Source organism: Coenobita brevimanus, chromosome 1 (assembly GCF_032717465.1).
Source record: "Coenobita brevimanus isolate Jiangsu-jjx chromosome 1, ASM3271746v2, whole genome shotgun sequence".
NCBI classification, from domain to species: domain Eukaryota; kingdom Metazoa; phylum Arthropoda; class Malacostraca; order Decapoda; family Coenobitidae; genus Coenobita; species Coenobita brevimanus.
This window is the reverse complement of record NC_136954.1, coordinates 5,771,970-5,825,454: the sequence shown is the minus strand read 5'-3', so window position 1 is coordinate 5,825,454 and position 53,485 is coordinate 5,771,970. Positions and strand designations below refer to the sequence as shown.

Below are 53,485 nucleotides of genomic sequence, written 5' to 3'. Positions count from 1 at the left end.
ACTACAGGACATCGCCCCAAACATGAGTAAACTTGCCTGGTTGCGGCAATATTAACTACAAAATACGCCATGGGATTGAAAGGGGTTAAGTTCTGTTATCACTTTGCCTGCAGTTAGGAAGTGGGATTCAGTAATGGCCGCCCTTTGTGCTGAGGCTCGTATGTTGCAATCAAGGACGGGAAGGTGGTGACAAGTTTTCAGAGTTTTTAGGTGAGCATTTGTGGATGGTTCATGATTATTGTATTTTATTACCCAGCATCCCACATAACAGAGTGCAGTCAGTAGTGATAAAGAGGCCAGGCTTGTTCAGTCTTCGTGTCTTGGTCTAAAAATTGTCGACATATACAAGGGGCTTGAGATCCCCTTGGCGATCGCAGGCTTAATGATACCTCCTCGCAGACTGATAATGATGCAGAGAGAGAAGATAATAGAGAGTTGTTTGTACAGAGGCACTAACACTCGGGCACCTATGACTCACTCTCAGTTGAGTAAAATCGTCTGGTGTTTGCTTGAATAGGCTACTCGTTATCTTAACCATGAGCTAATTGTGACAGTATTAACACCCTCAGTCTGGTATAGGCAAAGAGCTAAATAAAGTTTCTGGCGTTAGTTGGTATATTATACAGGAGACATGACTATAAAAGTTAATTACAAGCAAAGTTACTACTGACGCCAGAACGTAGCACTTACGCAAATATTCACACATACCGGTATATCAAAAAATAATATACAAAACATGCATGACAATAAAAACAGAGTACAGGCCTTCACTAAAATATGCAAATGATTGTACAAAAGTATGCATACAAACATGCATGCTGATAATAATACGTAATATATATACAGTATTGCATAGAAAATAACATTAACAAGTAAACTGTGCTTAAGGGCATGGTGTATATAAATAGAAACAGATCATACATGTGCATATATACATGCAAGTAAATAAAAACGGGAGTATATATAAAATTTGCACACGAATGTAAACTGAAGTATACATAGGGACATGCAAGTGTGTAGTAGCAGAAACTTACATGCAAATATTCAGACACTCATAGAGCTCGAAACAGCCGCCACGAAGCATTCCAAGTCAATGAAGCATGGGAAAAAGCACCTGACAACCGGAATATGGAGGTCCCGCCCCACGCCTCCTTAGTGGGAATGGTAACGGTACGGGCTTTTGACAGGGTGGGTTTGTGGCAGTGGTGGGCGTGGAGTTATAGTTACGGTGGTGGTAGTGGCTGCGGTAAGGTATAACTATAGTGGTGGTATTAGTGATGGTGGTAATGGTACTGATGTACTGTTTTTACTCTATCATGGTGCAGCTTTTCGTCCTTTTGTGACATTCTTGTAGCCCAGTAGCAAAAAAAAGACAATGTTGCAGCTCATCTTATTCATAGTACCTCTTTGTGACTATTGTAATATCCCTAGCGTTAATCTGTGCTCAGCATTCAAGATGATGAGATGCCAATTTTAGGTGCGAGTTGTTGTTGTTGATCAACCCCGGTCTGCCTGGCCCAGTAAACCCATCAACCGCAGGCAAGCAACTGTCTCTGCAGGGACCGTCTCGTGCAGTGAACCAATGTTCCCTTGTGGCTGGAAGCGCCCAGTTGTTGCGAGGCGGGAGGGAAAAGTGCTGAGATTTGGTTCCTTTTGGTTCCTGGATGGACGCTGCATTAGCGTCTCTCCACCCAGTTAACATGGGCACCATAGTAGGCTCTTTACAATCCTTTTATTTGGTTAACCTAAATGTTTACCACTCAGCTTGGCACAGTGTAGAGCCACCCGAAGTGGAAAGGAGAGTAATAAGAAGTGATAAAGAAAACCCGAAGTAGGAAGAGAGGGCGGCAGACACAGGGATACAATGATAAAGGTGAAGGAAGAAGTAAGCAGCATTACATCAAGTGAGTGGATGACAGTCGCCACCGCCGTAAAAACAGTATAGTAATAGTGATTGAGGTAATTTGTGGTGTTAGTTGTGGTCGTGTTGTGTTGGTGGTAGTGGCTGTGGTGGATTTGTGGTGAATGTAGTGGTGGTTCTGGTTATGGCGGTGATGGTGATGGTTGTACGGTAGTTATGATACAGGTAGTGATGATAATAATTGTGGTAGTAGTGGAGGTCGTGGTTTTGGGGCTAGTGGTCGCGTTGTTGGTTACTGTGGTTATCGTGATGATAGCGTTTGTGGTGGTGTCTTTTTCGGGGGCGGGGGGAAGCGGATTTATGTGATGGATTTATGGTACTGTTTTTGGTTGATGAGTGGTGATAAAATTGTGGTAGTGGAGGGCGTGCTGATGGTAGCTGTGATGGTAGATGATAGTAGTGAAACCTGTCGATCAACACTATCTACTTCTCATTCCTTCAACCCTTACACCTCGAATTTCTGTTTCAGTTAATTATAATAATTACTTTTCTTTATTCCAGCTCTTTCCCTAAAAATTATACACCACACCTGCATGCTTCACCTGACAACAGTACCTGAACTTTGTCTTCAATTTATCCACCACTTATTCCTTCATCATCTTATCATTAAATTCAACTCATCCACCCCTCTAAGAGCTCTTTCCTTCAGCAGTCAATGAGTATCCATGAACTCATCCGCCTTACATGACAAGCAGCTTCATTTTTCGTCAGCTTAGCCACTTTACACTCCTGCCTCACATCCGTCGTCAGCCAGTCCTTACCTGAGTTCAACTTACCACATCTGTCACACCCACGTCCACCTTACACACCTGCCTCACCCACGTTCATCATACACACCTGCTCGTACCTCACCCACGTCCACCTCACACCGGTCTCACTCATCTGCCTCACATATCTGCCCCATCCCCTCACACACCTGCCTCTCCCACTTTACACAGCTGCCTCGCCTATCACACGCACCTGCGTCACCCACCGCACACACCTGCCTCTTCCACTACACACGCCAGTCTCACCCACATCACTTCAACGCTCCCTCCTCACACACCTCTCACTTTCCTCACACATCTGCCTTATCTAACTGCCTCACCTCTCCGTCAACCCATCCATCTCATCCACCCACACCTGCCTGCACCTTCTGTCAGCCACAGCTCAGAGTTTAATAGGACCATCAGGCCACATCTTATCAGCCAGTGATGAATTAGTGTCCCCCTGGTGGTGTCGGCGGCCCAAGTGATGAAGTACTCTCCCATTAACTCCACAAAAACCATTGATGAAATACGCTGCCCACTCAGCTTTAAGTGTATCTCATCAAAGCATCAATCCTTTCGTTAAGTTATTGTACTTTAGGTTATTCATGCTTTCTCCAGACGATTTTACGACCGGTCTCCTTAGATATGATCGTTTTTACTGGCGGGGAGTGTGAAGGATATTGGCAGCTCCCCGTACTGAGCTGAATTAAATCACCAGGATTGAAGTATATCGTATATCATTAGAGGAAAATGGTTAATCCAGTGGTGAAGATTCTCTCCCCTCGATTAATTCACACACACACACACACACACACACACACACACACACACACACACACACACACACACACACACACACACACACACACACACACACACACACACACACACACACACACACACACACAGTCACCCTTCCGCTACCCAAGTAGCCTAATTTAATAAGAAAAAAATGTGGAAGTTGCGTCAATAGCGTAAACTTTTCAGTATAAGGAAGTCTGGTATGCTATTTATTGTAACTAAAGCCAGACGATTTCATTCAGCTGAGAGTGGGTCATAGGAGCCTTCGCTTTGATACTGTTGCCATTACGTTTTCATGGTCAGGATAGCTCTAGTACTCTGGCCCAGCTAATGACAGATGCCATTTTTCTTTTTTTCTTCTTGCTTTCTTTTTCTTTTATCTTTTTCTGAAAGTCTTAGGAGCTTGAATGTTATTACTGATAGTCTTAACAGGATGATGGTTAGTTGAAGGAAGAGGGCGAGGGTGAGAGTAATGATGATGACTGTTGATGATTGATGACGACGACGACGACAACGATGATTGATGATGATGTTGATTTTACGAATGACGATAGCAACGATGCTGATGATTTTACGAATGTCGATGATGATGATGATGATGATGAAAGATAACAGACACACTCTAATATCAAACAGGGAGGCAAATAATTGATCTTTATTGTACTAGAAGTGAAACTGAACGAGGCTAATTCACAGCCTGTGTACACTGTGTTCTAGATGGCTAGCGAGACTCAGGCACTTCACCCATGTTAGTTTATTTCTGTACTGGAGAGAGAGAGAGAGAGAGAGAGAGAGAGAGAGAGAGAGAGAGAGTTGTAATTGTTTGGTCTCAAATACATGCAGCAACAGGAAACACAACAAAACACTATTCTTTCCTTGGCCATCCTACAAAAGAAATATACAGAATGTCCTAGTATGACGATATAAAAGTGCCGTGAATTGTTCAGGTGGAAGAAATATGCTGACCTTTGGATAAACACTAGCGGGCTGTGACTCGCGGACTGTCCGCACCGGGCTGAGTCTGTCGGGCACGACTTTGATGTCCAGACTGACAAGATGGTCGGTGAGTAGGTAGTCGGCAGCGCTTGAATGCAGTATGACAATGGCAAGCACAGTTCATACAAGAAAAATAGCACACAACAATTGCTGGACTAGTGAAAAAGAAATCAGAGTTAAAAAACCAGGCAGTATCTGGTGATTTCACACAACAACGGGCACGGACTGCCCGCTGGTTTGCCCGTCAAACTTGCCACAAATTGTTCGGATGGAAGAATTATCCTGACTTGAATAAACTATAGTCTATATCTCGCTATCTATCGACAAATCTTTAGTCTGTCTGGCGAGTTACCTGTCAACCAATCATTTGTTACCCGTCTAAGGAGAGTGAGGGGCCCGGGGCTAGGCTGCTCTGGTCTTTTCACCTCAACTTGACCCAGATTTTCGTCCTTTTACAACCTATGTCATGTAGCTCAGTGGCAGTTAAGACAGTACTACGGCGTTACATTCTTTTAGTAGGCTACTTCGTGACTAGCACCATGTTCTACTATTAATATAGTGTTTTGTTTCAGTGTTCATGATGGAGAGATGTCAATTTTAGGCCAGTGTAAAAATGCGTATGGTACCGGTACTGGCTTTATAGGTGAGAGTGAGTAGTCTTTTACTTTTCAGTGGTCTTATATAAGCACCAAACCACAACCACTCCTCGGATTTAAGTCCTAATGCGTTTCCATACGACTGGAGCAACTTAACCTACTGTACCACCAGGCGCCTATTTGGTCGTATGATTATCACCCAACGTATGAAGGGGTATCCTGAGCCACAAGAAACCATGTCGCTTGTCACTGAGCATAAAGTCACGTGGTGTTAACGCTATCAAGTGAGTGGATGGTGGACTCTCAATCTACCACGTGGGAATTATAGAAAGGACTGTAGGAGTAATGAAGAAAACAAAAGTACACGATGAAATAGTTAAATGAAATGTTGACACGTTTTTAGCGGCATCATCCATTAGTCATGAAACTCATTTCCGTGTTGCTCCAGCTTTTGTGTCACAGCTGCCATAAATAAAGAGTATTTTTGTTCATGAAAGACTGTTCATTACTAGGGCACACACACACACACACACACACACACACACACACACACACACACACACACACACACACACACAGTCACCCTTCTGCTACCCAAGTAATTTAAGAAGACATAAGGGAAAAAATATGGAAGTTGTGGCAGTAGCGTAACCCTTTCATTATAAGTCATTCTGGTATGCTGTTCTAAAGCCAGACAATTTTATTCAGCAGAGAGTGGGTCATAGGAGCTCTAACTTTCATACAGTTACCATTTACCTTTTCATGGTCAGGATAACTCTCGTACTCCGTTCCGTATAATGACTGACGATATATATATATTTTTATTTATTTTCTAAGTATGAGTCTTTGGAGCTTGAATATTGATACTGGCCTCAGTACTAACAAGGCATATGGGCCTGATGGGGTCCCTCCTGTTGTTCTCAAGAACTGTGCTTCTGTGCTTACACCCTGCCTAGGCAAACTCTTTCGCCTTTGTCTGTCAACTTGTACCTTTCCTTCTTGCTGGAAGTTTGCTCTCATTCAGCCAGTCCCAAAGAAGGGTGTGTCACGGGGTTTTTATAATATCACGGTAATTTTGATATAAATGGTTAAATATTATTTAAATTAATAATAATATTCAATAATATTGAAGAGCAGAGACAATGATTGTCTTGCTACATCAAGCAACGATTACTTTACGCTGGCTTAGCACGATTCTCTGAGAACGAGAATTTATAAACTTCCTCAACAGTATACAGCAGAGACTAATTACTCACAATTGCTGAATTACTGTACTGTTAGCCTCTGGAGAAAGTTACATCACCCCTGACAATAAATAACTAATACTAATAATAATAACATCAGGTTCTTGCTGATGCATTAACTCCTGGCACAACGGATTTTAAGTTAATACAACAAGACTGGTCTAAGTACCAGTTATGAATAGTAAATGTTTATGCAAGCTAGGAGCTATATGGAAAATAAGCTTAATTTGGATTAAATGAAACAAGAGTTTACTTACATTAAGCTTAAGAAAGGAACTGTTAAATTTATTAATCACAAAAAATAAATTTAACGTTACAATTCAAATCAATTAAATGAGACGCACTCGCTCACTCACACAGAAGCTAAATACTTACGCCTATGAAAAACACCTTAACTAAACTCTTAAAACTAGGAAATACACAAAAGAAATACCAGTCGATGAATGCTTTGTATCACCCAGGGGGTGGGAGTTTGAAGAAACTGATACTCTGTGGAGCTTGGGATGCTAGCTGACCTCTCTTCACTTCTGAGCACAGGACCTATCTCCGTCAAAGCCACCACTAGACTGAATTCAAATAATGTACAGGCAGGACGCACAAGCTACCAGAAGGCGTGGCTAACGGTTTAGGCAAGCAGAGGTGAACGATAAAGAAACAATAGTATCGCTCAGTAGCGCACTTAGTGACGTGCATCAAATCGGTCACCCCTGAAAACGGTGACGAATGATTTGAAAAGTATACCCCGAAATGGAGAGAGAAACAGTTAACTGAGCGATACACAGTGAGCTTTCCACTAATAGTTCGTGGCTTCTCACAAAAAGGAAATGTCGCGAATTGATTCGTGACATTACGCCCCATGAAAATTAAATCTTTCTTCCTTCAGAAGAACGATTTCAATATACATACATATAAATCCTAACTCAGTCACACAAGATTCACACTGTGGTGTGTGTGCTATCCTGCTACAGGAGAAAATCGCAGTCGCCAGTGAGTGAAAAAACCTCGTATTTACGTTAATAGAAGCAAGCTTGAGGGAAAAACTCCGTGACGACGGTGAAAATCCTGTACTCAGGTCAAACTGAGCGAAAATTCGCTACATTTACACTGACAACTAATTGTTGTGTAGCGTGGTGTATGTAATACACGGTGTAGGTGTGACAGTTGTAGTGTAACTGTACCTACGTGTAAAATGACAGTAAATAATATGGCGACGACGAAGGCAGAGGAGAAGAGGCAGCAGCGTGCGGCAGATGATCAGCTGGTCCGCACAGCAAAACTGCTACACCCATTGCTGAACCTGCAAAACCAATTAAGGTGGAGCATCAAAAGTGTCAATGAGACAAAATTCTTATTATGTTACAATTACTCTCTCTGGCTAGCAGTCAGTACATGCTATGAAAAGTACACTTGAGGTCGCCATTAATTTTAGCACACAATTATGGTCGGCAAGTTGAGAATCCCTGTGCAAACTCGGGTCTTCCATAGCCTCGAACTGCACACGGGTCCTCAACCTGTGCCTCAACCTACAGTACTTATATTAATATCGGAGAGCTGAGAAACCTTGTGCAAACTTGGGTCTTCCATAGCCTCAAGTCGCCTCTGCAGAGTTCTCACTTCCCCCTTAACCTACAGTACTTATATTAGTATCGGGGAGCTGAGAATCCTTGTGCAAACTTGGGTCTTCCATAGCCTCAAGTCGCCTCTGCGGAGTTCTCTCTCGAACTTCCCCCTTAACCTACAATACAATACTTATATTAGTACCGGGAAGCTGAGAATCCTTGTGCAAACTTGGGTCTTCCATAGCCTCAAGTCGCCTCTGCGGAGTTCTCTCTCGAACTTCCCCCTTAACCTACAATACAGTACTTATATTAGTACCGGGAAGCTGAGAATCCTTGTGCAAACTTGGGTCTTCCATAGCCTCAAGTCGCCTCTGCGGAGTTCTCTCTCGAACTTCCCCCTTAACCTACAATACTTATATTAGTATTGGGAAGCTGAGAATCCTTGTGCAAACTTGGGTCTTCCATAGCCTCAAGTCGCCTCTGCGGAGTTCTCTCTCGAACTTCCCCCTTAACCTACAATACAATACTTATATTAGTACCGGGAAGCTGAGAATCCTTGTGCAAACTTGGGTCTTCCATAGCCTCAAGTCGCCTCTGTGGAGTTCTCTCTCGAACTTCCCCCTTAACCTACAATACAGTACTTATATTAGTATTGGGAAGCTGAGAATCCTTGTGCAAACTTGGGTCTTCCATAGCCTCAAGTCGCCTCTGCGGAGTTCTCTCTCGAACTTCCCCCTTAACCTACAATACTTATATTAGTATCGGGAAGCTGAGAATCCTTGTGCAAACTTGGGTCTTCCATAGCCTCAAGTCGCCTCTGCGGAGTTCTCTCTCGAACTTCCCCCTTAACCTACAATACTTATATTAGTATCGGGTTAACCTACAATACTTATATTAGTATCGGGGAGCTGAGAATCCTTGTGCAAACTTGGGTCTTCCATAGCCTCAAGTCGCCTCTCAACTTCCCCCTTAACCTACAGTACATAATATGTATGTACAGGCCCTGGACATAATGTGTCCTGTGGGGCCAATGGGCGAGACGTCAGGTCTGCACCCACTTCACCACTACCCTGTCTCTCAACTGACTCAGAGATTACAGGTGTAGTTACAAATGGCACAGGAAGGGCATGTCCCTGATTAGTGGTGATACTTTGGCACACACTGCAAGAACGGACAAAACTATCTATGTCCCGTCCCATCCCTGGCCAGAAAAAGTCAGCTCGGATACGGCCCTGGGTCTTCCTTTTGCCCATGTGACCCCCTGAGACTGAACAATGACCCCATTGTAACACTGCTAGGCGGTACTTGGCGGGAACGACAAACTGCAGTCGAACCTCGCCCTCGGGTGTTCGTGACTCACGGTAGAGCCGTCCTTGTTTACGAAGGAACTTGGCTCGACCTCCCCGTGAATACTTTATCACTCGACCCTTTTGTTTGTTCCGCACGGTAGCAAGTGTCGGGTCAGAATGTTGTTCTTGTACAACAAGTTGACTACACATCAGATCTTGCGGCGATTCAATGATCACTGGGGTGACACAGTCTGGAGCCTCAGTCATGGCTTGTGTTACCGCAGCAGCCGAAGTCTGAGTGGCGCCATCATCGGAGCAACTATCCTTGGCTCCTTGAATATTGCCTACTATCAAGTCAAATAGAGGCTCTGGCATGACAACTGCAAGTGTCGTACCAGTATAAAATGGAGATGCCACCTGGATACATGCCTCAGGGAACAATCTCACTGATCCATCAATAAGCTTTGCATGGATCTGTCGACCTGTATACTGCTCAGGCCGAACTAAACTCTGTTTAACAGAGCAACCTGAGGAACCATTGTCTCTCAGGACCTTCACAGGAATGCCTCCCACAAACCCTGGCTGAACAAGGAAGGTACTGTCACCTGTGGGAGGGCCTGTGGAGGAAGCAGCTAGCCACTCATGAGGCTGCTGAATTGATGTGGCAAACATTGTGCCTTGAGAGTTATATACTTGAGGGTTTGCACTCACTGCATGGGAAGATGGAACATTGGCCATCTGTGGAGGGGGGTTCACTGTCACTGTGGGACTAGTGAACTGTGGGGAAGTACCCACACTGGTAGGGATGTGACCACCAGGCTGCTGCTGAGGAATGAAGGCTGCATTCGCTTCCTGCCTCTTTTGAGTTGGTGGTGAAAAACTTTGTCCTGTCGGTCGGTTGCGTGGCTGATACTGCTGCTGGTTAGGGTACTTGTTGTACCTCTTCCACTCAGGTTTCTGAGTGTTTTGCCCCTGGTTCTTCCACTGCGGTTTTGGACCTTGACCATTACTCTGAGAACGGCCTTGGTGCTGGGATTCAGTCTGAGACGGCTTCCCAGACTTGGCAGTATCTTTTCTGCTCCAGGTGTTTTGCTTACGAGCTTGATACCCGTATGCAGTAAAGAATGCGTCAGCCTTCTCTGCCATTTGGCTGGCATCTTTCACCTGGCAGATCTTAAGCTGTGCTATGAGCTCAGCAGGCCACGACCTCTCTAGCTGTGTAGGCAGCATAAGGTCAATTATCCCCTCACGCGTTGAAGGAGTTTCATCTTTCTCCATCCATTCATTTAAGTAAGCCGTGAGACGATCAAGGAACTGAACAGCTGTCTCCTTGTCTTGGAGACGAGCTCGCATGAACTGAACTTTGGCGTCGTCTACTGTGAGACCATACGCCTTAATGAGTGCAGCTTTCATCATCTCATATGTGAGATTGTCTCCACGAATTCTGTGGAGAATATCGAGGGCAGGGCCCTCAAATAAACTAAGAAATTGGATCCGCTTAGCTGCCTCATCCAGTTGATACATGTCTGCCATGTCCTCAAAACGAGCTATGTACGGCTCGATTCGCTCGCTTTCCTTGTATGAAGGAAGCTTGATGCGTGGGGTCGCCAGGACATGTGCAGGAAGAACGCTCGTGGAGCTTGGACCAACTGCACCAGATGTATCTGAAGCCAAGGAATCTCGCTTGAGCTTCATCATTTCATATTCGTGTTTTTCACGTGCCTCACGTTCGGCACGTTCGTGCTCTCGTTCTCGCTCGCGTTGTTCACGCTCGTATTCGCGCTGTTCTCGCTCGTGTTCGCGCTGTTCTCGCTCGTATTTGCGCTGTTGTCGCTCTTTTTCTAACTCGAGCTCGCGTTGTTTCTGCTCGTGTTCGCGCTGTTCTCGCTCGTATTCGCGCTCTTTCTCACGCTGCTCTTGTTCATATGCACGCTCTCTTTCACGTTGTTCGCGCTGTTCTCGCTCGTATTCACGCTGAATCTTACGCTCTTCACGGGCATCATTCTCGCGCTGCTGCTCCTGATTATGCCGTGAGAGTATATACTCTTTAATTTCGGTTGGGTCCGAAAGACCCATTTCTTTGGCTTCCTGTAAAAATACAGTAGTAGCCATTTCGCTAATTTATTAAGCAAACCGAAATTGAGTACTGACTGCTTAGCGACGAATACTAATAAACAAAAGTAAAGAGTACAGACACAAGCTAGTGGTGACCAGTCTTATCTAGTTAACTGGCAAAGAATAAATCAAAAATGTAAATGACTGGGAAGACTCAATAATAAACACAATGGTAGGGCGACTTCCCAGAAGCGAATAAAATTGTCTGGCGTTACCAAAAATAAACTAGAGTTAAGTATTCTATTGATTAATAAAGCAAAATTCACTTGCTAAATTAAGGGTAAACACCAGTAAGCTTGTGCCTATAAACTTTAATGATAAATACCTAAATATGAATGAGTGAGCACTATCTCGTGAATAGCTTTAGAGCTAGGAGTTAATATCCTGGCGAGGTCGCCAATTGTCACGGGGTTTTTATAATATCACGGTAATTTTGATATAAATGGTTAAATATTATTTAAATTAATAATAATATTCAATAATATTGAAGAGCAGAGACAATGATTGTCTTGCTACATCAAGCAACGATTACTTTACGCTGGCTTAGCACGATTCTCTGAGAACGAGAATTTATAAACTTCCTCAACAGTACACAGCAGAGACTAATTACTCGCAATTGCTGAATTACTGTACTGTTAGCCTCTGGAGAAAGTTACATCACCCCTGACAATAAATAACTAATACTAATAATAATAACATCAGGTTCTTGCTGATGCATTAACTCCTGGCACAACGGATTTTAAGTTAATACAACAAGACTGGTCTAAGTACCAGTTATGAATAGTAAATGTTTATGCAAGCTAGGAGCTATATGGAAAATAAGCTTAATTTGGATTAAATGAAACAAGAGTTTACTTACATTAAGCTCAAGAAAGGAACTGTTAAATTTATTAATCACAAAAAATAAATTTAACGTTACAATTCAAATCAATTAAATGAGACGCACTCGCTCACTCACACAGAAGCTAAATACTTACGCCTATGAAAAACACCTTAACTAAACTCTTAAAACTAGGAAATACACAAAAGAAATACCAGTCGATGAATGCTTTGTATCACCCAGGGGGTGGGAGTTTGAAGAAACTGATACTCTGTGGAGCTTGGGATGCTAGCTGACCTCTCTTCACTTCTGAGCACAGGACCTATCTCCGTCAAAGCCACCACTAGACTGAATTCAAATAATGTACAGGCAGGACGCACAAGCTACCAGAAGGCGTGGCTAACGGTTTAGGCAAGCAGAGGTGAACGATAAAGAAACAATAGTATCGCTCAGTAGCGCACTTAGTGACGTGCATCAAATCGGTCACCCCTGAAAACGGTGACGAATGATTTGAAAAGTATACCCCGAAATGGAGAGAGAAACGGTTAACTGAGCGATACACAGTGAGCTTTCCACTAATAGTTCGTGGCTTCTCACAAAAAGGAAATGTCGCGAATTGATTCGTGACAGGGTGACCACTCCCAACCCTCCAACTATCGTCCAATTGCTTTAACGTCCTGTATTTCAAAAGTTTTCGAGTCAATTCTCAATAGAAAAATTTTAAGGCATCTTTCCTATCACAACCTCCTCTCTGATCGTCAGTAGGGTTCCGTCAGGGACGCTCCACTGGCGATCTTCTCACCTACCTTTCAGACTCCTGGTCATCTTCCTTTCGGGACTTTGGCGAAAGCTTTGCCATTGCACTTGACATCTCAAAGGCTTTCGATCGAGTCTGGCATAAATCTTTAATTTCCAAACTGCCCTCCTACGGTTTCTATCCTTCTATCTGTTCCTTCATCACTAGCTTCCTTTCTGGTCGTTCTATAGCCGCTGTTGTAGACGGCCATCGTTCTTCTCCTAGATCTATCAACAGTGGTGTTCCTCAGGGCTCTGTCCTATCACCAACTCTCTTCCTTTTATTCATCAATGATCTTCTAAGCTGTACATCTAACCCTATCCACTCATACGCTGATGACTCCACCCTTCACCTTTCCATTCGGTTCCCGCAACGCCCATCTCAACAGTTAGTTCAACAAACAAGGGATGAGGCTGTGGCACACCTAACGTCTGACTTGGCTCGTATCTCTGACTGGGGTAAAAATAATATGGTTGTTTTTAATGCATCTAAGACTCAGTTCTTACACCTATCAACACGACAAAATCTTCCACAGGTATACCCTCTAATGTTTAATAATATTCAGCTTAATCCTGCATCATCCTTGAACATGCTTGGAGTTTCATTTACTCGGGACTTACCTAGGAAAGATCATATTACATCTCTTGTAAAATCTGCTTCCAAGAGATTGGGTGTGCTAAACCGACTCCGCTCTTTCTTTACCCCTGCACAATTGTTGACTCTATACAGGGGTTTTATCCGCCCCTGTGTGGAGTACAACTCTCATGTGTGGGGATGTTCCCCACATACAGCTCTTCTCAGTAGGGTGGAGTCAAAGGCTTTTCGTCTCATTAACTTTCCTCCTGTTACTGACTCCCTTCAACCCCTGTCTCTTCGCCGCACTGTTGCATCTTTATCTCTTTTCTATCGCTACTTTAATGGTAACTGCTCCTCTGAACTGTCTGCGTGCATTCCTCCACCTCTACGACCGGCGCGTAGCACCCGTCTGGCAGCAAACTCTCATCCCTTTTCTGTCCAACTCTCTAATGCAAGAGTTAACCGTTACTCCCAGTCTTTCATTTATGCAACAGGTCAACTCTGGAACTGTCTCCCTCTGTCTGTATTTCCTGCTACCTATGATCTCCAGTCTTTCAAACGCTGTGTGTCCAGGCATCTCAAAATGATCGGATCTTGAATTTGGCTCTCTATTGTATTTTGTTTTTCTCTTGGAGGGAACTGTCACTGCGGGCTCCATGGCCTTTGGTTCCTTCTTCCTCGCATAAAAAAAAAAAACAGGATGATGATTAGTAGAAGGAAGAGGGCGAGGATGAGAGTAATGATGATGATGATGACTGATGACGACGACAACGATGATTGATGATGATGATGAATTTACGATTGATGATGATGATGATGATTTTACAATTGATGATGATGATGATGAAAGAAAACAGACACTTTAATAATAAGGCAAGCCATTGATCTTTATTGTAATAGTAGTGGTATTGAACGATGCTTATTTACCGCCTCTATACACTGGGAAAATAAAGCCGTGTTTTGGATGACCGGCGAGACTCGGGCACTTCACCCTTATTAGTTTATTTTATTATCTGATGCAATATTATGGAGAGAGAGAGAGAGAGAGAGAGAGAGAGAGAAGTAAGCTGTAATATGCGAAATAAATAGCTGAGGAATAGATGGAAGAAAACCCTTCAAGATTCCTAACTTCAGGCAAATAACCTCTCATTTTTTGCCCAAATTTTCTCCATCAAACATTTCTGTTTCGCCATAATGTTTGACTTTATAGAAATTCATCCATCCATCCACCATCCAATCCTACGTTGTCCCATGAGGAGCATAGGAGCCCGGGGCTAGGCAAGTTGGCCCTGACATTTAAGATGAGAGTGCCCAGCCTTACTCATCCCTGAGTGGCATTACGTGAGCAGTAAACCCCAACCATCCCTTGGATATAAACCTTCACTGGCTCAATCCGGTTGGAGCGCCGCAATTACCCATTAAACCACCAGGCGCCAAAATTTGGTTATACGGTTACCTTCCATTATAGAAAATGTTTTTCTGGTGTGCAGGAAACTATTTGGTCTGTCACTCAGTGTAGAGTCACCCACAGGCAGATGGAAGAGGAAAGAATGAAGGAAAGAAAGGCAGAATAGGGAGCACAAGTGCTTGTGGGCCCTTCGGGCCCTCTCGCACTTGCTCCTGGGGAGGGCTCTCGCGCTGTGTGCTCGCTTTCTCATGGCTCCAGTAGACTTTATTTCTAAAAGTCCTGGTACCGAATGAAATGTTTTCCGAACCAAACTTTGAACGCTCTTAACTCTAAAAAAGAAATCATCAATCGAGATGGGACCAAGTTTTTCGACATCAGCGAATTTTCTGCGATTTTCATGCCAATTTTGGTGCACCAGGACGCCTCCGTACTGAAGAAAGGCGCCCTCACCTCGCTTCGGGAATGGAACCCAAGTTGTCCGCACGCAAGTCCGAGATATTAACCACTCGGCCACGGCAACCAACTGGGCACCGGGAGCGGCGTTTCTTGGTCAAAATTTGATCGCTTATTAAATCTAGTAAAAGTTTTTCAGTCGTGATGAGACCAAGTTTTTTCACATTAGCGAAATTTTTCGATTTTTGTGCCAATTTTGGTGCGACTTGAATGTGTAGTTTCGGCTGCCCAAAATACACACACACACAGACACACGGCTAGTGCTATAGTATATTAGATAAAGTCACCCGGAGGCAGAAGGACGAGGAAAGAATGAAGGAAAGAAAAACAGGATAGAGGAGAGGAAAGGTCAGACACCTGAGAGCAGCACTACATCAAGTGAGTGGATGCTGAGCTCCCCCACCTACCACAAACTTTATAGATACATCTGTGTTTTTACCTTTATTTTATTAAATTTTTAGGCAATATTCTCCTAACTCGCATCATATGACCTACTGTATTTTCCCTACAGCAGTTATGAAAAAATGTGAAGGGAATCAGGCCCAGTTTTTAAAACAGAAGGCGCAGCTCCATGTATATCAAGTATTTTCCAGATTTACCAGTCATTTCCGTGTATTTCAAAACTATAATATTTTTCTGTTTACTGTTTCACTCAGTATCAGAAGCGTCCACATTATTAGCGACAGTTTCCATCAAGCCTGCATCGAATATACCGCCACAGTTTTTATATATAGCCTACACCAAAAACCTGCATCAGATAATTCTGCCACAGTTTTCATTTATACGCCAAAACCTGCTTCGTGTTGTGGGGTAAATCAGGCCGACACTGGTCCCTGCTGACACCCCACCCGCCTCTCAGCAGTCACATTGGCGGTGGCTGTGACGGTGGTGGTGGAGGTAATGCGACAGGGGATGTGGCGTACTCGTAGATGAAGTAAAGGCTGACATACAACACTGGACTTGACTATCCTGTGAACACTTAGCATCTACACACACCACACTTAATTTCTACACACTCCACACTTGACTTCTACACACCTCACACTTGACTTCTACACACCTCAATCGTATCTTCTGCACACTGCACACTTGACATCTATACACTGCACAACTTCTACACACCTCACACTTAACTTCTGCTTCTACACACCTCACACTTAACGTCTACACATCTCACACTTAACGTCTACACACCTCACACTTAGCTTCTACACACCTCACTCGTATCTTCTACACACTGCACACTTGACATCTACACACTCCACACTTAACTTCTGCACACCTCACACTTAACGTCTGCACACCTCACACTTAACTTCTACACACCCCGCACTTAACTACACATCCCACACGTTACTTCAGCACACCCCATACTTAACTTCTACACACCCGACATTTAACTTCTACACACCCCACGCTTAACAAGCATACACACCTCACACTTAACTCTACACACCCCACACTTAACTACACACCCCACACTTGTCAACACACCCCACACTTAACGTCTATACACATCACACTTTAACTTCTACACGCCTCGTAATTTTCGTCTACACACCTCACCTTAACTTCTACACACCCACACTTAATTAACCTACACCAGTGGTTTCCAACCTTTTCTGGTTCTCGCCCCCTCACTGAATGACACGTTCCCTGCGCCCCCCTTCCTCAAATACTGTATTTTACTGGCATAGTTGGCACATGTCAATAAATATCATAGATTCTTAATCTTTGAAACTATTTATATATTCAGATAACTAGATTTCTAATTCATAACTGAAATATTTTCTCCATATTTAGAAATTACTGAATTCCAACTTAATTCATAGTTTTCAAATATAATCACCCTCTTTATCAAGCCTTCGCGCTCCCCCAGGCAGCCCTTCTTGCCCCCCTAGGGGGGCGCGCCCCACAGGTTTTTTTTGGAAACCACTGGCCTACACACCCCACACTTGACATCTGCACACCTCATACTTAACTGCTACACACCTCACACTTAGCTTCCACACCTCACACTTAACTCCTACACACCTCACACTTAGCTTGCACACGTCACACTTAGCTCTACACACCCCACTTTTATATACAGTAATCCCTTCAACCGGGGGACGGTATTTTTCTGTGTTCCAGCCAGCTTCGGACTGTTCACTTTATGAGAGGCCTTTAGAAGATAATTTAATGAAGGCTACATATAATCCCTGTACATTGTGGAGTTTTCTTTCTAGATAAGTTCACATTTAGCTAAAAGTGAGACATAGCAAAGCCAGTATTCTCGTTGGTTAAGAAAGGTCCCTAACACCTTTTCTTAAGCGATTATTTTTGCTTATTGCACCATACTCTTCTTTTCTATGCTACATAAATCCTTCCAATATCGCCATACTGTACATCAGAAACGTAAAAAAGGAGATTAAACCGCCCATATCAAAAAGTAAATCGCTAAGGAAAAGATGTTAGGGATCTGCCGTAACCAACGAAAGACAAGTCTAAGTGGTAAGCTAAACAGGGTTATTTGAACATACAGATGATTTTTACACATTGTTATTTTTTTTTTTACTTCTTCTGGTAAGGGAGTAAATGTCTGTTATTTCTGTTACTAGAGTTATTATAATTAGCATCTGTGTTACTAGATTTGTTATAATTAGCATATATAGTTACTAGATTTATTATAATTAGCATATATGTTTACTAGATTACTATAGTTAATATTTATATTTACTGGACTTATAATTAGCAAGTTACTAGATTTATTGTAATTAGCATATATAATTACAGAACTTTTTATAATTAGCATAGGTTACTAGATTTATTATCTACCGGTATCTATCTATTGCCAGACGCCTTAATCCCGTAAGAGGTGGCCACAAACAAATCGCCTCCATGTCGCCCTATCCCCCGCCATTTCGCAGCCCTGCTCCCAGCTCACACCACCCTCTCTCACTCCATCCTTCCATCTCATCCTTGGCCTCCCCCTCCCTCTCACCCCCTCCACCTCACTTACATACGTTCTCCTCGTCAGTCTCTCACTCTCCATCCTCTCCACATGGCCAAACCACCTCATAATTATATATTTACCGGACTTATTATAAGTAGCATATATGTTACTAGACTTATTATAATTAGCATATATGTTACTAGACTTATTATAATTAGCATATATGGTATTAGACTTATTATTATTCGCATATTTACTAGGTATTATAATTAACACTAGACATTTATTATTTATCTATTTATTTATTTATTTTTTGCAGGTAGGTCATGTTCTCTTCTGGCCATACTGAAAGAGTTGTAAGTATGAAGGCACATTTAATATAACACTAAATAATTTATCTTAACAGTAATGGTTTAGACATCCTGTACTCTTTTCACTTTACCTGTACCTCAAATTGCCATCCCTCCGTCTTGAATGCTGAGTTTTAACAGGCGAGTAATAACAGAATATGATGCTAGTAACGAAGAAGTGCTACAGAAAATATGTAGAATCACGGCACTTTTTTTTTTTTTTCCTGCCTCTGAGCTTCGTGAAATAAGCGCCAAAAGGATGAAAATTTGGGCCAAGTTAAAGTGAATGAAGTATAGACAGTGGTACAGCCGGTGTCCAAAGTTCTATCGCCTTTTTTTTTTTTTTTTTCCGTTTGGAGTTTGATAATCAGGGTGGTGAACTCTTAACAACCGACACTGATGAATTTACTTGGCCACAGATCAGTATCATCAGCTTCGTTGATGCGGATTCACCACCACTGATTTTCAAAGTCCCTGGAGAGAATAGCAGGGGAGGCGACAGGAGTTTTGACGGCGACTGTACATGTAACGTTAATCGATGTAAGTGCAGATCGTTTTGCTTACACCCGATGGAACTGGCAGATTTTCTCTCAACTTATAATATGACTTGGTTACTCAACATTCTATGAGCCAGAGTTAAGAGGCAGGAATGAGTCTCCTTGGTAACCAGACAAATCAATCCCCCCAAACTCTCATCCCTTTTCTGTCCAACTCTCTAATGCAAGAGTTAACCGTTACTCCCAGTCCTTCATTTGTGCGACAGGTCAGCTCTGGAACTGTCTCCCTCTGACTGTATTTCCTACTTCCTATGATCTCCAGTCTTTCAAACGCAGTGTGTCCAGGCATCTCGAAATGAACGGATCTTGAATTTGGCTTTCTTTTTGTATTGTTTTTGTTGTGTTTTGCGGGCTCCTACTGTTTGGTTCCTTCATCCTCGCATTAAAAAAAAATCTGGTTTCACCTGGCCTAAGCGGAAAGCGGTTAGGGATCTTCAGCAGGTTAGAATATAGGGTGTAGGTAATGTAGTAAATATCAGGAGAATGAAAAGATACCGATAAGAGATAACAGGTCAGATTTGGAGCCGTCTTCCTCAGTTTGTATTTCTCTCTGCCTATGATCTCCAGTCTTTTAAACGAAATGTGTCCAGGCATCTCAAAATGAACGGGTCTTGAATCCTCTCTCTCTCTCTCTCTCTCTCTCTCTCTCTCATCGAAGTGAACGGTCCTGAAGTTCTGTCTGTCTGTCTGTCTGTCTGTCTCTCTCTCTCTCTCTCTCTCTCTCTCTCTCTCTCTCTCTCTCTCTCTCTCTCTCTCTCTCTTTTGTAGGGAATCCGAATATATTTTCTTTTATCTGCCTGTTGGTACCGTATATACTCGCAGAGACACATAAATGTTTTCGTATCACCGGGCGTAAACTCACATGTGGGAATTGCGTATGGTATTGCTGGCTGTTTTGTGTGATATTGGCAGGGTTTTGTACGTGTGTGTGTGTGTGTGTGTGTGTGTGTGTATAGTTTGAGTGAGTTTAGAATGTTAGTTTCATGTTCTAACTTTCCTCTCCTTTTTCTTGTTAGTTAACACATTCAGCTTCTTAGGAGTCAGCTCGCTTTAGTCCAGGAATAGAATACTGACCGACCATATATAAAGAGAGAGAGAGAGAGAGAGAGAGAGAGAGAGAGAGAGAGAGAGAGAGAGAGAGAGAACTAGAAAGGGTTAGAAAGGCAAAAATAACCCTCCTTTAAATATACTTATAGTCAGTTTAACCCTTGAGACCGATGACCTATTTTTTTTTTTCGCTTATGTTAACTCTTACATCAGAGGGACTTTTAGTACTGAAGATGCTCATATACCTTTAATTAATCCTGTGTTACCTGGTCATTCTCGCCAGGTGAATAAAAATCGTCTTGTAGCTAAATTAAAACGAAAAATAAATTCCTCGGACTGAACAGGTGAACAGACAAAAGGAATCTCGCGTTATAAGGTCCAATTGTATATCGAATCACGCCACTTATTTCTTCTTAACCCCTTCAGTACGATGTTGTAATTTACGATGTATTCTTGACGCCTTCAGATGGTTTAGTCAAGGGATGGGTATGCTCTAACACCTTTTCTTTAGCGACTTATGCACATTACACCATAGTATCCCTTGTATGTATCTGAGCTGAAACGATATAAAGAACATACAAGAAAATGCTGAGGTGTAGTATGGAAAATAAGTCGCTATGGAAAAGGTGCTACAAAGCCTTCTTTGCCACTTAGGAACGAGCCTCAGATTTCACTTCCCTCCCTTGCAGTGCGGTGTTGTCCTTTGCATTCCCTTGCTACCTCCAGACGATTTTATTCAGCTTATGAGAGAGTACTGTATGGGGCTTAAGATAGTCTTCATTATCCCTTTCATCACAAAAGCGTCTTATGTCATTCACTCCATTTACCAGCAAACGGTTTCAAGCTTTGACTTCTTATGCTTTGTTCACTTTAACTTGGCCTAAAGGTGCCATCTCCCCACCTTGAAAACTGAGCTGTAACAGTGATTTACGCTGGAATATGATCCTAGTCACGGAGAAGTGCTTTGGAAAGGATGTAGAGTCGTAGTGTTATTTTCTGCCACTGAGCTAGGTGAAGCAAACAGCGAAAGGACGAAATTCTGAGTCAAGTTAAGGTGAATGGACTATAGATGTTTCAAGTTAAGAAATTTCGTCTGTTGGTAGGAATCATATAGGAAATGAGCGTTATCCTATACCCTTTTTACTCTAACTTGGCCTAAAATTATCATCTCTCCGTGTTGAATGCTGAGTTGTAACAATAGAGTAACACATGAATGTGATGCTGGTTATGAAGAAGTGCTATGGAAAGAACGTAGAGTTGTAGTAACACAAGAATATGACGCTGGTTATGAAGAAGTGAAGATGACGTAGAGTCTTTTTCTGCCACAGAGCTACGAGGAATAAGCTACAAAAGAACGAAAATCTGGGCCAAGTTAGAGGTGGTCCGTAAATAGCTCTCCGATAGAAACTCGCCTGATATATGTTCGTGAGACGGTACAGTGCTGATATGGGCGTGGATGTGGCAGTGGGAGTAAGAAACGAATGAGTGTTTCAAGTTGAACATAGATAACGCTGACAGAGCCATCCCCACAACACACCTTTTTTTTTTTTTTTTTTTTTTTTTTTCTCTAAACTGCTTTATTATACGTGGGGAAAACGTATCGAGATGAAGGATTTAGATATACGTCTATTAATGTGCTAGAGTTATCCCAGCCATGAGAGTGTTAACAGGTAAGAGGAATTTTACATTATCAGGTCGGTGGATTGGTGTGATAAAACGGGATGCGATAGTTTGGTTGGTGTGGACTGGCCTGTATTGGGGATTAGGGCGGTCATCTGTGTGTCAGGCTTAATAGAACTGCCAGAGAGAGAGAGAGAGAGGGAGAGAAGGAGTACACTACACAAACACTATTGTTCCAGCCATCTCCTCGAATATTACAGAAATGAATTTAGGGATATTACACTCTCTCTCTCCCGATAGGTACCTAGCCAGTATGGGCGAAGAGGGGATAGTTCTGGCCCTCACTCTTCAGTATTTGCGGCTACTTCTGAGTATTACATCTCTGGGTCCAACGGTATTATACCTCCCGTTGCATATTCGGCCTGCATGCGGAATGGAGTTGGTTTGGGGTTTGGGTTAAACACACACACACACACACACACACACACACACACGGTAACTATTGCATCCTCGTCTTTATCACCGTGAATGTATTGTTTGGTAGTGGCGGTGGCTGCGGTGGTGACGATGGTAAGTTTTTATTTGTAGTAATATTTGTAGTAGTAGTAGAAGCAGCAGCTGTAGTAGTGGTAGTAGTAGTCAGTAGTAGTAGAAGCAGCAGCTGTAGTAGTAGTAGTAGTACTGGTGGCGGTAGTAATGTTAGGAAGGAGATGAGGATGGTAGTGGATGGTAGTCGTGGCTGTGGGTAATTGTGGCAGTGATTATTGGTGCTGGTTGACCGATGATGGTATGGATGGTTGTAGCAGTGACTGTCGGTGTTAGATGATTGATGTTGGTGGTAGTGATGGTGGTTGGGTTTGTGAATCACAGAAAATTGCATATGGACAGACTACGAGATTCTACTTTTTTTTTATTTTTTTATTTCACACTCACATAATTTGCTATTATATTTGACTTTCGGTTGCTGTGAACAAGATTCAGTATATAGTTTTTGTTTACCTTGACTGTGGACAGCTGTGGTATTTGGTCTTTTGATGCTACAACACTTATGCTTTAATAACACCAATATCTGAAATAAACTGGTGTCAGCTGAAGTGAAATATAGTTTACCTTGCCTTGAGAAAGCGAATGACAACAGTATTAACAATTAGAAGCTTATGATTCACTTTTAGCTGCATAAAATTGTGTTCCGAAGAGTTGTTCCACAAGAAGGTTAGTGGTGACATTATCAACACTCCGGCTTCCTTGGCTCACTCTCAGCTAAAAGGAATCATCAGGTGTTAGCTGAAATAGAATGCTAGAGTTGTGCCGACCAGTAGATGGTTAATAATGGAACACAAACAGGGATCTTGTTCGAAAAGAAGACATGCGATTAGATATTCTATCTTAGCATGAACATGTAAATCGTAAAAGCCATTCCTAATTTACCGTCGTCCATAGAACCTCGAGTTGTACGCTACCGTAGAGCGTTAAGAGTAGGCTACCGTGGTCGATAAACCTCCAGTCACTTTGTGGTGATCGAACCTGTGTATGGTCGTCACTACGACTCCACCACAAGTAACTTTTCAAATTGCAGATCATGATTAACTTCCCAGCACGTAGTGAAAGAATTAACACCATCACGATGACGTCTTTGCTACTCATGCAGTCTACAGAACATTTTACTCAGCTCAGAAAAGAGATTTCGAACTGGCGAGGGTAGATATAACGTTCACCGGCTCCGAAAAAAAAAAAACAAAGGGTTATTTTCTATGATCGTAATCGTTCGTCGGTAGCAGGAATCAACTAACACAGACTTCATCGTAATAATGACGTTAGTGTCCTACCATAGTATACTCTAAGTTGTCCAAAATTACCATTTTTTCATCTTGAATACTGCGTTTGAACAACAGGTTAACACTACAATAAGGTGCTAGTCACAAAGAAGTGCTATGAAAAGGATACAGAACCATAGCAGTGTCTGTTTCTGCCACTGAGCTACGTGAAATAAGCTGCGAAAGAATGAAAATCTGGGCCAAGTCTGATTAGAAACGGTGTATATAGTTTCATAAGTTGAGTAAAATCGTCTGTCTATAGCAAGAGGAGGGTAAAGCAGGCATCATGGCTGAATAAGCATAACGCCTTAGATTCTTCCCTGAACATTATAATGAAATCGTCGGCCGGTCGCAAGAATAAAATAAAACAGACTTGACTCGTAATTTACCTAAGCTGAATACAACCGTCCATAAACAAAACAGATGTAATGGAAGTAAAGACATGGTGTCCTGCATCCTTCCTTCAACATTTCCTAGGTTTAATAAAATCGTCTGTCTGTAGCATGAGTGGAATATAACACGTCATGGCTGTAAAGGCAGAGTTTCCTGCATCCCTGCCACCCACCCCCTTTCAGCATTCCTTACAACGAATTGACGCTGCCAAGTTGGGTCCCGGAATGGCCGTCCACCAGTACGCAATTTCGGCAGCTTCAACTGTTCTACCTCCGCCTCTGTTGTGCTGTTTGATGTGAGTGCTGAGGAACGCTGTGTGTGGACTACGGCGCTGGCTTAGAACCCTTTGTCTCCGTGCTGGGTAGTCCTATTGTCTTGGTGGCTATGCTCTGTTCCCCTTAACTTGGCCCAGATTTTCGTACTATTACATCATTTCGCGTAGTTCAGTGGTACTAGAGGAGCCTGCTGCTGCTCTACATCTTTCCGTAACATTTCTTCGTGACCAGCGCTATATTCTACTATTATTATATTGTTACATTTGACCATTCACGATGGAGAAGTGGCAGTTTTAGGTTACGCTAAGTGAAAGAGTAGGTAAGGCATGTGGTTAGGTTGTGCAGACTGCCCTTGAATAAATCAGGTTACTGTAGGTTATGTTGTGTTGATTGAACTATGTTACTTTCGTTTGGGTTAGACTGAGTTAGGTTAGGTTGGACTGGCTTAGGTAGGGTGCGGTTAAGATTAGTTTATATTTAGTAGGTTATGTTGTATAATGTGAGTGATGAGGGGCTGTGTATTTCATTGGGCTGCAATGACGGTATGGTACGCAGGTAGGTTGCATAGTCAGTGTATTGGTCAATGGTGAATAGTGTGTGGATAGGTTGTTTTATCTGCCAGTGGGGAGAGACCATGCGTTATGACCATGTGTAGGCTGGTAAGGCAGTACATGGAAAAGTTCTGTTGTTGTATTGTCTATAGCTTGTTGGTTAGGTAGGTTTTGTCACTTAGGTCAGCTTAGGTTAGGTTAAGTTGTGATGGGTTTCTGCATAATATGCAGAACAGAATATCAAGGCGTAATATGCAGAACAGAATATCAAGGCATAATATGCTGAACAGAATATCAAGGCGTAATATGCAGAACAGAATATCAAGGCGTAATATGCAGAACAGAATATCAAGGCGTAATATGCAGAACAGAATATCAAGGCGTTATGCAGAACAGAATATCGGGATGTAATATGCAGAACAGAATATCAAGGCGTAATATGCAGAACAGAATATCAAGACGTTATGCAGAACAGAATATCAGGATGTATTATGCAGAACTCGTACCAAGACGTAATATGAACAGAATATCAAGACGTAATATGCAGAACAGAATATCAAGGCGTTAAATGCAGAACAGAAAATCAAGGCGTTATATGCAGAACAGAAAATCAAGGCGTTATATGCAGAACAGAATATCACTACACTAACGGGAATATGGCTCTTACGGGGCTAACCACTTCACCCCCATGACGCGTGTGTGTGTGGCTGTATTCTCTCTGCCCCTTTACGATTTCCTCAAGTTTTGGGTAGATCACTTGTAGTCACGGGGTTAGGAACAGTGTGCAGGAACGCGTTCACAACACACACACACACACACACACACACACACACACACACACACACACACACACACACACACACACACACACACACACACACACACACACACACACACTCTCTCTCTCTCTCTCTCTCTCTCTCTCTCTCTCTCTCTCAGCGGATTAAAATCATCTCATCACAGCAAGAATACACAAAAAAACACGTCATTAGATTGGGGGTGTTTAAGGTGTACTGCACAGTAATGATAAACTAGGAGGAGGTATCAGGGAGCCTCCCAAGCCCACGAGAACTGGTGTAATAGTTTTTAAAAATAGAGATGCCAGGGAGCCTCCTAAACCCACTAGGACAGCTGTACCGTATAACCTAACTGCTAAGCCCCCAAAACAGGTGTGACACAGTAAAAAACAAAAGAAGAGGTGTTGGGGAGCCTCCTAAAAGCACTATGCAATAAACAATGATATAATGAGTCTGTGTCAGGCAGCCTTTTAAGCCCACGAAAGTACCGGTAAGTGTAATATGGTAAAAAAAGATAAGAAAAAGGAAGTGGTACCAGGGAGCATCCTAAGTCCAGCAGAACTGGTGTACTATGCAGTAAAGAATAATCTAAGGAAGCTGTGTCAGGGAGCCTCCAAAACACAGGAAAACATGTGCTGCCGTATTTAATAAATAATCCAAGGAAAAGGCGTCAGGGAGCCTCCATAACTCACGAGAACATGTGTACTATACAAAAATAATGGACAAAAAGAGGTCAGGGAGCCTCCTACGCCCACGAGAATAATGTGCAGTATATAAAAAGAATAAAGGAAGAGGTGTCAGGGAGCCTCCTAAACCCACCAGAACAGGTACTGTATACAATAAAGAATAAGGAAGCGGTGTCAGGGAGCCTCCTAAGTCTGTCAAAACTCAGCCCTTGGTAACTTCATCTGCGGGTAACTTTGCCTGAATTTCAACGAGAGAAAAGATCCACAAAAATTGCACTCTTATTTACACTGACATCAGCGGCTGGCGTTGGAAAAGTGTAAATTGGACCAAACACTACCATAAAGTCAGATTTATTTCTCCATGTAACCCGGTGGAAAAAAATATCAATTGAGGGCGATTTAATTAATGTTTGAAATTCAGAAAACATGTCGCATAAATAAACCTGGATGTTGAAATTGTGTGGCTTTTGTGACGACGTGAAGTGCAAAATACGATCTCTGTCAGTCAGTCAGTCAGTCAGTCTGTCAGTCTGTCTCTGTCTGTCTGTCTGTCTGTCTCTCTCTCTCTCTCTCTCTCTCTCTCTCTCTCTCTCTCTCTCTCTCTCTCTCTCTCTCTCTCTCTCAGATTCTCCTCCTCTTCATTATTATTATGATCGTCGTCCTTCTTCTCTTCCTCTTGCCTTCTTCCCCATCCACTCCTCTCCTTTTCCCTTTTCTCTCTCTTCTCTTACCCCTCTCCATCATCATCATCATCATCATCATCATCATCATCATCATCATCATCTCTCCACTTTCTCCATCACGTGTTTTTCTTCTCTTCCTCCTCCTTTACTTATTTCCCCGTTTCTTTTCTTCGCCAGTTTCTTTCTTCTTCTTCTCCTCTTCCTCAGTCACTCCTCTCTCCTCTTGTTTTTCCTCTCTCCTCTTGTTTTTCATCTCTCCTCTTCTTTTTCCCCTCTCATGTTCATTCACTCTTCTCTCTGGTTTCTCCCACACTTCATTCCTCTTAATCTTTTCTCTCTTGCTTTCTTCTCGTTCTTTCTCCACTCTTTTCCTCACTTTTACCCTCCTCTTTTTTCTCTCCCTTTCCATTCCCTGCCTCTCTCTCTTCCTCTTCTTTCCTACACATCCACCTCTCTCCTTTCCTGTCGACCTACCCCTCTTCCCTCGTGTGTCCTCTTCCTCTCTATTTATCCCTCTCTACTCCTCCTCTTTCTTCCTTTCCCTTACCATCTCCTTTACTGTCATGTCTCTGCCTCCTACTTATTCCCCTTATCACCTTCCTCCCCTCTCATCATCATGCCTGTTACCCTTCTCCTCCTCACCCACTTAACTCCTCCTCCTCCTCCTCCTCCTCCTCCTCATTTAATCCTCTCCTGCCCCTTTGTGACTGTGTCTGAGCGCTTGAAGCCGGTAACAAGTAGAGCACACACACACACACACACACACACACACACACACACACACACACACACACACACACACACACACACACACACACACACACACACACACACACACACACACACACACACTGCTTAAAACAACGCCTGGGTTTGCTCCGCGAGCGCGGGTGTAACAAAGGTCAAGGTCTCAGGAAAAGTCAGAGGTAAAGATAATATGGCAATGACAGTTTGAACAGTTTTGTTCCCCCCTGGACCAATGTTGGTGGAATGGTTGGAGGTAATGCAAGGACGAAGGGATTAAAACAAAAAAAACTCGGTCAAGGATCACAGTCACAGGGCAAGATAGAAGCTGTGTTTGTAAGTGAACTGAAAAACTAAAAGTTTTTACTTCATTTCAACTAAATTCGGTGAAAGGGTTAAGGGTCAGCCAAGATGTTGATCTGTATTTTGGACATTAATAGGTCAAAAGCCAGGGTCATGTGGCAAGATCAATTTCATCAATGTTGAGTTGATTTAATTCATGCCAGATTTGTGGGAGGATTCAGGATAGTGTAGGGATGAAGAGATTCGATTTACAGAAAAATCCATCTAAAGTCCAGGTCATTGGTTAAGGTCAGATATTTAAAACTGTAACTTAAACTTTATTTTCTTTTTGACTAAACTGGATAGACTGTACAATATGTCAGCTGAAGATAAAGATTCAGTTTTGAGAACAGTTTCAAAGATCATTGTCGCTTCAGACAGTTATAATCTGATTTGGATCAAACTTAGTGGAAATATTGAGGGTCAGGCAAGAACGAAGTAATTCATTTTTTGAGAAGTCAGAAGTGAGGGTAAAGTCGAACGTCAAGCCAAAAGCGCCAATTCAATTATTCGGCCTTTAGATTATTTGTAGGGTGCTGGTGTTTTACATTGTGAGTGCTCCATCCGGTCGGGGAAGAAATGGGGGGAGAGCGAGAAAAGGGGAGAAAAGAGAGTTTGGAAGAAGAGGAATTGAGAGGGAAGCGGGAAGATGGAGAGGAGGAAAAAAAAAAGAGGTGAAGAGAGAGGGAAAGAAAGGGAATGATAAAGAGGAGGATTGGAGAGGAGAGAGGGAGGAAAGGAGGGGGAGGTTGGTGATGGTGTGAGGGAAGAGGGGTTGGGAAGGAAAAGATGATGGGGGGGAGAGGGAGGAAAGGAGGCGGGGTGGGGTTGGTGGGGCGTGAGGGATGTGGGGTAGGGAAGGAAAAAGTGGTGGGTGAAAAGAGGGGGAGAGGGAGGAAAGGAGGGGTAGTTTTGTGAGGGCGTGAGGGAAGAGGGGTAAGGAAGGAAAAGGTAATTGGAAGAAAGAGAGTTGGAATAAGGGAGAGGAAATGTGGTGATACGAATACAAATCTCTTCATGATTGCGTTTTTTTTTTTTTTCTTTCAGTTACCACCAAACGATAACATTAAGTTGAGAGTGAGTCATGGCACCCTGAGAGTGTTAAAACTGGTACCATTAATACAACTCTGGTAGTATTGTATTATAAATACCACCAGACGATTTTCTTCAGCTGAAAGTGAATAATTGGAGTCACAGATAAATATCACTATAGTTCCTTCACTTTAACTTGACCCAAACATATATCATCTTGCAACATATTTCACGTAGCTCAGTGGAAGAAAAAGACAATACTGTGGCTTACATCCATTCTGTACCATTTCTTAGTGACTGGCATAGGCTATGCTAATGTTAATCTGTTGTTCTAACCCAACATTCATGATGGAGGGATGTTAGTTTTAGGCCAAGGTAAAGTGAACAGAGGATAGGACCATTAATTCTCTGAAGGTTAGGAGAACTCTAATAATTTAATGATTGCCTCGCGTTTGGTGGAACAGAACACAAGAAAAGACGTGACCACGGGAAATTGAAACCCCGCGAGTTGATGGGCATTTGATATGCAGAATTAAATTCCTGGGGAGGAGGTGCGAGGGAGCCATTTAAAACCCACTAAAGGTCGACCTAATAATTTAATTCCTTCGTTTTTGTTTCAGTCGATTCTGTGATTCTTAGAAAGCCTTTGCCATTTTGCGTTATTTTTTCATTCGCAAAGCTTAGAGAGAGAGAGAGAGAGAGAGAGAGAGAGAGAGAGAGAGAGAGAGAGATTGCAAGACATGCCATGCCTCTGCCATCTTATGTTATTTTTTCATTCGTAAAGCTAAAGCCTCCGTCACACATTCCATAATTGAACCACGATAGCGCCACTAATTAAATTATTGGCGCTGTCGTGAAATTTGACGCCGATAACAAACAGTGTTACGATGGCTGTATGTATCATGATGGTCATAAGATGGTCACGATGGAGTCATGACAGCTGTAAGACTGAGTCATGATTGGCAGATTTTCAAGTTTTTGACGGTCAATTTGTCACGATTTGGCCACGATCATCACGATAGTGCCATGACAGAGTCATGACGGTGCCATGAACATACCACGATAGCTTCAAGACTCAAAGAGTTATGCCCACACGCCCCACCCCCCACGTGTTGCCACGTGTGCCCGGCAGTTGCCAGATCACCGAGGCTACGAATAGTGCATAGGTCTATCATGACTCCATCATGATCCATAATTAGCTCTACTGTGACTCAGTCGCCGTATCTTAGGACCATCGTGACACATGTGTGTCAACCATCAAATGATTGTCAAAATTATTAGCTCTATCGAGACTTATACTTGCATCAATCGTGACGCATTCGGCATAGTATTAGGGCTATTGTGACTCACTCGTAACTGTTTTTTTTTGTCACGACAGTCACGAAAGGACCTATTATGGCCACGGCAGAGTCACATAGCTGCAACGAAGATCACGATAAAGGCAGGTAAGACTTACGATAGCGCTACGTTAGGCACAAAAGTCGGGGAGCTTCCCGATAAATTAACACATGCATTAATATCTCGTGGCCTCGGCCGAATGCGCCACGACTTTCACGATCGATCCTGATAGACCCATAATAAGGACCATGATGCCGCTAATAATTGAATTGGTGGCGCTATCGTGATTCGATTATGGAATGCGTGAAGAGGGCTTCAGAGAGAGAGAGAGAGAGAGAGAGAGAGAGAGTTGCAAGACATGCCATGCTTCATATTTTTTAGATTTTTCATGGGTATAGTATTTGTTTTCTTCTCTTAGCCATAAACAGAGAGGAAAGAATATGTTGCAGTTCTAAATGCCCATCACATCACCCATTCATAACGTTTTCCATCATGTTGATTAATAACATCGTACATCTGGCAAGTGTGGTGGGAGACTGACATGGCCCGGGGAGGAAGCGTTTGATCGGTTGATCTGGAGCAACTGGTTCTTCAAAGCCACCTCTTGATATTTCTCATTTCTCTTAAATCATACTTCGACGATTGGTAGAACCGTGGGAGTTTATGTGTATTGTATTCTTGCCAAGAGCAATATCATGAGGTTTTGCGGTGCCTTCACAATAGAGAATATTGGCATGTTTACTATTTCGCGTTACGCATGATGTCTTGCCCCTCCTCCCCCTCATCCCTGTTCCCTCCCGTCCTCCCCGTTCCCTCTCGTCCCCATAGTGTTTGTCAGTCTGTCTAGATGATAGGGGTCGTCATTTGAGTTGAAACTGTGACATGTGTGTGCATACGTGTGTGACTTAAATTATTGCTCATTTCGCCCTGAACTTCACCCAGGTCGACTCACAAGGCTGTATTTGGATTCTGTGATGACCGAGGTATACAGGCGTAGGTCGTACAGTATGAGTGAAATACAAAGTGCGACGGGAGATTACCTAATACCGTTGGGTATGGGTACAGCTGTCATGGGGTTGGTGATGCGGTCATTTGTTATCTCTTGACTACGATGGTCTGTTCTATAATATTAACACTTTTCTTTTAGAAGACGCATTGGAAACTCGAAGAGTAAAAATTGCCTTCATTAACCCCCTTGATCTCAAACTGAAGAAAATTGTCAAAAAGTTGCATAGCATTTTTTCATTATTTAGGCTCATAGTCACGTATTAAGCTCTTGTTATAGCTCAGCTTTCAAGATGGAGATATGACAGTTTTAGGTCAGGTTAGAGTAAAAGGAGTATAGTTTAGGAAGCACAGCACCAAATGACCGTCTTATGATTAGAAGTTTTCGAAATAAGGGGGGGGGAGTAGATACAGCCTTCATTGTTCCTTCACTACAGGTTGGCTGAAATCGCATGTTATCAGCAGGAGTAAACTACCAAAAGATGTCCTTGTATAGAACAGTTAAATGGGTTGGAAAAAGAGAATCGTCACTGCTGGACTAACTCTCTAATGGTCATATCTTCAGTATTTCATGCCAGGTAACTCCAGATGATTTTAGTCTGCTGAAAAAGTAAAAACCACAAAATGTCATATTCTCACCATTAACTCCTGAATTGACAACTCCAGTACTGTATTCCAGTTGACGTCAGACGATTTTATTCTGCTGAGGGTGAGTCATAGGAGCCTGAGAGTGTTAGTCCGTCACCATGAATCATAACATTGACGAGTACTTCCATTAGGCACTTTTATTGAAGCAGACGACAGACGGTTTTGTTAGTGGAGAGAGAAGGCTGTGTTAGTGGAGAGAGAAGGCTATATTTGATCTCTCCACCTTGACAGTGTTTTTAAAGTCATATATTATCTAAAGGCAGCAAGAGTTCATTGTAAAGTGCGTCATCGGAGTGAAGGGGCTAACGCTTTCACTTCCATTATGCTTTGTATTTTAATTTGATGTTGCTTTTTTTTTTTTTTTCATCCTTCGAGCTGGAGGCATTAGATGTAGTCGTTATTAACTCCCCTTTCTACCTGTTTTTTTTTTTTTCTAAGCTGGATAAACTCATCTGGCTGTAGAAACACACACACACACACACACACACACACACACACACACACACACACACACACACACACACACACACACACACACACACACACATACAGATAGATACACTTTGCGCGTCAAAATCTTTAGGATGTTACTGACTGACGGGGCCGGTCCTTGAGATGTTTCCCTGCATAGAAAAAGCCATTATTGTTTTATAACGGGTTAATGGGAATTTCTTGAAACCTTTGGGCTGAATAAAATCCTCTGTGGCAGTGAATGGTAAATACACAAGACGTCATGGAACTGAAGGGGAAAGTAGACACTATTTTAAACCACTTCACTGCCAGACAAATCCCTAAGGCTGGAAAGACCGTCTAATCGTAGTCAGAATAACATAAAAACAAAGAAATGGCAGTAAAGGTTTTAAAAAGTAAGCCTGAGCTGAGCTACAGCAGGGCACAAAATGGAACGATGGGATGGGGAGAGTTTCGGGTTGGAGTGAGAGAGGATTTGCGAGGAAGGGAGGCAGATAGTTGTTCAAAGTTATGACTGGAAAGGGGGAATGGCGTGGATTCGAAACTGGGAGAATGGGATGGGGATGGGAGTGAAAAGGACAGAGTAGGATGGAAAGCGATAGAACAGGGGTCGCTGTCTTCTCGTCGACTTTCCCCACCAACTTTCGCTAATCAGTTTATTGCTGTATCTGGTAACAAGCACTTCAGTCAGTTTAGAGCTAATAGTAAAGGAAAAAGTAAAAATTAATAAAAAAGGACGATTTGTGATATTAGTTAAATGATATGGAGGCTTCTTTAATAAAAAAAAAAAAAGTCGGGATTTCAGATAAATAGCTTACCTTTCCTGGCATCGGGCGACTTGAGTAAAATCTGTCAAACTTGGTCTTTGATGCTCGTGGTGCTTCCTGTAGTTTGTTCACCTTAACTTGGCGGAGAGTTTCGTCCTTTTGCTGCCCATTTCCAATGACTCAGTAGGAGGAGAAGACAGTAGTGCAGCTCTATATCTTTTCCGTAACACTTCTTTGTGACTGTTCGTTCATCTTAACATGTCGGCAAGTTTGTTTGTTTTTTTCTTTTGTAGTTGAATGGCAGAAATGAATCATACTGCGGCTCTGTTTTCCATAACACATCTTCGTGACTAGCACCATATTATAGTGGTAATCAGTTGTTACAGCACAGTATACAAGATGGTGAGACTGCTTTTTTATACATAAAGTGACCAGGATATAGTCATCACTGAAACCAGATCTGTGCACGATATATAAATTGCCATTGGAAAAAAAAAGGCCTGCCTTCAGATATTTTCCTCTGCTCTGTCGGACTGGTAATTTGCGTGCGAGTAAGAGTGACACATTTGTTTTGGGTGCGAGGTAATGTGCGGGGGATGATAGCGGACATTGTTATCTGGCAACATCACTGAAAAGAGGCACATTAAAAAGGCATTAAGAGGGAGAGGAATTTCGCGTACACTGTGATTTCCGCCATTGTGTTGTTGGTGATGGTGTGTGGACTGGGATGAGGCCTGGCACTGCCGCTGATGGCAGAATTAACAATACTCGTTAATGCTGAGTCGTACAAATGGCTGGCTGGATTGTAGGTGGAGTTAGTTCCCCCGCCACCCCTGCCAGTGTTTGTTTTTATCCACCCCCTGAAGCAGGATGGTATCATTTGCGGCAGCTTGCATTATACCGTTGCGCGAGATTCAGCCTGTGTGTGTGTGTGTGTGTGTGTGTGTGTGTGTGTGTGTGTAGTAGTAGTAGTAGTGGGGTGGGGTGTAGATTGTAGTGGATGTGGTGTGGTGTGGTGTAGTGGATGTGGTATGGTGTGGAGTAGTGGATGTGGTGTGGTGTGGTGTGGAGTAGTGTTGTGTGGTGTGTGCTGAATGGTTTGGTGTGTTCTGGTGTGTTGTGTGGTGTAGTGTAGTATGGTATGGCATGGTATGGTGTGATGTGGTGTGGTATGTTAGGTATTGTACAGTACGGTGTGGTGTGGTGGTTTGTGGTGTGGTGTGGTGTGGTGTGTTGGGTATTGTATAGATAGTGTGGTGCGATGTGGTGTGGTGTGGTGTGCTGGGTATTGTATAGATAGTGTGGTGCGATGTGGTGTGGTGTGGTGTGTTGGGTATTGTATAGATAGTGTGGTGCGATGTGGTGTGGTGTGGTGTGTTGGGTATTGTATAGATAGTGTGGTGCGATGTGGTGTGGTGTGGTGTGTTGGGTATTGTATAGATAGTGTGGTGCGATGTGGTGTGGTGTGTGGTATAGTGTGGTTTGTGGTGTAGTGTGGTGTGGTGTGGTTGAATTCAGTAGCACGCCAGTTAATAATTACGTTAGACTCTCGCCTCTTGTTTCTGTTTGCTCACCCCTCTCATTTCAAGAGGTACTCAAGGATGGGGGGTGGGGAGGAAGGCAGGGAGGTGGAGGAGATAGAGGATGGGGGGGAAAGAGAGGGAGGAAAAGAAGAGGAGGGAGAGGGAGAGGATAGGGAGTGATGGAGAGGGAGAGTGAGCAAGGAGGTAGGAAAGACTAGTTTTTTTTTTTTATGTTCCCCACTGATTTTTGTTTTTGTTTTATCATTTCAGAGGAGACGTCTAGTAATGAAGGGGTTTATAAAGTCTACATCTAACCCTGAAATTCGAAAGGTTTGTCCTGAAGGTGAATAAAATTGTGTGAAAGCTGCAAGAATGTGAAAAGTAGAAGATGGGGAATAGACAGAGACTAGGATATGAAATGGGAGTGGAGGGAAGGTGGCCAGGTAGGGGAAGGAAAGGTAGGCGGGGAGGCGAAGGAGCGGTAGGCAGGGAAGTGAAGGATAGCTGGGCAGGGAGGTGGAGGAAACTTAGACAGGGATGTGGAGGGAAGATAGACAGGGATGTGGAGGGAAGATAGACAGGGATGTGGAGGGAAGATAGACAGGGATGTAGAGGGAAGATAGACAGGGATGCGGAGGGAAGATAGACAGGGATGTGGAGGAAAGGTGGACAGGGAGGTGGGGGAAAGGTAGACAGGGAGGTAGAAGAAAGACAGACAGGGAGGTGGAGGAAGAGTAGACAGAGATGTGGAGGAAAGGTGGACAGGGAGATGAAGGGAAGGTAGACAGGGAGGTGGAGGAAAGGTGGACAGGGATGTGGTGGAGGAAAGGTAGACAGGGAGGTGGAGGAAAGGTGGGCAGGAAGGTGGATGGGGTAGAAAGGGAAGGGAGAACAAATAGGTAGGCAAGAACGGGTTGGAAACGTAGAGAGAAGTAGGAGGAGGAGGGAATGGGAGGGAGGGTGTGCAGGAAGGTTGAGAGAGAGAGAGAGAGGGGGGGGGTGGAGTCAGGTTGAAAAACGTCTGAAGGCTGGAGCTGCTCAAGAAATTATTCTTTCGTATTTTCCATCTTAATTTGACTCATTAAGCAGGAAAGACGGTCAGGATGATAGGAGGCAAGGAGGCCAATATGTGTTTTTCAGCTTACATATTAAAATCTTGCTACCTGCATCTGATATTGCTTTACCTTGGAAGGAACTAAACAATCCCTCTACTGGACAAAAGGTATATTCTTTGTTACGTTCATCTGATTTTATTTTGCCTAGAACACAGAATCTTCTCGGAATTATAAGGGAAAGGTACTCAGCGTACTACCCTTCGCCTACAGGCTTATTGTAACGATCCCCAGGAATATCCCAAGTGCAAACTCACGAAATTGCCTAACACCGTTAACGATGGTGGATGGTGTGCACTATAAGAGTACCGGCAACTCCTTCAGTTCAGTGACGCCCCCCATCTCTCTCTCTCTCTCTCTCTCTCTCTCTCATTTTTATTAACTCCAGTGCATATTATGCTGTTTAGGGGGGCTTTGTGGAACTGTATGGGTTAGATACAGCCTTCATTAACCCCTCCACTAATTACAGGCCTCCCCTTACGCTGAATAAAACCGTCTGGTGGTAGCAAGAACAAAAATAAAACCAGTACAGAAATGCTAGGTAGATGCGGGAACTTCAAGTCTGTAATGTGGGACTTCTCTATAGTTGCTGAAGTCTATGGGAATGAAGCGCCTCGTTCCCGAAATGTTGTTTGTGAGTGACAAATGGACAGGGCCGTTCCAAGAGATGCTCCCATAACAAAAGTACGTCCTCGGATTGAAGGGGTCTAAGAAGAATTTTCGTGGTGATATCTCTCGCAATGCAGCGGCCCTTCCTTATCGAAAAGAAAAATTGTCTCGTAGTAGTTAGAATAAAACAAAAATATACAGGATGGTCCATATATAACGCCACTCTTAACCTCTGCCTGGCGATTTCTTGCGTGTTGAGGGGACGGCACAGTTAAGTGTCTATTCTGCATCTTTAATTAATCCCTGTTGCAACTACCACACCAGCAGACTGAGCCGTCCCCTCAACACACGAAATAGCTACTGCCAGGTGAGTTTCCAATGGGGCGCTATATATGAACCACCCCGTATATCGTAGTGAAGAGGTTAGCACTGACACACACGCATATTTTATCGTATTTTATTCCAGCTAATTCCAGACGACTTAGGTCAGGTGGAGGTGAGTCATAGGAGCCTGAGAGTGTTAATACTGGTATAACTATCCCCTTTATTGTCGGGAAAACTCCAGTATTCAACGATATTTCAGCCAAAGCCAGACGATTTAATTCTTCTTGGAATGAGTCATAGGAGCCTGAGTGCTAATATCATGTCCGAAATGTGGAAGAACATACTGCAGTTAGTGCTCTGTTTATGTCCAGTGCACTTGTACAGTTGTTTTCAAAAGTTCCATTCCTCTTGCATTCTGTCAGTAGCTCATAACGTTGTATTAGTTTTCGTAATTAAGAATAACAGTTAATTAAGACTAACTGTTTAACCAACCAAAGTGATAATGATGACTATGCAACCGTACCCACACTGACATGAAGCTGTGGGATACTGCATGTCAGGAGGAGTAACGGAAGTTTTGCGTGGAACTGTACATTTAATTTACTGAAATACCTGTGTTCATAAAAAAGCCAATTAGCTTAATGAAATCCATATTGTCCCTGGAGCTAACACGGTATCTATATTGGTAGCCTTGCCTCGTGCCTTTTAAATGTCCTGTATTTTCATAACTATAAACCAATTTAGGACGCAGTTAGTTCTGTCTTTTATGATACTGGCGCAGGGTGATACAGGTGATACACATAACACCGTGGCGTTAATGAGAACACATATCACCCTCCAAACACAAATGACCCACCCGTAAAAACGCGTTAAACATATATGAAAACTGACCTAGGGTTGTTGTTGCAGAAAGTTGTTGATGCAGAGTCAGCAACGCATTCACCACCACCACCACCACCACCACCAACAGCCACGTAAAAAAACATCAAAAACAACATAAAAAAGCAACGACAACAGCTAAAACGAAATTCATCTTGACCCGTTATCTCATCAAAGGTTGAAGTGAGATTGTTACTGAAGAGTAACACCGGTCTGTGTGGCCGAGCAGACCCATCTACCGCAAGCAAGCAGTCCCTCCTGCAGACCCATCCTGTTCAGTGAACCAGTGTATCTTTTGCGATACACGGCGCCTTGCTACAGTGAGGCATGGGAAGGAATGTGGAGGTTTAGTTCCTGGATGGACGCCACATTTGCGTCTACACCTAGTTAACATGGGCACTCAAGTAGGCTCCAGATCACTCGTTATTTGGCTGTATGGTTACCACACAAATTGTATATGGATTCCTTGGTTACGGGAAACCATTAGGTTTGTCGCGGAATGTAGAGCCTCCCGCCGTGGAAAGAAGAGTAATAAAAAGTGGCAGGAAGGATGGGAAAAATAAGAAGGCAGGGGACCAGACATAGAAAAAGAATGATTAAGTTGAAGGAAGAAAGAGGCAGCACCACATCACGTGAGTAGATGATGGTCGCCATCACCTATCACCAGTGAGGTGAGTTAGGATCCAGAAATAATAATAATAATAATAATAATGATAATAATCTGTTTATAGTCTAGTCCTTTCTAGTGTCATCAGGAACGTAGGGGCCCGGGGCAAGGCAAGGGTGACCTGCCTCGCCTGACCCGACTGGTATTTACAGTTTGTAAAAAAAAAAAAAAATTACGAAACCCTTATGGGTCCCATCCGATTGGAGCGCTGGGACCCACTAATCCACCTGGCGTTTCGGTTGTACTGTTTGGAGGCCACCAAGCGAGGTGAATGGTTTTCTGTCACTGAGAGTAGTCACGTTTAGGTTGTACTACATCGAGTAAGAAGATGGTTGGTGAACATGATTCAAAACAAGTATAAAGAAAGTATGGAAGTGGAAGAACTATAAGCATTTTGTCCAGTGAAATGAGCCATAGTAATAATAATAATAATTGTAATAAAGTCTGGGCACAGGCAAGGGAAGGAGGAAGACAACCTCTTCGACTGCTGGTTTTATTCTTACTGCCTCGTTAATAAACAGCCAACCCTTTCATCAGGTCGGTTTGATAACCGACAGATTCGAACAAAGTTCGACACAGGATGAATTCTTTTCTTAAATATACATAAAATGGGAAAAAGGGCAAATGGCGGACATAGCATGACAGAGACATAGCATGACAGAGACATAGCATGACAGAGACATAGCATGACAGAGACATAGCATGACAGAGACATAGCATGACAGAGACATAGCATGACAGAGACATAGCATGACAGAGACATAGCATGACAGAGACATAGCATGACAGAGACATAGCATGACAGAGACATAGCATGACAGAGACATAGCATGACAGAGACATAGCATGACAGAGACATAGCATGACAGAGACATAGCATGACAGAGACATAGCATGACAGAGACATAGCATGACAGAGACATAGCCTGACAGAGACATAGCCTGACAGAGACATAGCCTGACAGAGACATAGCCTGACAGAGACATAGCCTGACAGAGACATAGCCTGACAGAGACATAGCCTGACAGAGACATAGCCTGACAGAGACATAGCCTGACAGAGACATAGCCTGACAGAGACATAGCCTGACAGAGACATAGCCTGACAGAGACATAGCCTGACAGAGACATAGCCTGACAGAGACATAGCCTGACAGAGACATAGCCTGACAGAGACATAGCCTGACAGAGACATAGCCTGACAGAGACATAGCCTGACAGAGACATAGCCTGACAGAGACATAGCCTGACAGAGACATAGCCTGACAGAGACATAGCCTGACAGAGACATAGCCTGACAGAGACATAGCCTGACAGAGACATAGCCTGACAGAGACATAGCCTGACAGAGACATAGCCTGACAGAGACATAGCCTGACAGAGACATAGCCTGACAGAGACATAGCCTGACAGAGACATAGCCTGACAGAGACATAGCCTGACAGAGACATAGCCTGACAGAGACATAGCCTGACAGAGACATAGCCTGACAGAGACATAGCCTGACAGAGACATAGCCTGACAGAGACATAGCCTGACAGAGACATAGCCTGACAGAGACATAGCCTGACAGAGACATAGCCTGACAGAGACATAGCCTGACAGAGACATAGCCTGACAGAGACATAGCCTGACAGAGACATAGCCTGACAGAGACATAGCCTGACAGAGACATAGCCTGACAGAGACATAGCCTGACAGAGACATAGCCTGACAGAGACATAGCCTGACAGAGACATAGCCTGACAGAGACATAGCCTGACAGAGACATAGCCTGACAGAGACATAGCCTGACAGAGACATAGCCTGACAGAGACATAGCCTGACAGAGACATAGCCTGACAGAGACATAGCCTGACAGAGACATAGCCTGACAGAGACATAGCCTGACAGAGACATAGCCTGACAGAGACATAGCCTGACAGAGACATAGCCTGACAGAGACATAGCCTGACAGAGACATAGCCTGACAGAGACATAGCCTGACAGAGACATAGCCTGACAGAGACATAGCCTGACAGAGACATAGCCTGACAGAGACATAGCCTGACAGAGACATAGCCTGACAGAGACATAGCCTGACAGAGACATAGCCTGACAGAGACATAGCCTGACAGAGACATAGCCTGACAGAGACATAGCCTGACAGAGACATAGCCTGACAGAGACATAGCCTGACAGAGACATAGCCTGACAGAGACATAGCCTGACAGAGACATAGCCTGACAGAGACATAGCCTGACAGAGACATAGCCTGACAGAGACATAGCCTGACAGAGACATAGCCTGACAGAGACATAGCCTGACAGAGACATAGCCTGACAGAGACATAGCCTGACAGAGACATAGCCTGACAGAGACATAGCCTGACAGAGACATAGCCTGACAGAGACATAGCCTGACAGAGACATAGCCTGACAGAGACATAGCCTGACAGAGACATAGCCTGACAGAGACATAGCCTGACAGAGACATAGCCTGACAGAGACATAGCCTGACAGAGACATAGCCTGACAGAGACATAGCCTGACAGAGACATAGCCTGACAGAGACATAGCCTGACAGAGACATAGCCTGACAGAGACATAGCCTGACAGAGACATAGCCTGACAGAGACATAGCCTGACAGAGACATAGCCTGACAGAGACATAGCCTGACAGAGACATAGCCTGACAGAGACATAGCCTGACAGAGACATAGCCTGACAGAGACATAGCCTGACAGAGACATAGCCTGACAGAGACATAGCCTGACAGAGACATAGCCTGACAGAGACATAGCCTGACAGAGACATAGCCTGACAGAGACATAGCCTGACAGAGACATAGCCTGACAGAGACATAGCCTGACAGAGACATAGCCTGACAGAGACATAGCCTGACAGAGACATAGCCTGACAGAGACATAGCCTGACAGAGACATAGCCTGACAGAGACATAGCCTGACAGAGACATAGCCTGACAGAGACATAGCCTGACAGAGACATAGCCTGACAGAGACATAGCCTGACAGAGACATAGCCTGACAGAGACATAGCCTGACAGAGACATAGCCTGACAGAGACATAGCCTGACAGAGACATAGCCTGACAGAGACATAGCCTGACAGAGACATAGCCTGACAGAGACATAGCCTGACAGAGACATAGCCTGACAGAGACATAGCCTGACAGAGACATAGCCTGACAGAGACATAGCCTGACAGAGACATAGCCTGACAGAGACATAGCCTGACAGAGACATAGCCTGACAGAGACATAGCCTGACAGAGACATAGCCTGACAGAGACATAGCCTGACAGAGACATAGCCTGACAGAGACATAGCCTGACAGAGACATAGCCTGACAGAGACATAGCCTGACAGAGACATAGCCTGACAGAGACATAGCCTGACAGAGACATAGCCTGACAGAGACATAGCCTGACAGAGACATAGCCTGACAGAGACATAGCCTGACAGAGACATAGCCTGACAGAGACATAGCCTGACAGAGACATAGCCTGACGGAGACATAGCCTGACGGAGACATAGCCTGACGGAGACATAGCCTGACGGAGACATAGCCTGACGGAGACATAGCCTGACGGAGACATAGCCTGACGGAGACATAGCCTGACGGAGACATAGCCTGACGGAGACATAGCCTGACGGAGACATAGCCTGACGGAGACATAGCCTGACGGAGACATAGCCTGACGGAGACATAGCCTGACGGAGACATAGCCTGACGGAGACATAGCCTGACGGAGACATAGCCTGACGGAGACATAGCCTGACGGAGACATAGCCTGACGGAGACATAGCCTGACGGAGACATAGCCTGACGGAGACATAGCCTGACGGAGACATAGCCTGACGGAGACATAGCCTGACGGAGACATAGCCTGACGGAGACATAGCCTGACGGAGACATAGCCTGACGGAGACATAGCCTGACGGAGACATAGCCTGACGGAGACATAGCCTGACGGAGACATAGCCTGACGGAGACATAGCCTGACGGAGACATAGCCTGACGGAGACATAGCCTGACGGAGACATAGCCTGACGGAGACATAGCCTGACGGAGACATAGCCTGACGGAGACATAGCCTGACGGAGACATAGCCTGACGGAGACATAGCCTGACGGAGACATAGCCTGACGGAGACATAGCCTGACGGAGACATAGCCTGACGGAGACATAGCCTGACGGAGACATAGCCTGACGGAGACATAGCCTGACGGAGACATAGCCTGACGGAGACATAGCCTGACGGAGACATAGCCTGACGGAGACATAGCCTGACGGAGACATAGCCTGACGGAGACATAGCCTGACGGAGACATAGCCTGACGGAGACATAGCCTGACGGAGACATAGCCTGACGGAGACATAGCCTGACGGAGACATAGCCTGACGGAGACATAGCCTGACGGAGACATAGCCTGACGGAGACATAGCCTGACGGAGACATAGCCTGACGGAGACATAGCCTGACGGAGACATAGCCTGACGGAGACATAGCCTGACGGAGACATAGCCTGACGGAGACATAGCCTGACGGAGACATAGCCTGACGGAGACATAGCCTGACGGAGACATAGCCTGACGGAGACATAGCCTGACGGAGACATAGCCTGACGGAGACATAGCCTGACGGAGACATAGCCTGACGGAGACATAGCCTGACGGAGACATAGCCTGACGGAGACATAGCCTGACGGAGACATAGCCTGACGGAGACATAGCCTGACGGAGACATAGCCTGACGGAGACATAGCCTGACGGAGACATAGCCTGACGGAGACATAGCCTGACGGAGACATAGCCTGACGGAGACATAGCCTGACGGAGACATAGCCTGACGGAGACATAGCCTGACGGAGACATAGCCTGACGGAGACATAGCCTGACGGAGACATAGCCTGACGGAGACATAGCCTGACGGAGACATAGCCTGACGGAGACATAGCCTGACGGAGACATAGCCTGACGGAGACATAGCCTGACGGAGACATAGCCTGACGGAGACATAGCCTGACGGAGACATAGCCTGACGGAGACATAGCCTGACGGAGACATAGCCTGACGGAGACATAGCCTGACGGAGACATAGCCTGACGGAGACATAGCCTGACGGAGACATAGCCTGACGGAGACATAGCCTGACGGAGACATAGCCTGACGGAGACATAGCCTGACGGAGACATAGCCTGACGGAGACATAGCCTGACGGAGACATAGCCTGACGGAGACATAGCCTGACGGAGACATAGCCTGACGGAGACATAGCCTGACGGAGACATAGCCTGACGGAGACATAGCCTGACGGAGACATAGCCTGACGGAGACATAGCCTGACGGAGACATAGCCTGACGGAGACATAGCCTGACGGAGACATAGCCTGACGGAGACATAGCCTGACGGAGACATAGCCTGACGGAGACATAGCCTGACGGAGACATAGCCTGACGGAGACATAGCCTGAGGGAGACATAGCCTGAGGGAGACATAGCCTGAGGGAGACATAGCCTGAGGGAGACATAGCCTGAGGGAGACATAGCCTGAGGGAGACATAGCCTGACGGAGACATAGCCTGACAGAGACATAGCACTCCCCCCTGATCTTCTAAAGATCACTATATTGGAACGGCCGTACTGGACGGCGCTACCTAGAACCTCGACAGGGCAGTGGTCTCCCTGGACTTTCTACTTCATCTTCACTTGTCGTATCACTTGACGTAGACTCATTCGAAGGACCTCTCACATCGATTAGCATATCATCTTCTGTTTCTGATTCAGGGCTTTCTTCAGCTAGTGAATCCTCTGGGGCAGTAGACAGCGATGTTGCCAGCCTTAGGTCACGCACATGACGAGGCATACCATCCACCTCGACGTTCTGGGCAGATACAACTCGCGTTATTGTGCCCTCTGTGCTTCGAGAATCGCAGCGTCTGCTGGGATGCCGGATCCATACACGATCACCGACGCTGAAGCGATGTTGTTCTTCCACCGGCTGATCTTGCAAAGTTACTCCGTCGATACCCAGCAGTCTGACCTCGTATCTAAATATCTGGTTGGCAGGGGCAGATGAGGCATCATCACCTCGTGGCATAACGTTGTAGCGGTACACTGCTTCAGCTACGGAACAGCCTTTCCGTGCCAGTATAGTTTTCACGGTTCGATGATTTCTCTCTGATATTCTCTTACCAGATGGAGCGTTGGCACACCGATACCTGATGACCATACCCCAACGCCTGGCGAACTCTTTGATCGTTGAGCTACGGAAGCTGGCAGCATTGTCAGTTAATAGCTCCTTAGGTGCTCCACGTTCATAAAACACAGACTCTAGCTGTTCAACAACACTGATGACATCTTGCCGCCTGAGTCTTTTCCAGATGGCATAACGTGTTGGCCCGCAGTCGATGAGCGTCAGATAGTGCTGGTTTCTGACATGACAGACGTCCATGCTAACTCTGCTCCAGATCTCTGAAACCCCCAACTCCCCTTTCTTCCACTTCTCTGGTGCTGGATCAAAGGATTGACATTCTTGACAACTCTGAAGAACACTGCGAACCTGCTGCCTCTGAACCGTAGGATAGAGCCTTCTGCAGAAGTACAGTGTACGCTTGATGCCGGGATGCCCGCTGGTTTCATGAATGTTAACAATGTCCCTGTCTGAAACACTGGCAACAGCTGCACAGCTTGTCTGCCCGTTTGCTAGTGTCATCCACCTCTTCGGTACGCGTGTTAGCGCATCTGCTTTGTTTTCAGTAGAAGACACAAACTTTACTTCCAGACACAGATTATACTCGACGATGATAGATTTAAAAGTCTCTAGGCGCCTACGGATCAACATTTCACTGGAAGCTCTAGTCTTCAAACGAGATTTTCCTGAGAGAGCATCCGCGATCCAGTGGAACACAGTTCTTGAGTCAGTCATAAGAGTCAGCTGTTTCATCTTCCAGGAGATTGCAAGATTTATCCCCTTAATAACAGCGTCCAGCTCCGCAAGATTAATATGAGAGCACTCGTCCCGTCGTAACCAACACGAGTCTTCAATAACTTCACCTTTCACCTCCAACACAGCTCCCAATGCGAGTGAACTTGCATCTACCCATAGTATAGCTTCGTCTCCCGCCACATCCCATCGTCCTCGGGCTGGGTCCGAGTTCTTCACCCGCTCCAACGTGTCCGCAAGCATCGAGTGCAAACTGAGGTCATTAATCTCGTCGTCCCACGTAGTCGTGACCTCATTGGCCCGTCTTTTAATGTACGACGCCGCCACTCGCAACCAGCCACAAACAGGAAGGTGACTCGTTAGCTGCCCGCAGAGTGAAAACACTGTCCGCCTAGTCAGCTTTTCAGGTAGCTTGCCAACGCCGTTATCACGGTTCCAGAGGAGACGATTGTGCTCCCCCCAGACTCTAATGCCCAGCACACGAGCTCCTTCAGACACAATCTCGGGAGGTTTGCAGAGCAGGCCGTGACGACTGAGGTGACATTCCACTTCTGCTGCACTCGCCACACTTTCGTCCACCAGAATATCGTCCAGGTATGGTGAAGTGGCGCGGTTTATCTTCTCGTCCATGCTCAACACACGACTCAGGACCTCCTTCAATACTAGTGGTGCGATGTTCAGTCCAAAGCCCAGTCTAGTCAAACAGTAACGTCTCCCACGGAACACCACTGTCTGGGACGACCATAGCGATCTGTGAACGTGTATCTGTAGGTAAGCCTTGCGCAAGTCAATGAGAGCGACCCTCTGTCCACGCCTGCGCCACTCCCGTATCTTCTCAGTGCAGACGTCCGCTCCAGCTGTGTGCAAATTAAGATGGGCATTCAACTCACGAAAATCAAGGACAGGGCGTACTTTTTTCTTGGTTTGCTGCACGACAGCCATCAGAGGGATAGTTCCTTTCACAGGGCCATGTATACTCTCGTTGTATGGAACCAGCCATCCGTCCTTAATCCATTCACACAGTTCATTTTCATATTCTTTTCGAGCTTCATTCGGCACCCTGTATTCAGAGACAGTATTCAGTAGTCGTGGAGGCTCTGAGTTATCACGCCAGTTCCACAACACTGTCCACTTTTTAGCTGCACTGTCATATGTTACTTCAAAATCTCTCTCGACAATATTTCGTTGTATGGTAGGTACTGTCACGGCTGAAGCCTGCACTTCCTCAATACCAAATCGCACTTTGTCTGGTGAATGCACTGTCACTCCCTGCAGGGCTTCAACACCGTTCATGCCCAGAATAAAGTCAAAATTAAGCGGCTTGGAAGGCACTACTATCACATTCACAGACACGGACACTCCTGACAATAGCTGGACTGTTACCACACCTGTTCCCATACACATATAAAGCTCACTGCTTACTGTCCTCACACTGATATTTCCTTTGGTCCAGCGAGAGCACATGGAAACGTGTGCAATACTCTGAGTACAGCCGGTGTCTACCAGGGCATCACAGTTCTTTCCATCAACAACCAAGCGAGTCACTGGTAAAGCGCCTCTCACTGACGGTCTGGAGAGGAGGCTGGCGCTGGTCCCACCTCTCCTGATCCATTTCCCGAAGGGCATGAGGTAGCGATGTGGCCTCGTCCCCCGCATCTGAAGCAGCGCACATTACCTCGCCCACCTCTACCTCTGCGCACACTGCGTCCAGCCTGGCAGTCACGAGCGTAGTGGTTCGGCTGGTTACAGGAATGGCAGCGCACACCACCAACACCAACTAATGCAGGAGCCACTGTGTGCTGTCTGGAGCCGGCTGGTTGTGCTGATGCCCCATCATCGAGGTAATTATCAGCTAGAACAGCTCGAGCACGGTTCAGAAGTTGGTTAATATCCATAGTTTCCATGCGTGAACCAGCTCTCAGAATGTGGCGAACAGCTTCTGGAAGACCAGCTAAAAAAGCACAACATAGACCGGTGTCGGTCATTCCTCCAAATAGTGTAGCCAGGTGGCGCAGGTCAGCTAAGTACACGTCAACAGACTCGCCATCACGCAGCCTACGGTCCACAAACTGCTCATAGGCAACAAACTTGTCTGCAGCAAATGCCGAGGTGAGTGCATCCTTTATGGTGTCGAAGTTCCCCTTGTCAATGCTGCTGAGCTGCTGATAAACAGAGAAAGCCCCGCCTGTGAGTCGCAGTGGCACAATGGTGTGTAGATCAGAGATCCCTCGTAGCCGACAAACCAGCTCCAGCTTTTCGATCCACTCGACCACCGAGTGCGAAGTACCGTCAAATTCCGGGATCAGACGAAGTTCCGTCGTAAGGCTATCTCCTCGGGCTGAGGTTGACGATGCCGGTTTGCCACTATCACTTCCGTCCATCATAAGTTGCGAGAGAATGCCTAGATAGCTTGTAATAAAGTCTGGGCACAGGCAAGGGAAGGAGGAAGACAACCTCTTCGACTGCTGGTTTTATTCTTACTGCCTCGTTAATAAACAGCCAACCCTTTCATCAGGTCGGTTTGATAACCGACAGATTCGAACAAAGTTCGACACAGGATGAATTCTTTTCTTAAATATACATAAAATGGGAAAAAGGGCAAATGGCGGACATAGCATGACATAGACATAGCATGACATAGACATAGCATGACATAGACATAGCATGACAGACATAGCATGACAGACATAGCATGACAGACATAGCATGACATAGATATATCATGACAGACATAACAATAATAATAGTAATAACAATAATAATAATAATAATATAATTAATAATAATAATAATAATAATAATAATAATAATAATAATCCATCCATTCATCCATCCATCATCCAATCCTACATTGCCCCAAGAGGAGCGTAGGAGCCCGGGGCTAGGCAGTTGATCTCGACATTTAAGATGAGAGTGACCAGCCTCACTCATCCCTGAGTGGCATTACATGATCAGTTAACCCCAACCATCCCTTGGATATAAACCTTCACCGGCTCAATCCGAATGGAGCGTAATAATTACCCACTAAACCACCAGGCGCCAAAATTTGGTTATTTGGTTACCACCCAGCATAGTAAATGGTTTCCTGGTGTACAGGAAACCATTTGGCTTGTCACTCAGTGTAGAGTCACCCACAGGCATAAGGAAAAGGAAAGAATGAAGGAAAGAAAGACAGAAGAGGAAGTGTAAAGTCACCCGTAGACAGAAGGACAAGGAAAGAATGAAGGATAGAAAGACAGAAGAGAATGGAAGGAATGAAGGATGGAAGAGAGGAAAGGGCAGACACCCGAGAGCAGCAATATATCAAGTGAGTGGATGGTGAGCGCCCCCACCTACCACTAGAATAATAATAATAATAATAATTAATAATAATAATATAATTAATAATAATAATAATAGTAATAATAAAATAATAATAATAAAATAATAATAATAATAATAAAATAATAATAATAATAATAAAATAATAATAATAATAATAAAATAATAATAATAATACAATAAAAATAATAACTCGTCATTTAGACCCACGGAATCTTGGCGTCACCTCATGCACCTAATCACGTTTTTTTTTTTTTTTCGTCACACACCTGGCAGAGAGCTCGTTCGTCCACTGTGCAAAAGTGTTGTCCTGGCTTCCTGCAACATCATCAGCAAATTTATCAACAATTGCTATCAACACAGGTGATGCAGTAATTAGGCTTATATAATAGTAGATATTGAACTTAAATAATAAATAAATACAAGGGAATCACCACCAGTAATAATGATAATAATAATAGCAATAATAATAATAATACCGATAATAATAATAATAATAGTTACAAGTTCATCCTCAGTTTAAATGTATATAGCAGGGTGGTTAATAATTTTGAAATAATGGAAAGTGTGTGTAAATAATAGGCGGTATAAATAACAACAACAACAACAATGCCATCATCTGCAACAAAAACAATAATTTACTTTTCATATCAGGTACGGTAACCCAAAATTAATGGCTACTGATAAGCAACAACAACAACAAACTCATCAGCACAGGTAGCAATAATTTAGCATGCATCGCGTTTGAAAGTATAAGTAAAAATATAATAGACGCTGAAATAAAGATGCTTATATAGACGACAGAATAATTACTCTTCATCAGCTAAGTAAAATCGTCTGGCTGTAAGAGGATTGTAATAAGGGGATTGATTTTACACCATCATATTCACCACCACCACCGCCGCCACTTCTGCATCCACCACCACCACCGTGACAACATCTACCACCACCACTACATCCACCAGTATTGCTGCCACCACCACCACCACCACCACCTTCAGCAAATCCACCTCCACCACTACATTCACCATCACCACCACTATTTTCACCACCATCATCACTAAATCGACCACCACCACCACTATATTGACCACCACCACCAATACATTTACCGCCACCACATCTTCCACCACCATCACCGTCATTACATCCACCCCCACCCCCACCGTCACTACATCCACCACCACCACCACACATCCACCACCACCACCACACATCCACCACCACCACCACACATCCTCCACCACCACCACACATCCACCACCACCACCACACATCCACCACCACCACCACACATCCACCACCACCACCACCACCACCACCACCACCACCACACATCCACCACCACCACCACCACCACCACACATCCACCACCACACATCCACCACCACCACCACCACCACCACCACCACACATCCACCACCACCACCACCACCACCACCACACATCCACCACCACCACCACCACCACACCCACCACCACCGCTACATCCATCACCACAACCATATCCACCACCACCACCACCACTGCATCCAACACCACCACCACCACCACCACTACATCCACCGCCACAACCACCACATCCACCACTACCACCACCACATCCACCGCCACAAGTACATCCAGCACATCCACCACCACATCCAGCACATCCACCACCACATCCACCACCACATCTAATACATCCACCACCACCACATCCACCACCACCACCACTACATCCACCATCACATCCACCACCACCACCACTACATCTACCACCACATCCACCACCATCACTGTATCCATCACCACCACCACCGCATTCACCACAACCACCACATCCACCACCATCACTACATCCACCACCAGCACATCCACCACCATCATTGTATCCACCACCATCACTATATCCGCCACCACCAGCACATCCACCACTACTGCTACATCCATCGCCAACACTACATCCACCACCACCACCACTACATCCACCACCACCACTACATCCACCACCATCACTACATCCACCACCATCACTACATCCACCACCATCACTACATCCTCCACCATCACTACATTCACCATCACCACTACATCCACCATCACCACTACATCCACCATCACCACTACATCCACCATCACCACTACATCCACCATAACCACCTCATCCACCACCACCACTACATCCACCAACATCACTACATTCAGCATCACCACTACATCCACCACCACATCCACCACCACTACATCCACCATTACCACTACATCCACCATTACCACTACATCCACCATTACCACTACATCCACCACCACCACTACATCCACCACCACCACTACCACCACTACATCCACCACAACCACCACCACCACTACCACCACTACATCCACCACCACCACCACCACCACTACATCCACCACAACCACCACCACCACTACATCCACCACCACCACCACATCCACCACAACCACCACCACCACTACATCCACCACCACCACCACATCCACCACCACCACCACCACATCCATCACCACCACTACATCCACCACAACCACTACATCCACCACAACCACTGTCCACCACAACCACTACCACCACTACAGCCACCATCACCACCATCAGCACCACCACCACCACCGCCACTGCATTCACCACCACCACTACATCCACCACCATCACTACATCCACCACCATCACTACATCCACCACCATCACTACATCCGCCACCACCACCATCACTACATCCGCCACCACCACCGTCACTACATCCGCCACCACCACTACTATATCCACCACCACCACCACTATATCCACCACCACCACCACCACCAACATAGGTAACACAGGTAACGCAGTAACACCCTCACTACTAACATCTCCATAGGCTATATATAAAACAACAAATAACTCTCCATCAACCGGAACTCTCTGTTGGGGGAAAAATGAAATGACGTAAAATAAATGCAGTACCTCCTTCACGAAGCATAGGTCTTAAAACCTGAATGAAAAGAAAATGGTAAAAAAAAAAAAAAATGTCTGCGTGGTAGGATGGATAAAAATACAATTAATAACACTGACTACCACACGGCTTTCAGTAATTGTATTAAAAATAATTCGGTACTGAAAATAATATGCAAAAGACGTCTTGATAGTGAGGAATATAAGGGAGGTTGTTCTTGAGAGAGAGAGAGAGAGAGAGAGAGAGAGAGAGAGAGAGAATCATACTCTTTAAATGATCCCCACCACACCATCAGATTAAGATCTGATATCAAAACACACACACACACACACACACACACACACAGCTTTTTTCCCCGTGGCCCTTTTAGAAAGTGTGAGAGGATATTTGATGCAAGAATGATATCGAGGGCTGGAGACAAGGCCAGATCACCCTCTTGTCAACGCCAACTGATATCCACTACTGATAACAAGCTGGGGAAATTGAGAGCCAACACACACACACACACACACACACATACACACACACACACACACACACACACACACTCTCTCTCTCTCTCTCTCTCTCTCTCTCTCTCCCTCCCTTCCTCCCCATACCAGCCTCCCTTCCTCCCCCACCAGCCTCCCTCTCTCGCTCCCCTTTCGCTCTTTATTTATCTATACTCACATGTCCCGTCTCTCTTTTACCTTGAGGGGGGTCGAAGTCGGGCCTCTAAGTAAGCGCCATTTATAGAACAAGTGTTTCATTGATCGATTTACAGTATTTCCCTTACCACACCTAATGATTTTCTTCAACGCTGTACCTTTTGACTTTAACATTGTGCTGATTTTCGACTTTTTCCAGTTTATTTTGTATAGCTGAGTGTCAGATAAAGAGAGTACTATGGCTCCACATAATTAAAAGACACTTCTTCGTGACTAGCATCATATTTTATTGTTAATCCATTGTTGCAGCTCTGCATTCAAGATGAAAAGATGGCAGTTTTAAGCCAGTTTACTCGTAAAAACAGTGTGGCTGATTTATTAATATCAACAAATATTTCATAAAGAACAAACTGTACACAGATATCAACCTTACATATGTGAATTTCCAACATTTTTTTTTTTTTTCATCTAATAGCATATTTTAGTGTTCACAAAAAATCCCGCCTACCAGTTCTGTTACAGGCTATCACGATTTATATATATATATATATATATATATATATATATATATATATATATATATGTTTGTATATATATGTATATATATATTGTTACATAGCCTATGATTTCATCATCCTTTGTGTAATTTTAACGCACAGTATGCTGCATGTTTGATCACGAGCGTGTTCTGCCTCAGTTCCCCCCTTCTACCGTTATAGTAGAGTAAGTCGTCATTTCTGGAGTTCAGACCAGGATTGTCAACTCTTTGTCCCCATGGCTTCATTTGCGCGTCCTCCTTACAAGTTGTATCAAGCTCTGCTGGCCCCTAGATAATGAGCTCAGTCTCTGCATCATTGCCACTTAGATCTGCTCCTCATTTTGTTCACATCTCTGTCCTCCCCTGTACAGTTATTATTATTGTGAGTGCTCAAGAAATCTCCAAACATCTAGCAGCTGTGTGTAATTTGAGTATAACTGTTGTTGTATTTTTTCTTGTATTGTGTAGCATAAGGTTAATTCTTGGGCCTAGTGAGGTTTTTGATAAATGTTGGGTTGTATGTCAGTCATTTTTGATAATAGTTTGTATCTGTAATAATTTATCTGGCATTCACTGAGTATTGTCTGGTATCTCATTTTATCAGG

General features: G+C 44.4%; 1 protein-coding gene across 1 annotated transcript; it reads right to left on the bottom strand.

Moving 5' to 3' along the window:
• Window positions 1-44,145: 44,145 nt before the first annotated feature.
• On the bottom strand, window positions 44,146-47,819 carry LOC145412889 (uncharacterized). The gene is made up of 2 exons (XM_080282712.1): window positions 47,006-47,819; window positions 44,146-46,826 (listed from the first exon to the last, which is right to left on the bottom strand). Exons 1-2 carry the CDS (start codon window positions 47,817-47,819, stop codon window positions 44,146-44,148), a joined length of 3,495 nt encoding a protein of 1,164 aa, XP_080138838.1.
• Between the last annotated feature and the right edge of the window lie 5,666 nt (window positions 47,820-53,485).

Coding starts and splice junctions, on each gene's coding strand:
- LOC145412889 (XM_080282712.1), bottom strand. CDS start 47,819: ATGGACGGAAGTGATAGTGGCAAACCGGCATCGTCAACCTCAGCCCGA. Junction 46,827..47,005: donor GCCAGCCTCCTCTCCAGACC/GTCAGTGAGAGG, acceptor GTATGGGAACAG/GTGTGGTAACAGTCCAGCTA.